At 33.0% G+C, this 72089-nt stretch overlaps 1 long non-coding RNA gene across 1 annotated transcript; it reads right to left on the bottom strand.

The window, feature by feature from the left end:
* Positions 1-21174: 21174 nt before the first annotated feature.
* Positions 21175-45617, bottom strand: LOC116422326. Its single transcript, XR_004232918.1, has 3 exons — positions 44994-45617; positions 29419-29489; positions 21175-22115 (listed from the first exon to the last, which is right to left on the bottom strand). It is a non-coding gene; the product is annotated as an uncharacterized LOC116422326 (long non-coding RNA).
* Between the last annotated feature and the right edge of the window lie 26472 nt (positions 45618-72089).

The raw sequence follows: 72089 nt of genomic DNA on the forward strand, positions 1-72089 counted from the left end.
TGAACAGGGCCAAGTGGGGTCTGACCACTTCATTCAAGACTTTGGCATAATATTTCAATTCAGAACTAAGACTAAGACATGAGTAAACAGAAGAAAATTTTGAGTACAAGGAAGAAATAAATACTCCAGGTTAAAAGAAACCTCAGAAGCAAATTCAAAAGTCAATAACTCCACAAGTAAAAGCACAGCCTCAAAGAAAATAAAAGTTTGTTCACAGGGAATCTAATAGTGGATGGAAAAAATGGGGGAGGGGGAAAGAGAAATCAAGAAAATAAAAAACAAAAGAAATAAAGAAAATAATTGGAATGAAAGTAAATTCTTTTGAAAAGAAAACACAAAATCCTAAGAAAATGATAGATTCTAAAAGACTGAACAGAATAAACTGAATTTGATAATTTCATGAGACTGCAAGATTATTAGGACAAAGTTAAAAAGATGAATGTTAGGAGAATATGTAAAGTATCTATTATTAAAAAAAATTAAATTGGGGAAAAAGGCAAGGAGAGGTAATTTAAAAGTTATCACTGTCCTGTAATAGGAACACTGTTTCCCTCATGCAGTTTCTTTCTTCCTACCTACTACATGGAGAAGCTTTACCTAAAAGTAGAAAAGTAGACAAAGCTGCCTCTGGATCCTGATTTGCCCCCAGCTTTTCTGGTAAAGCATCCTGTTCGTATATGGCCATAAAAATTTCCAGCTACATAGATTTTGGGCTTCTCAGACTTGGTGTTCCTAAGACCACATAAGTTGCCATATCATGGACACTTACTGATGATATACTTTTCCAGATGAATACAAGGGTTGAGTGTTAGAGAGAGATGTGTCTACAGAAACAAAGTGCCACTGTATCTTTGTTGCAGATCCTTGCCAGATCAGGGCAGAGTAAACCTTCATTTGTAAATATGTTATGTATTGTGAGTGTTCATTTTGTTTTGACATCAAACCTAAAATTGCACTCCTGACAAGTCTTAAAATTATGAGAAAACAAAAAGCCCAGAATCCATATTTCAAGAAGTCATGAGAGAAAACTGTTTAAATCTATAGAACCAAAGATTAAAATGAAGATGGACTGAATCTCTTGGCCACCTGGAAGAACTTCAACCTGAAAACATTCAGAAATGTCACAGCCAAAATCCAGAGTTTCATGCTTGAGAAAAAATTTTAAATAGTTGCAAATACTCAGAAAGAAAAAAAATTCCATAAAATATCAGAGAATTAAAAAATTTCAGAAAGTAGCAGTACCAGAGAACCACACTTGAGATCACACAGGATTGTACTGCAACTAAAGTAAAAGAAAGAAAATGTTTTAATGTAATATTTCAAAAAGAAAATGGATGATATTCTGGGTCAGTTCAATGATTCAGGCTTCTTATTAGAATGTAATAAGCTACTTAAGGATTACAAATGTAATAAATATACCTTTCTTTGTGATGATATAAAAGAATAAAATAATAAGTTAAATTCAAATAAGACACTACTCATATTTATCTTGGTGTGCATGTATATGTGTGTGTGTGTGTGTGTGCTTGTTGTCTCCCTCATGAGATAGTGAGCTTCTCAAGGATGGATACTGTCTTTTGACTTTCTTTGTACCCCCAGCTTTTAGCATAGTTGTTGTTCAGGTCTTTCAGTTGTGTCCAACTCTTTGTGACTACTTATTTGGTGTTTTCTTGGCAAAGATACTGAAGTGTTTTGTCATTTCATTCTCCAAATCATTTTGCAGATATATTACCAGGTATATAATAGATGGTTTAATAGATATTTATTCACTGTCAAAAGAAAAACAAATACAGGGCCTAGGGTTTTACTCTAACTTTTTGGTTTTAGCAGAATAAAGAACTAAGAATAAAAATTACTACTTTATGGAAGAAATGTGAAAAAAGAGGTAGGAATCTAATATTTTTTCTAATTGAGGTACATGAGGAAAAGGGTATATATACACACAGAGGAAGGAATGGGCATCTCATGAACTTTACTCTTATCTGAATCTGCTCAAAGGAATAATGAACACACAAAGAATTTATATAGAAATACTTTTAACTTAATAGAGAAACATGTAGGAGAGGAGGAAAGAGGATTTGGGTTTAAATGGGAAGGTAAATTTGGTGAGGCAATAATCACAAGCAAAACAAATTTCATTTTCAAAGAGTAGAACATGAAAGCAGGATTTAAAGGAGAAAATATAACAAGTGATTGCAGTCTAGGCTGGGTAAACAAGTGGGGCAAAGAGAGAAGGGTAGAGCAACAATTACTAGTGTTGACTAGTGATTCCTTTTATTTCTCTTCTTCCTTATTTCTAAAGAAATTAGTAGAGAAGGAAGATGAGGGAATGAGAAGGAAAATATATGAGAAGAGAATAAAGAAAAAAATTTACAATTATAACTATGAACATGAAAGGGATGAACCCACCTATAAAACAGAGTAAATAACGGTTTAGAAATACAATTGAATGCAACAAACTAACAAAAATTACACCTGAACCAAATACAGATTAAAAATGAGTATCTGGAGAAAAATTTATTATGCAAAAAAATTAGGGATGGTAATCACATTAAATAAGGTACCCATAAGTATTGACATGGTTAAAAGTAATGATCAGGAAAACTATTGTACTTAAAGACATTGTAGGTAATGAAATATAAATACTAAATATACATGAAATTAATTAGGAAACTAAATTGCATGGAGAAAAATAGTTAAATTATAATAATTGAGAACATTTATATATCTCTTTCAGACCAAGATGCAATTATCCCTTCTACATTAAGACTTTCCCTATCCTGGTTTTAGTATATCATGAGTCAGCACAAGAATTTAAACAGGAATATTGAGGGAGTTTTTTAGAAGTTGCAGATAAAACATGAAGGCCAACAAATGACCCAGAAAAAGCTTTGGAATTCAGAAACATGTAAAATATATATGTAGTATATATGTAGTATTGCATAATATCAACCTATTTTATCTTTTTAATATCATAAATATATTCAGATTTTATAATAAAGTACTATACAACTTCCCATAAAAGAAAAAAGAAAGAAATCAGACTTCTCTGGTACAAAGGGAAGGCTAAATAATTTTACAAGACTTTTCCGGATTTTGGAGGGTACCATGGCTCTGACCCCTGCAATGTGGAATAGATAATCGTAAATTTAACAAAATGGTACACAGTGGAGGAGTTAGGACCTGAATAGAATCTTAGAAAAGTTAGATCTCTGAAGATTACTTCATGGACTTTGAAAGGAGTGTGTATATTTCTTAGGTATATATGACTTCTTTACAAAAAGTGAACATTAGTTACGGCACAAAAAAATCATTACAAACAAATGTAGAATAGCAAAAATATCAAACAAATAATTTATTGACCACACGATAGTAAAAAAAACATAATTACTAAAGACTACTGGAAGAAAGAATTCAAACTTAAATGAAAACCAAATAACAAAACTCTAGAGAATGCATGGGTCAAGGAATAGATCATAGAAATTTTCATTTTAAAAAATGAAAATAATGAGATAACATACAAAAACTTTTGGGCTATAACTAAGTCAGACCTTAAGGGAAATTTCATATTCTTAAATATTTTTTCATCAACAAAATTGGACATGTAAATAAAAGAAAAGGAACTAGAAAAGCAACAAATTGAAAACTCCCAATTAAATACAAAAATGCAAGTTCTGAAAATCAAAGGAGAGATGAAAATTGATAAAACTGGGGGAGGGTAATAAAAATACAAGCTATTTAAATCAATTAAAGAAAAGAATGGGAAATTTTTTTTTAAAAAAAAAGGAGAATTCACAACAAATAAAAAAATAATAGAAATTATGTCCATAAAATACATATAAATGAAGTGGATGGATATTTAGAAAAATATAAAATATTCAAAATGTTAGAAAAAAACTAATTGCCTAAGGCATAATTAGGTTCTTTGTTCAAATAAAGACCTAAGTATTTGGAAAGATGTTATTGTTCATAGTGGTAAAATGATATTTCTACCAAATTAATATATAAATCCAGTATATTACCATTCAAGCAACTGAAGTGTTATTTTACACTTATTTAGTCATTTTCAATTATTTCTAATTCTTCATGATCCCATTTGGAGTTTTCCTGGCAAAGATATTGGAATGGTTTGCTATTTCCTTCTCAAGATCATTTTACAAATAAGGAAGTTGAGGCAAACAAGGATAAGTGACTTATTCAGGGTCCACAGCTAGTAATTGCCTGAGGGAAAATTTGAAGACAGTTTCTCCTAACCTCAGACCTGACACTCTATCCATTGTGCCACCTAGATGTTCTCCATTATTTCATTGTAGTAGACAAATAATGGGGGGAAAAAAGAAAGGAGACTATCAGTATCAGATAAGACTTTAATGAAAGTCCAATCCAGGAAGCATGGATGAGTTATACTGTGTGCTTCCTGCCTATGTGAGCCTTCTCCTGCAGTTGCTGACAAGGAGTGGACAGGCCTGATTTTATACTTCAGAGAATGCAAAAGTATCCAGTGGTTGTTTACTGTTAACTTACTGTGAAGAATAGCTTTTTTATTGGCTGTTAAACTGGAATTGGGTGAATATGAAAGACATTAATTTGCTAAATTACCTTTTTTCTCACTCTGACAATTCCAGGAAAAAGGAAAAAACACAGAATCTTTGTTGACATCTTTGTTGACATATATAGTTTTGAAGCCTTGTATAACTTATATTGCTTCTGCCCCTGTTACATCTATTCTTTCTTACTTTTAGGTAAGGGAATATTAGAGATGGAATGACCTTATAAAGTTAAAATCAGAGAACGACAGAGATCCAGTGATGAAGAATACATAATAAAGACTTCTCTATGTTCCACAGCCAAGCTGGGTGAAGCCCCAGAGCAAACCCAACCTGCATATTCAGCCTATTAAAGAATCAGCCTACTGGCTGAGATTGTGTGTTCTGTAAATAAGGGAGAGAATCCTTCCATTGAGGATGCTGAATTTAGAAGCAGTCTTAATGGAGTGAATGTTTTGTAGAACCACTAAAATTTTAGTTTACTGCTCCTATCCATTAGCTAGTTCCCCTGTTAAATAATATTATGTGGCAGAATACAGTGAAAAGAACAGATGTCTTTCTAGACAAACCTAAGAAGACATATGAATTGTGCAAAAGTAAGTGAGAAGAATTTATATAATGATTGCAATATTATAAAATAAAATGATTTTAAAAGATTTAAAACTCTGGTAATTGCAATGACAAATTATGACTCCAGACAAGGGATGAATCAGGTTTTATCTAGTCAGAGGACCAGAGATACATAAAGAGACACATGTACAGATATGAGCAATATGTGAATTTGTTTTTCTTGACTTCATTTATTTGTCACAAAGGTGTCTTTTGTTTTGGGGAAGGGAAAAAATGGTAGAAGAGGTGAGTAAATTGAAAGATGTAAAAACAGAAGAAAAGAAAGAAAAGAACATCAATGAAACATTTAAAAATACACATAAAGGAGACGTGAACAAGCTAGGCAAAGTTGGTACTGCTGTGTAAAATTTAATATGTACTTTTTTAAATGGTTGTATGTAATATAAACCCATAATTTAATAAATAATCATCTTCAGTTATTTGTACTTGAAAATTTTCATCTTTTTTGTGTTTGTCAAGTTCATAAGAAAAAATTTTAAACCAAACAAATTATATTTTCATGTAGTCAGAGAACACTTGAATCCATCTGAAGTACTAAACAGCAATCAGATCAACATTTAAAACACAAAAAATAATGAAAAGGAGGCAAGCCAAAACAATTAAAACAGGATCAAGGAGTAACATTGCTTTTGGATGTCACACAATGGCTATGGTTTTGGTTGCTGTTTTTTTTTTTTTTTTGGAAAGAAAGAAAGAATAGGATGAAAGATAAGGTATGTATGCCTTGTATTGAAGAAAAGACGATCTGTACTAAGTACTATGGAGAAATTGTTCAAGAACAGTTTAGCCATGTGAAAATATGACCCTGTAATATTGCCAAGGTCAATCAGACCCATAGTAGTTGGTTTAGAACATGCTGGCCCTAGATGACCATGATATCAAAAAAAAAAAAACTGTTTGATCTAATATATCTAATCATTGGTAGATTTTTTTAAAATTGGATATTTGTTTGTACAGACATTAAGGAACAGAATTCACTCTCCACCTCCCCCTTTTCTGCCTCGAGACCAGATGGATCAGGTTTCAAATATACCTTCTTTTTAAAACTGTAGTCTCTCCTAAGTGATGTTATTCATTCATGCTCCAAAGACAGGCCTAAAAAAAATTCTTCCAAACAAATCATGTATAGCATAGTATACAAGAAGTAACTCTGGAGACAGTCACTGAGCAAAGTGAGAATTAGTATTAATAATTATGATTCATTTTCACCATGTTCTTGTTCCCCTACTATAAAAAAAAATAAAATAAAAAGATACCAGATCAGAGAGATGAAAAAGAATGTGTCACTACTGCTTCTGCAGCCTCAGATCTTTCCAAGCAAACGCTACTCCAATGCTGCTTCAGCAACTCTGTACTAATTTCTCTATCTCTTCCCAAAGAGACACTTTCACTTTAGGAACTTTCAGTTTTGTGGTGCAAGACACACACAGAGAGACACAGACAGACAGACAAAGAAAGAGAGACATACAAAGAAAAACAGAGAGAGATAGCCAGAGAAAGACAGGGAGAGAGACAGAGACAGAGAAAGACACACACACACACACACACACACACACACACACACACATACACATATGCACACACACACAAAGAGACAGAGACAGAGATAGAGACACAGAGAAAGACAGAGGAGGGGAAGGAGAGAGAGGGAGAGAGGAGGAGGAGGAGAGAGAGAAAGGAGAGGGAAAATTTGTGCCAATTTTTTAAAGCAGACTAGAACTATGGGACTAAAGAATACATTTAGATAAGAGAAGGAAGGTGCTTTCTACTACTCTTTTTACCTCTTTAATAAAGGAGAGGGACATTCAGTGCCTCTTTGACAAGGCATTTGACAGTCAACAAAGGAAACAAAAAACTGTAGAATTAAGTATTCTATTTGATCAAGCTTGTATTTTGGCTACTGGTCCATGGATCCATTATCTCTGATTGGACCTAAAACTTTCTTAGAGATTACAATAGGTATAAGAAAAAATTTAAATATGAATTGGCTTTTGAACATAGAAATGATCATATTTATAGAATTTTTGAACTAGAAACTGGAACAAAATGAAAGCAAATAATTTATTGGCAAGGAGTTAGGTAGTAATGTCAGTAAAAAGACTGGTTTAAACCAAAAGACATTTTGAGTAAACAGAGGAATTGGAAGATAAACCAAACAACAATAATGTGTTAAGAATCCTGAAAACAATTTGCTAACCCCTTAGATTCTGAGATCTAATTCAAGGTGCCAAATGGGATGAACAAGTTGTTCATAACTGTTCATACTACTTAAATAAATTGTCAGTAACCAATTATAAGCTTTCCAGTGAGATGGAAGACCATCAGGCTTTACCATCTATCCTAACACTATGTCTTCAAGTCCTACTGCCCTATTGCTATGTCCTTGGATTATCATTTGACCTGCTGGTGCATTTTGGAGACCCCAGTCTTTAAGGCTTTTCATTTGTCCTGCAGCTGAATTTCTTTTTTTATATATGTGGCCTTTAATTGAAATGGGGGCTCCTGGAGTAGAAGGGTTCTCATTTGTTTTTTAATACAGGGTGTCTCAAAAGCCTTAGTTTGCTTTTTAGTTGTAAAAGTTCAAAATTGCAATAAGGCTTTTGGGACACTATTTTTACACTTATTGCTTAGCATAGTGCTTGACAAATAATAAGTGTTACTAAATATTTTTTCATTCATTCATACACATAGTTTACTGAATAGTGGATTAGTTGATGAAAAAGAAAAGGAAATTTTCTACAATTAACCCATTGAAATTATGATTTCCAGAAAGACAACTATCAATTATAGATTACACAAAGACTTACATGAATCCTATAGTGTCATTGATGTGTTAGAGATTGCAATTTCTAAACGTGTACTATTATAAATTTATCATTATATTAGATGAACCTCCCTGTGATAACTTTCATCACCACTAGTTTTTTTTTGATGACATCTTTTATGTTATTTATTAAAAATAATTCTTTATCTGCTTTATATTTCAGTCTGCTCACACTCACCATGCATCTCTCCTTTACCCTTTGGTAAAGAGCGTACTCTTTAATTCATTTGGGCGTCCTTTGAATACTTTTTACCCAAATACCTTTTGGGTGGTCTTCAATTTTACTTCCTTGAACCTTGTGTTATTTCATGGTTTGTAACCATTCAACAAGTTTGGAAGACTATAGGTATTAAAAATGTGGTCTTTCTTTTAGGGGAGAGTTTAAAGTGATTAAAATAATTTTGCCATTTCCCAAATGCAAGTTGCTCTATTCTCTACCTTTTCTATTATGGACTAAATTAATTGTCCATTTTCAGTGTCAATCCCAGATTTATATATTGAAAAATGCATTCTTTAGATTTTATCTCCAAAGGAATATCACTGTATTCAACTGAAGTCATTCTTTAAATAACATATATAAACTCTGAGTTCCCTTTCCTAACCCCACACTGATTAAAAGGTTAGATCCCGAAAGCAATCTTACTGCTTCCATTAGAGTTAAAGGGAGAACCTTAGGGGTTAGAGGTTCCTTTAGCATTATCATTCACATGCTATGTATTGCTCCAGATCTCAATGATAGTTGCTAATTCCCCTAATATATCTAACCAGTGAGCTAACTCCAATATAACTAGACCATTTGTAATCTACTCAATGTCATTTAACCAGTGAATAATGTAGTAATATCATTTTGATGAGTTGCACTTTTCCCAGTATTAATTAATCAAGTAACATAAATTAGATTTTACAAAAGAATATATAGTAAAAAAAAAAAATGTAGCAAGAATCAAAGTACAAAAACCTATGAAATTGGGGGTTTATTTTCTTCTACTGCCAGAGTTCCTGAGGAGTGAACTTAATGTGGTGACTCCCAACATTCTCTCCCACCAAATTCACTTGTGGGTGGGGCAGAGACAATGGATGAACTGCTCCATTGCTTGTAGGACACAATGTCTTGGTTACTTAGTCAATTCTCTGCTTGGCTGAGCCAAGCAGTTTGCTTCTCAGGATTGATTCCTCATTGAATTTGGCTGCTGTGGCTGCTCTAGTTACACTTGCTGGATGCCTAATGGTTCTTTCAACCTTTCAAAATTTATAAAATTGTAATATGGTCCACTTCATCATGGAAATAATAAAAACAATAGAAATGGCAGTACTATGTACTCATGGTCAGTTGGTACCTGCATGGAAGTAGGTCTCTCCCTTAAACAAGGAGCCTTTCTTCTAACTCAAAAGCTTTCAAGGGTTTGTTTTTTTTTCTCTATTCATTGCATATTTAATTTTGGATTAGTATCTAAAGAGGTTTCTGTCACCATGCTATAAACTGGCAGGAAACAATCAAAAGATATTTCTGCAGGTTTTGAAATGTTGATACCAAAACCAAACCAAGCCAAACCAAATCAAGCCATGGCATTTATGCTCTAAGATCTCACTGGCCAATTCCCTCATCATACTTATCTGTTTATTTTTATTTTCTGTGCTAATAGATTATGCTCTTTTGAATGATTATAAATCTCATCAAGCCAGCTTTTTTTGTAGTATTATGGGGCTACATGCAATCAGCATAATGTCACCTGCAAGTAGGATTATCTGAAAAATCTTACCAAATATATAGAATCCTTGTTCAAATTGGTCTCTGTTTTTATCTCCCCCATTACAGTGGTAAACACTTTTGTGTTACAGAGAATATCTCTTTGTTTTGTATATGGTTTAATGACTAAAGTATCATAAAAACCAGATTTATCTTTTATATCATACCTTTCAATAAATTTTGTATAATTTTGACATGTATGGAGATATTTTGTTAAAGGAAGATTTACTGAATAATTTTTATAATAAATAATGAACTTTCAATTTTGTGATGGTTTAAATGTTGAGAAAAGCAGAGAAATAGGAACAACTTTAAGTAGAGGATATCTACATAGGAAATCAAGAAATTTATATATAAACTATTTGAGGGTGATGAAAATATCAAAGTCATGAAAAAATTAACTTTATAAATATCTCTATCCAAAAAACTCTCTTAATTATACAAAATTTCCATGAAAATCCATCAGTTCTTTATCTAGTTATAGATAATATTTTCCTTTCTGAGTCCTTGAATCATTGTGTTTCTGAGAAGAGCCTAGTCAGTCTTAGTTGATCACCATAAAATGTTACTGTTATTATATACCATGTTCTTTTGGTTCTGTTTGCCTCACTCAGCATCAGTTCATACAAGTCTTTCCAGTTTTTTCCTGAAATCTGACTGTTTTATCATTTCTTATTGCACCATACATTCTTATGCCATAGCTTGATCAGGCATTCCCCCATTGATGTACATCTTCTTAATTTCCAATATTTTGCCACCATGAAAAGCGCTGCTCTAAATATTTTTTGCACGTGTAGGTCCTTTTCCCTTTTTGTGTGATCTCTTTGGAATACAGACCCAGTAGTAGTAGTATTGCTAGACCAAAGGCTATGTACAGTTAGTATTGTTAGGCCAAGTTCTTTTGTCTTTTCTCCCATTAATTCCCTTAATTTTCTTGATGTTTTGTTTTTCCAGTTGAATTTTGTGGGTTTTTTCCTACCTCTATCAAATAGTTATTATTTGTTTATTTTGTTTTGTTTTGTTTTTGGTGGTTTGAATGTTATGCCATGGAGTAAGTAAATTAATTTAGACAGAATTGTCATTTTTATTATTTATTATTTTTATTTAGTGGCCTATCCATGTGCAATTGATATTTTTTCAATTGTTTTATTGTGTAGAATGTTTTTTAATTGTGTTCATGTATAGTTCCTGGTTTTGTCTTGCAAGCAAACCCCCAAGTATTTTATATTGTGTACAGTTGTTTAAATGGAATTTTTCTTTCTAACTCTTGTTGTTAGAATTTGTTGGTAATATGAAGAAATGCTGATGATTTATATGGGTTTATCTTATATCTTGTAACTTTGACAAAGTTGGTAATTATTTCTAATTACTTTTAGTTGATTCTCTAGGGTTCTCTAAGTATACCATCATCTCATCTGCAAATAGTGATAGTTTTGTTTTTTTGTTGCCTGTTCTAAATTCTTCAACTTCTTTTCCTTCTCTTATTGCCGTATCTAACATTTCTAGTATTATATACAATAATAGTGATTATTATGGGGCCCCTTGATTCATCTCTGATCTTATTTGGAGGACTTCTAGCTTATCCCTATTACAAACAATGTTTGCCAATGATTTTGTATAAATATTGCTTATCATTTTATAGAATGTTCCCTTTATTCCTATGCTTTCTGGTGTTTTTAATAGGGATGGGTACTTTATTTTGCCAAAAGTCTTTTTTTGCATCTTTTGAGATAATCAAATGCTTTCTATTTATTTTGTTACAAATATAATAAAATTATTGATGGTTTTCTTAATATTGAACCAACCATGCATTCTTGCTATAAATCCCACCCAATGACAATATATAATCCTTGTGATATATTGCTATAATTACCTTACTAATATTTTGTTCAAAATTTTTACATCAATATTCTTTAGGGAACTGGTTCTGTAATTTTCATTTTCTGTTTTACCTCTTCTTTATTAAGTATCAGTTATGACATAAAAGGAGTTTGGTAGAAATCCTTTTCCCCCTATTTTCCCAAATAGTTAAATAGTATTGGAATTAATTGTTCTTTAAATATTTGGTAGAATTCACTTGTGAACTCATTTGACCCTGGAAATTTTTTCCCAAAGGAGTTCATTAATAGTTTATTCAATTTCTTTTTGTAAAATGGGATTATTCCCTGATCTGTTAATCTATGATAATTTTTATTTTCACATGTACACATGTATGTCTGTATTCATTGATTTCACTCAGATTATCAAATTTATTTGCATATAATTGGACAAAGTATTTCCTCATAATTGCTTTAATTTCTTTATTAATGATGAAAATGGTGAAAAAAATGGTGGAAAAAAGGGATTTCACCCTTTTCATTTTTGATATTGGATATTTGGTTTCCTTCTTTATTTATAGTATTTTTTTTTATCAAGATGTAGTTTCTTTCCTTATCTCTTTTAATTAGATCTATTTTTGCTTTTACATTATTTGGAAGCAGAATTGCTACCTGTGCTTTTTTTTTATTATTATTATTCATCTGAAGCATAATAGATTCTGCTCCAGCATTTTTCTCTTACTCTTGGTGTTTTTCTGCTTCAAGTCTGTTTCTTGTAAACTGTATGTTACAGAGTACTGTTTTTTGATCCACTTTGCTATCTGCTTTAGTTTTATGGGACAGTTCATTCAAATCACATTCGCAATTATGATTACCACCTATGTATTTGCCTGTATCTTATTCTTCCTTCTATTTGCCCTCTCTCTCCTTTTACTCTTGTTCTTATCAGTGTTTTGCTTCTGTCTACCACCTTCCCTGATCTGCCTTCCCTTTCTCAGTTCCTATCCCTCTTCCCCTTTGCTTAAACTCCTCTTCCCCTTTTGGGGAATGGTTGTGTATATAATTCCCTCTTTGAGCCATTATCAATATAATTAAGACCCAAGTAATGCTCATCACGCACCCTCCTATTTTTCTCTCCATTATAACAAGTCAGTTCACAGATCTCATATGAAATAATTTACATAATTCTATCTCTTCCTTCCTTCTTCTGCACCCGGTGTACTCCTCTTTCTCATTCCTTAATTTATTTATATCATTCACCCCAATTCACCTTATATCTATACTCTCTATGTTTATTCCTTTTAGTTGTATTATTAGTGAAACAATCATTAAGAATTATAATTATCATCTTTCTGTGTATGGATGTAAACAGTTTAGATCTATTGAATCACTTTTGGGGGTTTTTTTCCTTCTTTTTTCTCTCTTTTTTGTTCCTCTTGGGTCTTAATATTGGAGGTCAAATTTTTGGTTTAATTCTGGTCCTCTTATTTTGTTAAATGTCCATTAATTTCCCTTTATGTTTTAACCTTAGTTTTGGCAAGCAAGTGATTCTTGTTTTCAGTCCTAACACCTTTGTCTTTCAGAATATCACCATGATCTTCACCATGAGCTTGGTTTTTGTTTGTTTGTTTTGCAGTTGTAAAGTCCTGTGTTATCTGAGCTGTGACTGCTTAATATTTAATTTTTTTTCTGACCACTTGTAATATTTTTTCCTTGACCTGATATTTCTGAAATTTTTTTATAATGTTGGTTGTAGTTTTTATTTTATCTCTTTCCTGAAGGGATCAAGTAAATTCTTTCAATGTTTATTTTGTCTTCTGGTTTCAGGACATCAAGGCAGTTTTTCTTAATAATTTCTTGAAAGATGCTGTCCAAGTTCTTTTGATTATGGATTCAGGAGTTCTATTTTCCTGAAAACCATAATCAAAAGGAGGATCTTTTCCAGGTCAGTTGTTTTTTAATGATGTATTTTCTTTCATTTTTTCATTCTTTTGAATATGTTTGTTTGATTTTTAATGTCTCATAGAGTCATTTGTTTCTACTTGCCCGGTTCTAACTTCTAAGGTGCTCTTTTCCTCAATTAACTTTTTACTTTCTTTTCTATTTGGCCAATTGTACTCTTTAAGGATTTTTTCCCCAGTAGATTTTGTTATCTCCTTTTCCATTTGGCCAATTCTACTTTCTAAGAACTTTCCAATTTGTTGACTTTTCCCCCATAATTCTCTTGTATAACTCTCATTTATTTTTCCTTCTTCTATCTCTCTTATATTATTTTTAAGCTCTTTTTTGTGCTTTTCCATGAATTCTTTTTAGGCTTGATTCCATTTGCTGTTTTTCTTTGAAGCTGGTGTGTAGAATGGCTGGTTGAAAAATACAGTAATTTATTTAACCCTGGGCAGTCACTTCATTTGTGAATGCCCTAGCATTATCCTGTATTCTTCATTGTCAGTCTCTCCTAATTCCCAGGGTGTCAGAGAATCCTCTGGCCACTGACCTTTGCAGTGTCAACTAATTTCAACCCAACTTACCTCCTCTGAGGCCTTCAGAGGTCTCTGGCTATGATTTCTTGAATTGTAGTTTAATAACAGATAGCACACTCAAGAACAGCCATGTACAAACATAAAAGTCTTTATTATACTTGCTCACATAATGGCCATTTAAATGACCCTAACAGCTGGTGGTACTGAAGACTATAAATTCTGGTAGCTTAAGGGTCCTAGTAGTGATGACTAAAGTGTGCTGAGGGTGGTGGAGTATTTCTGTATTTCCCCAATACTGGTCTGTGAAAGATGCCTGCCTACCCTAGAGGTATACCAAAACATGGGTAAGTTTCAGGAGCTAGAGGCTACTGGTTCCCTGGCTATGCCAAGGCGTGTGTGTGTGTGTGTGTGTGTGTGTGTGTGTGTGATCCATATGTTTATGTTTACCTGCTCCACCACATTAGGGTTCATTATCTCCTGTTGGTTTGCTGAGGTGACGCTTGCTACCAGTTTGCTGGCAAACCTCCTTTCCTAGACTGCTTCTCACCTCAAAGAGAAATGAAGAGAAATGGATCTTTCTTGCCCATCTTCCAAGTTTTCTTAGCTAACAGATTATTTCACCTCTTCTTCCTTGCTGGTTCCACTGTTCCAGGATCTGTCTCATGGAGCTATTTTATGGTTGCTCAAAGAAAAACATGGGATAGTAACAGTAATTCAGTGCTTACTTTACCATCATGGCTCCCAAAAGTTGCTATAGATTTTTTTTCAACAAAATGTCTTTAAATCACCCATAATTACTCAAAAGATATAATGACATTTTTTGTAGTGCAAGGAACTAGACATTGAGTGGATGCCCATCAGTGGGGAATGGTTGAATAAGTTATGTTATAAGAAGGTAATGGAATTTTATTGATCTGTAAGAAATGAGCTGATTTCAGAAAAGCCTGGAAAGATCTACATGAACTGATGCTGAGTAAAATGAGCAGAACAAGGAGTACACAGTAGCAGCAAGATTACATGATGATCAACTGTGATGGACTTGGGTCTTCTCAACAATGAGATAATCCAAGACAATTCCAAAAGACAGCATTAACAAATGTTAATGATGTTCAGCGAGACAATTTTGGAAACTGAATGTGGATGGAAGTAGAGTACTTTCACCTTTTTGTTTGTCTTTTTCTTTCTCATAGTTTTTGTTTCTTTTTTGGTTGATTTTTCTTGCACAACATGACAAATATGGAAATATGTTTAGAAGGATAACACATATTTAACATGTATCACATTGGGTAGGGGGGAGGTGAGGAAGGAAGAAAAATTTGGAACAAAAGTTTACAAAAATGAATGTTGAAAACTATCTTTACATGTATTTGGAAAAATACTATGGGAAAAAAAGAAAGCTTTTACAACAGAAATAACCCGGAGCAACAGTTATAAATATTATCTGAAGTATAAATGGGTAGTTGAATGATTGCTAAAGATGCTGTCACTGTGATGGATTAAAATCAGTGCAGTCCAGGTTCAAGGGGGATTCTTTGTGGTTGTAAGGTCCTCCAAACATTTCTGTTTTAAAATTACATTATACAGATTGCATCAAACCTCCAACCACTGCTGAGCCTTCTGGAAGAGAGCTGTAATCACCCAAAGGAACTTTCCATCCACAGAGATGAATAATTGCCCTGATTATGATATGCATTTAGTTGAATTTCTTTGGAGCTTGTTCATCAGTATATATAGCTAGGAAACAAGTAGAGATAGACAATGAATTGTGTTCAGAGTTGAATAGGAAGAAGAGAATAGGATAGACTTTTTCAGGAAATTGTAAAACCAATGTGCTAATCCAAAGCTTCCCCATGAAAGCAAAACCTATCTTTTTTAATACTAACATTCTACTAGTGCTGATTTATAACAGCAAGATAATGGAGTTTAGTATTTCCAATCAGTTTGCGTTTTGGTCTGGACCTATGATTTCATTGGTTTAGGGAACGTTTTGTGGGGAAACTCCTTTAACTAAAACTAATTGGCAGTTTATAATCCCAGAGTTTCCTTGAGCTAAAGGAAGTTAAATCATATCCTCGGGATTACTCAATATATATCAAAGGAAGGACTCCTAACATTATCTATTATCTAACAATGCAACTCTATAGAAGTCTAGTTAATGCAACTTTGTCATAATGAGACCAAAGAATCCTAAATACTGACTCTTAAGTAAATTAACCTGCTGACCAAATAGAAAGATATGGCAGCCAAACTTTTGTATGAAATCATAATAAATAATGTTGATCTCTCATCCTTCAACTATTTAAAATATTTTGTATATTTTAAATAGTCTCCCTATACCTGTACACTACTTATCTACCTGATGCTTTGCTTTTAAGGTGTCATTTTTGAGAAGTCTTTCTCTGCCTACTCCCAAAATGTTTAAAAATGTTGATGTTTCTTTAAGAATCAGTCAAATAATGGACATCCAGGTAGTATAGTACATAGAACACTGTTTCAGGAGTCAAAAGGACCTGAGTTCAAATTCAGCCTCATTATTTACTAGCTCATAAATTAAGCTCACTCATAAACTAATAGAGTCATAGATGTAGAACTGGAAGGGAACTTAGGGGTTCTCTAAACCCCTTATTTTACAGAAGATCAAACTAAGTACAGTGAAGACTAGACTACTAATCTAAGGTGCTAGAGGTTAAGAAATGATAGAAATTTAAATACTTTATTTTAAACTTTTCAAGTATTTTTACAATGACAGAAGAAAACACCAAGAAAAATTCAGTCTCTAAACTAACTGGAATATTGTCTGAATTATTAATTTTGCCAGTACAGAATGTTATCTTCATTATATATGGTACATGCCATCAAACTAAATACCTAACAATTTGGAAAGTTCATATTTACATTTTTGAAGATCTGATAATGACATTTAAATTTGGTACTACATAAATTATTTTTAGGAAAACAAAATATGTAAAGTTTCAGGTAAATCTCATGTCTAGATAGAGGTGGACTACTTTAGGTATTTGTAAAAAAAAATTAGTTAAATAGATTTTTCAGATCTAAAAAGCGAAAGGTAATTCATAATTCACCTAATTTAATTCTTCCATTTTACAGATGAGGCAACTAAGGTACAGGGAGGTACCTAGAGTAGAATTTAAACTCAAGTTCTCTGATATCAAAATTTGTACTGTCTTCATTTTAGAACAACGATTGTCTTTATAGTTAAAGTGTTCTTAGTGTGAGAGCATTGGTAGTCAGAGAAAAAGAAAATCAGATAGGAAGAAAACCTTTTGCTCAATAAGATCTGAGGGCAATGTAATTATTTTTACATTGAATAATTTCTATAACAGTTTATGTATTTTCAAATTTCTAGAAAATAGTATCTAAGAAATTGTCCTTTTAAAAATCTTTATAAATCTATTTTCTCAATAATTGCATAATGGAAATACTTCTGTTTGATGCCTTTTTGTTCTTGGCAAGCATGTTAAAATGATATAATTATTATTATAAAATAATCTTCAATCATTCCAAGTCATCTGGCTGCTTTTTTTAGATTATTTATTGTATTTGCTTAAGAAAAAACTAAAGAATTGATCTCTTTATCACATTTGAATTTCTTTTACCTTGAAATTTAATAAAATTAATTATGCCTAAGCAATATGAAAAGGGAAAAAAAGTAAATTCTTTTCAGTTATGGTGATCAACTCTTTCTTTGGCATTTTAAACAACTTTTGCCCTTAGCTCTGTGCTAAGTGCTTTATAATTAATACCTCACTTGAATTTGAAACAATCCTGGGAGGTAGATGCTATTATTATCTTCATTTAACAGTTGAGGAAACCGAGGCAAAAGTGGTTAAATCCCAAGGTCTCACGGCTAATATTTGGGGTTCAAGTCTTTATGACTCCAGTCTGGTTACTCCATCCACAACTCTACCTAGATTATATGGTTCATAAGTGTTTAATTACATTCCAGTTTCAAAACTGAATCATTGACTGGCTTGTGTTAGTCCTGGCCTAGAGCAGTCATCATCCATTTTCAGGACTGGACCAGAATGACCTTGTCGTAGATCTTGTGATTGAAATAGGAGAAAGGTTATTAGGTCTCCACTGAGGGTGATTTGGGTCAGTTACTGGAGTCTGACACCTTGTGGCTGCTTATACTTCTGGCAGCATTTAGAAATCCTATCAGTGAGACAAGAGGGTTGACAGGGGAAGTAAAGAGATGAGTTAGTATTCCCTGATTCTTGCTTTTTTTTTTTTTTTTTTTTTAAGTCAGATCACCAGAATAAAAAAAAAAATAAACTCTCTTTGATCACTAGAGATATGCATGAATGCACTGTTAGCATGCAAAGGTTATATATTTAAGGTAAAGAAACAAATTGTGGTTTTAGTAACATTGGAAATAAAAAGGATGATGATAGATATCTATCTATCTATAGATAGAAACTATCTTCTATAAATGGAAAATATAATTTCTAATCCAGAGTTCTTGATGGAAAATGTGAATTCCATTTGAATTGAGGGAAAGGAACAGAAGTGGCAGAAGTGAGAATTATAATTGGAGTTCATCCCAGTGAGTAAGTGAACCTAAAACTCTCCTTATTACTAGCTAGAATAGGGAAGGGAGTGATTTATTTCTTAGGAAGGAAAGAAGTAAGAGGGTAGATGGATTTTTATCAAGAAGGGGCTTGGAGAACTGCAGGAGATTGTATGATGAGTCACTGGGGAAATGACTGATGAGGTTAGGGTCCAATGGGACCACTGTGGAATTCTTCCAGGCTACAAAGTTTCATTTGCTTCAAAAACTCATAGAAGGTGTATTCTCCAAAGACCACTGGATCAGTTAAGGCCCTCTATGAGGATTGCTCATTGTCCCTTTTTAGATGTCTAAGATTTTGAATTGTGCATATTGGCTTCATTAGGATGTTTCTTTTTCTGCATGTTTCTTTTAAAGGGTCAGCAAAGGAATGGAGAAATTTGTAAAAAGTAAGGATTTGATAGACGGAATTCATGCTGCTCCACTATAGTCCTCCATACCTTATGATCAGTCGGTGTCTGAAGCAATTAGAAAATACCTTCTGGTTAGAACTCTGCTTGATATCATTAGGTTTCAGCTATGGCCCTTACAGTCAATAATACCAGTGGTTAGTTAGGAGCTATGTTGTTGAGTATAGAAAGTATATCTTCTTCCTTCTACACAACACACACACACACACACACACACACACACACACACACACACCCCATAGCTATTCCTAAGACTCAGAGAGATTTAGCTGAAGCTATGACTGTCTCACTTCCCTCCTCTCTTGAAAAAGCTTTCAGAGATGCCATTATAAAGGTAGGTAGGGATTGGGTGACTCTTTACAGAGAAAGAGAAGAGGGGTACAAGCAGATCATAGAATTTACTTTCAACCCATCTACTACAGTCATAAAGCCAGAATGTTATTATTTCCCTTATTTCACTCTGAAGGATCATCACTTTAGAGGTATTCTCATTAGACAACAATACTTCAAGGGGAAACTATTTTTGTTGAAAATACCCCTAATTTAAAATATATTTTCCACAGGAATATTTTGGATAAATATAGACTTGTTTATAAATGGCAGACCAAAAGATGACTGTTGGAGGGGAAACTATAGACCCTGACTAGATCCATAAAGTGTTTTTATATAACAAGATGGTTAAGAGAGATTTAAAGAGGAGAGACAACCTAGTTTATTCTTCTTTGGGCTCCAGGGTAACTATGGTTAACTGTCAAAACAATGACATAGGAGATTAAGAAGGACTGGACTTAGAGTTTGATTTTCTCTCCAAGAGGGAGGTCCCTGAGGTGAAGTGAGAAATAATCACAGGAGGTCCCAAAAACACAGAAATGATTTGGGAAAAAGGAAGAACAAGATGATCACCTGTACCTGAGAAACAATAAGGAAAGGGATGTAGTGTAGTTAATTTCAGATTTGTCTTTATCCTTATCATCACCACCAGAGATCCCATGATTGGGTCTTGGCACTGGGATATGGTGGCAACTATAAACCATAGTAACATTGATGAATATTGATGAAAGAGAACAATGCCTTCGTGAACATGGTGTAAACACTTGAGTACAATCCAGGGATATATTTCTTGTGCCTTAAGTTGAGAATATGATGCCATAAGTAGGGACCAGATAACATTTGTGGTCTGACCATGAGATGTCTACTAATGACCAAAACCAAGGAGGTATACTGGAGAGATCTTTGACCAGACTTTGCTATGACCCACTCAAAATCCTGATTTCTATACCTATATAGACCTAAAATAAGAAACTACCACAAGGATGAGGGAGAATGTTATTAGATTTTAGCTAGACATAATAGGGAAATACAGTTGAAAGAGTGTAGGGAGATAGAAATCCCCAAAAAATAAGGTTATAAATAAATGGTGGAGAAAGTCCAAAGACAAGCGGTTCCAAGTCCCATCAATCTTTTTTTTTTTTTTTTGGATAATTGCCAAAGAAAACTTAAGGCTGACTTGTCATCCAAAATTTAAATTTAAAAGCAATTTCAAGAGCAGGGAAGGTGGGGGGGGATGAACAATTACAGGTAAAAGGCTTGCTAGTCTTCTGATTTGGTAAAACCATTATATTCTCATTCAGCATTATCCACATGTTATCAATTTCAAAACTAGATTCAAATATAATGAGAATGTTAAAGAATGAATGGAAAATATTTTTTTAAATGAAAAGAAAGAATAAGTGAGAATGTTAAACATGAAAAACTGTTCTCTATTTTAAAACTTTCTACAACATTAAGTTGTTATACAAAGTATATATTTTCAGGAAAAAAGTTTAAGCTTTAGCTTAAACTTAATTCTATGACTGATTCTCTTCAATAAAATTAGATAGCTTCCAAATAAAAGAGAGAGCTGAATTAAAGTATCTTAATTGCTTCATGTAAACAAATGATATCAAATTACATACCTACTGCAAAAAACCACATTAAGCAGCCTCTTTCTCCCATGAAATCTTTTTTCAATGAGAGTGAAATTTAATTTTGTCTAGAATTTTTCATTTATATCAAAGAAAGACTAAGACTAGAATTTTAAAAATTGAATCTGAATATCACATCAAATCAATGGAAGAAGGTGATACCTATAAATACCTTGATCTCAAAGATTTCTCTCTTCCATGCCACATTGAGCATAAACACATCAAAGTCTAAATATATAAGAAACTGATTGGCATACTAAAATTAAAGCTGAAGGGGAAGAACACATTTCAAGAATCATTATCTATCAAGCCATACTTCCTTAAAAGATAGAAAATAAAACTACTATACTCAACAGCCTTTCTGTGTACTACTAAGAAAATATAGTAGAAAATGTACAAAAAAGAAATCCCATTTAAAGTAACATAGAAGATGCCATTGTGCCTAATTAAGCTGAGAACACAGGGACTGATGACCTTCACCAATCTCTATCTGTTATCTGACATTAAGATTTTCCCTGGCTTAGTTGATGTCAGGGCTATTCAAATTCTCAATAGAAGATATAGGCTCTCCAAGTTCTGTATTTATTGACTCTTCACTCTGCCCTTTCCCTAAATCCAATGAAAGTTGTTCTTATAAAGATACCAAATATGGAAATGGTTACTGTTTTGAAGTCGAAGTTACTGTTTGGAAATCTTTACCAAATAGGAAAGTTAAAAAGTTTCCAATGTACAAACATGACAGGTATAGAACAAGTATTTTATTTTTCCACAGAAAAAAACAATAAAGAATTACAAAATGATTAGAATAGAATTCAATAATCTATTACTAGTAGTAAAATCAACTGGGAAACTAACATTTAAGTTTTTGGAATGCAAAAATTTTGCAAGGTTTCTAATTAGGCTTCTATTTTATCCATTGAGCAGAATCTAAATACATTCCAAGTAAGATCCATTTTCTCGGATGGTGGTGGGGTGTTTCCCTAGGTGATACCAACACTTTCCTTATATAGGTCTGATCCTTCTGCAACCATATTAATAGATGATTAGTGCTTTTTGCTAGCACTTTCATACTTTCCAGGACTTTTCAGTATTCTCAGGCTCCAAACTATAAGAAATGAAATACAAAAAGGAAGATAAGTCATACTCTATTACAAGCTGGATACTTGATTCCATGTTCTACATGGGGAACAGAGATTAAAGGTCCCTAATCTTTCTATTTTTCCAGAGTAGTGAAATACTCTTCCTTTTTCCACTTCCCAATGGAGTCACATCTGGTCAAGATGGCTGCTTCCAAGACAATTAACAATTGGTTATTGCTTCTTCTTCTTCTTGGTGTAGCATTCTCCCTAATTCAAAAGTTTTTTTTAAGTTGTGCACACAATCTTGAAAATGACAATCAACCCAGTGTTGAGTCATATGTAGCTAAAAGCCGGCAAAGAATATCTGTGTATACTCAGGTTTCCATGTGGTTTTGCAGAGAGCAAGAATAGACTATTTGCTTCATGTTCCTGGTTAAAAGGGATATGTGACAGAAGGTAAAAATATCTACCAGGTTATCCCCAGGACTTTTATGAATAAACAAAAATACTATAATAAATAAAGGAGGGCAAATAATTGTAGATATATTATTTTTTCATGGTTAGACAGGGCAAATATGATTTTAAAATGCCGATATTTGCTACCATATTAATTAAACTATCAAGAAAAAAGGTTAATATAGCACAACTTATTTTTAATTAAACCTGTTCTTGTATTTGTTTTTTTCCTATCCAGATATTCTTCATCAATTATCTATCTTTTTATAATCCATTTTAGAACTGTCCTTGAAACCAAATTAAAGCTCATAGGCCTATATTTTTCAGGCTCTGTTCCCTCCCTGGACAGATACTAGGACAATATCCTATTCTCCATTCTCCAACATTGTGATACCTCTCACATGTTCTATGATAATTCAAATATTACTAATAGTGGCTTGGCAATCACATTTTCCCAGCCTTTCAAGACATAAGAATATCATTCTTCTGTACTAGGTGACTTGAATTTATCCATAACAACTAGTTGCTCCTCTAAAATCTCCTACTTATCTTATTAGTCATTTTGTTTTCTAATTTTCAGTATAAAGGTCAGAAAATGGAAACAAAATAAAAATGAGCATGTCCATATTTTCTTTATTGTCAGTTTTTACTGTCTCATCCATACCATATAAAGTTCTCCTCTCTCCTTTGATATCTTTTCCCCCCAATATAGATAAACTTTTTTTGTTTTCCTTAGCTTCCTGCATCAGCTTATTCTGAGTATTACTGAGTTTTTTTGCCTTATTTTTTACAAGAATTTGTCCACTCTTCTGTTTATCTTCTGTTAACTGATCTTTCTTAGTTAACAGGTTATTAAGTTATTAAGTGCTTATTACATGAGAGGTACTGTGCTAAGAATTTGGGATTCAAAGCATTTGGCAAACAAAATAAAACCCAAATCAAAATTCCTGACTTTTAGGAATATCTATTCTAATAGTGGGGGTAATGTATAAATGATCTAGATATAATACACAAAACTTTCTAAAGGTAGAATTACTATGAATTCAAATTCTTTAAACCTGTTCATTTGGATCATGAGGCCAAAAATGTTGTGATACCTTAGTTAGGTGTTTTCCATTCTTTCATTTTGAGGAAGACCAATGACATCATGGGATAAGCTCTTGACTTGGTCATGAATTAGATTTAAGTGAGGAAGAGTTTAACAAAGTCTGCAGTCTGACTCTCTTCCAGAGTCATTGAAGTCCAGTGGCAAATCAGAAGTCATTATGACTGGTGATGTCTCAGGATACAGTGGATGACCTCAGCATCTTTGATGTCTGACTAAACTCTAAACACTCCATGGAATCTGCTTTAGCTACCTTCATGGTCATTGGAACAAATTTTTCTCATCATTCCATACTGTCAGGAGAAGTGTTTATATGTTTGGAGAAGATATCTCCATATCTCACCCATGGCCTGTTGGACATCCTCAACCTATTTTAGCAAATCTGCTGAGATGGTTTTTTACTATGGCATTCATGCTATAGCATCTTGAAGCCACAGGTGAGAGTTGGGTGAAAGTGGACACCAAAGTTAGATGAGCAACCATGAAAAGGGCTAACTAAGTTCTACAATTATAATTTCTCATTTAGAGTATTAGTGAATCTGACTATCCTTGACTTAGATGCTGAAAAAAAAGTCTTACAATTTTTTGTTGTAAAGAGGGAGGAGAACTTTATATAATATGGATGGGACAATAAAAAATTGACAGCAGAGAAAAAGTGGACCCTGCTAAATTTTTTTGCTTTTATTTTCTCTGCAAAAGAAAATGACTTTCTACAAGAAGCCTTTGCCAACCCTTCTTATTTCCAATACTGTCCCTCTGTTAATTGTTTCTTAACTAGTAAATATTTCTTATTAGTGAAAATAAACAATAGCTAGTTAAAATGTATTCACAAATTTCCAAAGAACTGCAAAACTAAAATAAATTCTTTGGTGTGAACTCCTTAAAACAAACAAACCAAAAAACCCTCCAAAAATAGATTTTAAAGTATTAGAGTTGGTAGGTATGTGTTAATCAACACAAAGACAATCTGATCTTTATCACCAAATGGGTGGCAGTTAGTTGCTGTCTTATTTTCCTGCCATTTACCATCACATCTTTGTCCAAATGTTAGAAAGCCAGCCTCAGAGGCAGGAAGCTATGGTTTCAATTTTTCACATATACATGCATATACATACACAACACACACATGTGTGTAGACACATATGCTACATGTTGTATGTGTAGATATGTTACATATGTGTTGTGTGTGTGCATATACATGCATTTATAGATATACATATATGTATTATATAAGTTATTTTAAAGGGAAGACATTTGCACCTATGGGGACCAGAAACCATATCTTATAGAAGGAAGTAATTAAGTTGTCTTGAAGGAAGCCAGGAAGTAAAGAGGCATTGGTAAGGGGATATAGTATTCCACATATTAGGAACAGCTATTATAAAGTCATGGAGATGGTCAATATAATATTTTGTTTGAAGTTCAAGTAGGCAAGTGTAGCAGGATTGTAGAGTACATGGAAGGGAGTAAGATGTAAGAAGGCTAAATGTATAGGAAGAAGTGAGATTATATAGAAATAGAGTAGTTTATATTTAATTCTGAAGATAATAGGGAACCATTGGAATTTATTGAGCTGGAAGAGAGGAATAAGAAAGACATGATAAGAATTGAGCTTTAGAAAAATCACTTTAGCAATTGAATGAAGGATGAAAATCAGGGGAGAGAGACTTGAGGTCAGACAGTTAAGAGACTTTTGTAATAAATAATGATAATCTTTTCAAAGTTTGTGGCTATATGAGTGGAGAAAAGCAAATAGAAGTAAAAGATGCTGTGAAAATAGAAATAATAAGTGTAAGTGAGGAGTTGAGGAAAACACCCAATGCTTTGAGCCTTGATGATTGAGAAGTTTGTGGTATCCTTAATACTTTGTGGTATCCTTAATCCTTAATAGGGAAGTTTGGGATAAGAAATGGTTTGGAGGAATTAATAAGTGCAGTTTGGGGCATTTTGAGTTTCAGTGTTCCCTAGGAAGATAAATTCAAGATGTCTAAGAGACAGAAATGTGTAGACTGTACCTTAACAAAGTGACTAGGGTTGGGCATATAAATTTGGAGATCAACTTCATAGGGATAATAATTGAATCTACTGGAGTGGAGATTAAAGAAGAAGGCTCAGGATAGAGCTTTGGAGAGATCCTAACATTTGGTGAACATGACAGATGAAGAACCAACAAGGAGACAGAGACCTAATTTGATAAATTACAGAACTAGAACATAGCAGCAATTGCAAAACCTTAGACAGAAAAGACTATCCAAAAAGAGAAGAGGAACGAAAGGTTCAAAGGCTAAAGAGAGCTCAAGGAGGATGAGGACTGGAAAAAGACCATTAGATTTAGTAACTAATAAATGATTGATAACTTTGGAGAGATCAATTTCATTTGAATGATGAAGTCAGAAACCAAACTATAGAATACTTTGAATCTAATGAAAATACAAGTATAGATTGCTTTCTTAAAAAGTTTATACAAGAAGGAGAGGAGAAATATACAATGATGAAGATGAGTATCAGATTTTATCCTACAAAATTTCAGTGATACCTGTGAGATCAAATTTTTCTCCCACTATTAGGTTGTCTAGTTTTACTTGTTTATTTTCTAAACTTTTGGTATTTTTATAGAGACAATTGAGACTATGGAAAGGAAAATATAATTGTTCTGTCTTTATAAATTGCCTTAATTTTCTTTGAAAAGGTATTATAATGCTATTTTTCTTTTTTGCTGAGGCATTGGGCTTAAGTAACTTGCCCAGGGTCACACAACTAGGAAGTGTTGTATCTGAGGCCAGATTTTTGAATTCAGGTTCTTCTGACTTCAGGGCTAGTGCATTATCCACCTAGCTGCCCCATATAATGCTATTTTCAAAGTAGTGTTGCTCAGATTTTTTTTTTTCAGTATTGTCCAATTCTTGATGACATAATTTTAAGGATTTCTTGGCAAAGATATTAAAGTGATTTGCCATTTCCTTCTCTAGCTCATTTTACAGGTAAGGAAACTGAGGCAAAGAGGATTAAATTACTTGCCTAGTGTCTAAGGCTAGATTTGGCTTCAGGAAGCTAAGTCTCCCTGACTCCAGGCCTGGCACTCTATGGCTTGTGCCTTCTGGCAACCTTGTGTAATAATTCAGATTAGTTCAATTACTATTTTGCTATAAATGAAGTTAGCAATTTTTTTGCCATTTGAAGGGAAAATGTTAATTATGAATTCATAATAAAGTTCTGGGAGTTCATGTGGGGTTTAAGAGCATAGAACTACAAATTTTATTTAAAAACACAAAGTAAAATAACAGGTAATTTTCCATTAAAATTGGATCACAGAAAGTTAGGGTTCTAAGAGATATCACAGATCAGTTCATTCAACTTTTTCATTCTACAAATAAAAAAAACTGCATTTCAAAATGTTGAAATGTCCAGGGTCACAGAGGTATTATTCATGTTTCTGTTAGAACAATTCTGCTTTTGTATAATTAATTTTTGTTGGCTATCTAACTCCCCTCAATGAAATTTGCTTCAGCTTGATTGACTTTGTTTAGGTAGTATTGGACCCAGAGTTCTAAAAGTACTGTTCTCAGGAATTTGGAAAACTTGCTTAGATGGTTTTCACCTAGGTCACGATGACATGGACCACTGAACAATAGAGGTCTATTTAGTTCTTAGTGAAAGGAGTTAACAAATCACATGACAATCCCTTTTTTCCACTAGCACTACCTGCCTTCTTTAGTGATCAGAGAATTTCTTCTAATAGAGTTAAATGAAGCAAATTTATGGGGTAAAATTTATTTTTCCTCCAAAATGCTGAGCAATACCAATCTAGCTGATGCTAGATTAATCAATATGTAATTGTGTTTTAAATGTGCTAATATCTATACTATAAAGAAAAGACCAAAAATTATACATTAAGTTTCATTCCCCCAAATGGGTTAGTGTTATTGATAGTAGTAACAGAACTATTCAAGGGAAGAGAAAATACAAAGAAATGGAGATTTTAGAGAAATTAGAAGGATTTTGTAAGTATAAGCAAAAACAACCTTCTTGGTTAATGATCCTGAATTTTGTGCCAGGAAAGAATGTATCTACTTAAGGAAATTCTTTGGATAAAAGAAAATTAGTTTTAAAGCTATGAAGTAAATGTTTAAATGACTGGGGAAAAAAAGGAACTTTGAATGGAAAATAAAGCCCTTTTCTTCAAGAACAAGAGACCTTTAAATTGGGCTCAGACAGAGAAATGAAAGTAATTTGTAAAATGAAATGGAGAATATCTATAAAATATAGATTTATATATTAAATGATTTTATATTAAATTAAGGAACGAGGCCTTTTACTTGTCTTTCTAAGTAGAGTTTGCAACCCGAGATGGTGGGCCTCAACACACTGTAGTAAAGTCACTTTTATATTCTGAATTATATGAATGAGGAAGGAGTATTAAAGACAGACACAGTTTAAGGGCATAGAACCTCAGATTTACACAGTTCCAGGGATACATCAGAATGTTACTTAGGGCAACTCAATAACAGGGCTTCTTTTTACAGCCCACGCTGGGTTGTATTTAATTCATCACACATGAAAATGAATAAAATTCCTCTCCTAGAGATTTTGTTATATTGGTGGAATACATAATAAAGAATTTGTTAGTAGTTTAAGGCAACTGAATTATGTTCACATCTAACCTAGTCTTTAAAATGATATTATGTGAGAATGAGTGTGTGTGTGTGTGTGTGTGTATGTGTCTGTGTGTGTGTGAGAGAGAAAGAGACAGAGTCAGAGATGGAGAGGGAGAGAAGGAGAGAGAGAAAGAACCATTATCCACAATTCAGTTCAATTTAGAAAATCTTGTTACTTTGTTTGGTAAAATGGGTGTTTGATAACCCTTTCAGAATGAGTTCATTTCATGGCCTTTTTGCAAATAAGCACTATAGCAATGTAACATTACCTAAAACTTTACAGGCAAAAACACATAAAAAAGGTTGTCTAGTTGCTAGAGAAGACACTATCTACAGTATTAAAGAGATAAGAACAATGGGGCAAATGACCTTAAATTACTTATAATAGAATGTTTTCAAAGGCTAAATAGACAACTTACTTCTAAGGCCAAGGTGAGCAAGTCACACATTATTTTTCCACAAAAATTTTATCACACAGGTTAAAGAAACACATGCATGGGACTTTATGGATCTGGCATTTTATAACTCACTTTCATAATGCATTTATTTCTACAAGCCTTCATTCTTCTATTAGTGGAGAAGAACAAGAGCTGCTCCTGAAAAGAAATCTTTGAGGAACTTTGAGGGTCAGTATCTGAGTCTCAGTCTCTGTTCCACCTGATTTCTTCCCCAATCCCTCCTATACTGGCAGGTGGATGGTCTAGTGAACAACATATTGGAAGATAATTGAGTTCAAGATGCCTATAGTATCGCCAGTATAAAATGTTCAGTAATAGTTCATGATGTGATTTTAGAACTCTGGAAAGAGACTAGTGCTAAATATATAGACATGTTAATTAAAAGATGAAATATTTTATATAATTACAATAAACTATTTAAAAAGCTTTTAAATTTAATATTTAGTGAAGTCAGTAGTGTAGTCGTTTAGCCTTAAATTTAACAACTCATACATAATTGGAATATCCTATAAAAATCAATCCAATGATGCTACTTAGGTCTTATTGATCCGCAAATATATTATACCAGCTGCTAACCTACCAGCTATAATTATACATCATGTCTATTTAGGTAGCACAGTGGATAGAAGCTGGACCTGGAGTGAAGAATACTAACCTCATTTCAGATGTTTACTAGCCAGGCATCTCTGGGCAAGCCATTTAACCACCTTCTGCCTTTTTCCTTCTCTGTAAAACAGGAATAAATAATAGCATCTGTCTCTCGTGGTTGTTATGAGTATTAAATGAGATAATATTTGTAAAGTCTTTTGTAAACCTTAAAGATCTATGTAAATACTAGCTATTATTATTATTATTAGATATATTCCTATATACATATTGTTAGATATATTCCTAGAAATTAGAGAACCAAATTCTTTTTTTTTTTTTTTTTGCTGAGGCAATTGGGGTTAAGTGACTTGCCCAGGGTCACACAGCTAGGAAGTGTTAAGGGTCTGAGATCAAATTTGAACTCAGGTCCTCCTGACTTCAGGGTGATACTGCACCACCTAGCTGCCCAATAACCAAGTTCTTTATACATATTTTCATGATTTTATAAAATTACAAAAAAAAATAGTTATAAGATTAGATCTCAGAAATAGTTAAAAGTTAGAATAATGGCTTAGATAATCATCACTGATTATTTCAATTATTGTCATATCAGCAAGTAAATAACTTAGCTCCTTCCTCTTGCAAAACAGTGGGACAGGGACGCTGATGGCTACATGTCTTTGAGGAGAGTCAAGCTTTTGGTTTGGAGTTTCAGGAAGAGGGGAGAGCTAAGATGAATTTAGAGGCACCATTCCCTACCAGACCCAAGATTAGAGGAGCTTACACTAATAGTTCTCATTTAAAAACAAGCTATACAAGCAAAGAAAAGAGAACTCAACCATAGAAATTTACTTTGGGAATATGGAAGATAAAAGCCTCTTTTATCCCAAAGAATAATGTTAAATGGCTGCTTGCCCAGAAAGATTTTATAGAACTCTGTAAATTTATCAAATTTATAGAAAAACACTAAAAAATCAAATAAGACATGTTGAGGAAAAATGAAAAAAAGAACTATCCAAGAAAAACAAGATTATGAAAAAAAGAAGTTAACCAACTAGAAAAGGTGATACAGAGACTTAAGTAAAATAATTCTTTAAAAATTATAACTGGGGAAAGGATTCTGAGAAGATGGCTAAGTAGGTGGGTAAGTTTCAAGCTTTTCAAATTTCCCTCACAGACAAAACAAATTTGCTACTCAGGACAAACATAGACTGATGAAAAATCAAGAAACTTGTTGCAGAACAATGTCTTCTAGGTGCAACCCAAGAAGATCTGAAGAGAGATTTTCAATTAGGGATTAACCAGTGTGAAGTACAAACAGTCTAATTCTTCAGAAACACCAAATGGGGAGACCTGGAGTGAGCTGAGTATGGCTGGGAGCTCAGAAGGAACCACAGAAACTTTCACCTCTTGGACTGCATGTCTGAGTCCAGGAAGACTGGCCCAGCTATGCTGTGGAGATGTGACCCTGGGCCAAAAAGAACCACCACAACCATGAGTGCAGAGGTAGGGGACAGAGATGCTGCTAATTGTGGGCATTTGCAAGAGGGAGGAAATCTTGATTTGGAGTTCCAGGTCAAAAGGAGGAACTGAAGTGAAGCTGGAGGCACCATCCTACTTTTAGAGGTGCTTACACTAATACTTCTCATTAAAAGAAAAAAAAAGAACTTGCAAAGAATAACTCAGTCATAGAAACTTACTATGGAAACAGGGAAAACTAGGGTCCATCTTCAAAGGAGGATAATGAAGTAAAAAAAAAAAAAAAGCTTCTTTTACCCCAAAGAGCAATGTTTAATGGTTCCCTGCCCAGAAAGAATTTATAGCACTCAAAAAAGAGTTTAAAAATCAAATGAGAGACATTGAAGAAAAAAAATAAACACCATCCAAGAAAAACAAGATTATTTTTAAAAAGTTAACAAACTAGGAGGAAAAAGATACAACATCTCAAAGATAAAAATAATCCTTTGAAAATTAGAATTGGGCAAGGGGAAGCCCGTGAAGCTATGAGAGATCCAAGAAATAGCAAAACAGAATATAAAGAATGAAAAATAGAACAGAATGTAAAATATCATATAAGAAAAACAACAGATCTGGAGAACAGATCAACAGAGAAAACATAAGAATAATTGTACTACCAAAAATTGTGATAAAAAAAACCTTAACACAATAATGCAAGAAATAATTTAAGAAAATTGTGCCAGAGCGATAGAATTTGAGGGGAAAATAGAAAAGAATCCATTGATCACCACCTCAAAAGATCCTTGATCCTTTGTGGAAAACACATAATAATAATATTGTCAAATTTTCAAATACCCAGATCAAAGAGAAAATTTTGCAAGAAACAAACAAACAAACAAACAAAAACAATTCAAATACACTGGAGCTACAATTACAATTGTATAAGACTTCTCAGCAGCCACAATAAAAGATTACAGGTCTTGGCAATCTACTGGCAATCAAAACCACTAGACCTGCAGCCAAAAATATAATATCCAGCAAAATTATCCATAGTATTGATGAAAAAATGGACATTCAATGATTTTGCATTAGGACTGTCTATGAACCAAAACATCTATTTATCTATCCATCTATCTATATGTTTGAACTCAATGGAAAATTTAACATAATATATATCAAAGACCAATTTCAAGGAACTTAACATGAACAAATTCAGTTTTTCCATGAATATGTATATTACATATTTTAAGATTGATATTAGCAATTGCATAGCTCAAAAGAAAGATTGGGACAGAGTTAAGGTGAAAATAGTAAAAATGCAAATTAGATGCAAAGAAAGAATAGACACAGAGGCATTAGAAGGGGAGGAGGGTTTATGGTTCTGAAAACCTATTCACATCAGGAATGCATTAAATAGGCAATACTCCATATATACCATGAAAAAATATAGTACCCTCTAAAATCAATAAAGAAATAAGGGGGAAGGGCTGAATGGAGGGAAAAGTAAAGGAAGGGGGAAGAAGACAAGGGAGGGATCCATGGATGTGGGGAGGTTTAAGTGATAACAAGGCAAGTTAAAGATCAGAATTAAAGCAAAGGGTTAGCAGGGATATGAAAGTTGTATATGTGTATGTCTGTGTTGGGGGGTAGAGGATATATATGTATGTGTGTGATGTATGTTTATATCTATATATTTATACATAAATATATTCTTACTTACCTATATACTGCTTGAGAAAGGTAGTGGAGGATGAAAAGGGGGAAAAAGAATAAAATTTTAAAATGTGCAAAAAAGTAAAAATAATTTAAAATGTTTTTAAAATATGCAAGGCAGAGAACAAAAGAATAAGCTACAGGGAAGTAAAGAAAAGATAGACACTCATGAATATAATTTCTTCTAATGTTATATATCCTTTCTTGAATTGGTAATTTATTGTTATATATTTTGAATCCTCCCTGATCTTCTGCTGGGCACATGACAATGTATTTTTTGTTTTCCTGTTCTATCTTTCTTTTTTGTTCTGTTTTTAAAAATAAGACAAAAATGAATATAAATAAAAAAAGAAAAGAAAAGAATTTGTATACTTTACCTCTTGTTGCATATGTGTTTACCATGGATATTGCTTCATTGTTTATGATACGTTTTGGCAAGGTTTGTTTCTTTCTTTATCTCTTTTTAAATTAGGTGTATTTTTGCTTTTTGCTAGTTCTGTTTATTTTGTTTTATTTTGTTTTGCTTCAGGTAAAGCTTAATAGATTCTGCTCAAGACCTTTATCTTTTCTCTGTGTGTCTCTCTTCTTCAAGTGTGTTTCTCATAAACAACACATTGCAAGAGTCCATTTTTTGATCAAAACTGCTATCCCTTTCAATTTATGAGAGAGTTCATTCCATTAACATTGACAATTATGATCACTACTAGGTGGCGCAGTGGATAGAGCACCAGCCCTGAAGTCAGGAGGACCCGAGTTCAAATTTGACCTCAGACACTTAATACTTTCTAGCTGTGTGACCCTGGGCAAGCCATTTAACCCCAAGTGCCTCAGCAAAAATACATACATACATACATACATACATACATAGATTTGAATTCTGCTCTTCATTCAAAAGGAGTAAAATTTCAAGCATATTGTGCAGACTCTTGCTTTTTTACTTGATGGACTAATATTTCTCTGAGATGCACAGGGGACCCATGTCTGTGATGCTATACTGAAGGGGTGGGATGTGGGATGGTTGGTAGTGCTGAAGATTTGGACAATTTAAGTGATCCTGAGATGGGGTCCTATTGGTGGTATCTGGAATGTTTTGAAAGCAGGTGGGGGTGCTTCTGTGTTTCCTCGGGACACACTGTAGCACATGATAGTTTGGCCTCTGGAGGATGCCTCTTTGCCTAGGACTGTGTTGAGACATGTCGAAGTCTGGCTATTGGAAGATGCCTCTTTGGCTGGAGCTACTCTGAAGCACATGGTGATTTCTAGAATTGAAGTCTGTCATCTCCCCTGGTTTTTGCCAAAGGAGGTGGGGTCCTATAGTTGATATTCACCAGACCCCACTATACTGGTGTTCAGGATCTCCCGATGATTTGCTGAGGTAGAGTTATTTTATGATTGCCTGGAGGTGAATGTTGGAGAATTATAACAATTCCCTAATTATTCTGCCATCTTGGCTCCCAGAAATAGAATCCAGGAAGACATTTTACATAAATGATTAATGAGATTTAAAAGTGGAAAGAAATGAAAAGAGAACATAAAATAGGATGTAGAAGAGCTGCAGGAAATATAGAGTATTAAAAGTTGAAAGATCATTAGTTCAAGAACCCTCACTTCATAGATGAGGATGATATTATTTACTGAACATCACATCCATAGTATGTACTAGACTAGCTAAGACTAGAACCAAGATCTAGTCTTGTCACATTGTTATTATTTATATCTAGATACTATCTACATTCCCCATCATAGTTTCCCCCTTTACAGAGAACCATTACTTATAAATGAAAATTTAATAAGGGTGGGGGAAGCAATCCAGCCAAAAAAAAAATCTGATATATGCAATATTTTATAGCCACAGTCTGCAAAGAAAGGGACTACCTCTTTATAGCTATTTTTTGAGTCATTAATAATCACAACCTTCAGCTTTTATTATTTTGTTATTTCTGTCCTTTCTAGTTGTACTGTTATAGTCCTTGTTTCTATTGTTCCCCTGATTCTGGTTTCTTTGAATCAGTTCAAGTTTTTCTATATTCATCATTCCCTATGGGTGCATTTTATGCTTTTCCGTAGTCATCATTTCTTACAGAATAGTACTATCCAAGCATATTCATGTGCCTTGACATAGTCATTTTGCAATTGATAGAAATCTTCTTTACTTCTAGTTTTTAATTACTACAAAAAGTGCTGCTATAAATATTTGAAGTATATAATGATTTTTTAAAAACATTGACTTCTTAGAGTATATACAAAGGAAAGTCCCATTGAAAATAATTGTGAAATGCAGAAAATATCTACCATAATATGATCAAGACATATATCTATAATTACAAGATAGTACTTAAAGAAAAAATAACTGGAAGGATGTGACTGGATTGTGCCAACATAATAAAAACAATATATATTATATAAATTAGCTGACAGTTTTAGTGTTACACTAATCAAGGTACCAAGGAAAAACTTTATAAAAATAAACAAAACAATAACAAAATCATTTTGAAAGAATAAAAAAGGAATAATGAAAAAAAGACTGTGAAGAACATTTCCAGACTTCAAATAATATAATAAAACTATAATGAATGAAACAATTTGTTATTGGTTAAAAATTTTAAATCATGTCTGGAAACATTTAGCTAAGGAAAAATTTAGCAAATATTTCCAATAAGGGACTGACCCAACATATAAATAGTTAACCAAAATTTATAAGATTTAAAGTTATTCTCCCAAAGATAAGTAATTAAAGGATACAAACAAACATTTTTCAAAGGAATTATGTGAAAGAATATTCCATTTCAATAAAGTTTCAATTCAAACACAAGGAACAGCCAAGTTGTGGAAGTAGAGCTGTGTAGTCCAACCATTTTAGAAAGTAATTTGGAATTGTGCTAAGAAAGTGACAAAAAATTCTATCCCTCTTAACCTAAATATTTCCGTTGTTAGTCACATAAGTAAAATAGATTAGTAGCTAGGATATTTCTTAGCCCTTCCTCTATTTATATTCATAGAATTCTCAACAAAAATCAGTAAACATTGATTGTAATGCTTATCTATAACTTAGTACAAATCTCCTTATAAATTATTTTATGAACATATTGAGCAGAACACATTTAAAACATGTGAGTACATTATAATATGTGATTAGTTTCCTTTGTTTCTTCATTAAAAAAGGAAGTATGTAGGAAAGTCAAGAAATCATTTATCCCAAAGCTTGTTCTTGACTGTTCTAGATTCTCTAATTAGCCTAGAGAAAGCTAGTAGCTTGATTTTAGAATTTCTGAATGCAGTCTTCTATAATTTGATCTCTAGTTATTTTAATATTAATTTCAGATTATCTTCACATCAGAATGTTATTGCTATTGAGGAACCTCAAAGACCATTTCGTCCTCTTTTTCTCTTCAGAAACTTCTTGAGTGGGACTTCTGGCTAAGATATTAAAGTAATCTAGAACAGATCTCTCCAACAAAACTATTTCTTCAAGAGTGGAAAAAAAGAGAACAAGACTAAATAATGATTAAGAAACCCAAGTTTATTTTCAGTTCAAATTAAAGCTCAAAGAAATAGCTAGAAATCTGAAGGCACTAGGGAATGGGTCAAGCCAGACAAGCCTTGTTTCCAGGAGTGTCAAAGGTGGAAAGCTTCCAAGATGGGGATCAGAGACACCTGAAGTCTGACGCTATATTGCTCTGACTACAGTCCAGGGTCAGATGATTGCAAAACTGGAGAGCAGCATTCAGACTATGCTCTAGAACTGTGAAAGTTTATAATGTACTGGCCTGAATTGCTCCTGGAGTCCCTAAAGAGCACAGTACTTAGTATTTTTAGGAAATAGTAGTAGGACCTCAGATAATACAGAACAGTACCAAACATTATTCCTTACACATATGTGCATAATTTGACACAAAGTCCCAATTCAGGAAGTAAAATTAGAGTAAAAAGAAAACACCAATAGTTTTGTTTTTTAATGTTGTAGATATAAGGATGCTCAAGGCATAAACTTAAAAGAAGTAAATAATTCCACAAGATCTACAAGGAAAGCCTCTACCAAACACATGTCTATAAGATCAACTAGAATTCCTGGGGAAAGAAAGGGCTTTAAAATAATAATATAATAAAATGATAGGTCTAGAGGGAAGCATTGGATTAACAAATAGCTTAAGAAAGGAAATACAAAACTTTATTCCATTAATATATTCCATGAAAATTACAATGGACCAGATAGAAATAAATACTCCATGAGACAATAAGACATAATAAAAGGAAAAGATTGAAAAATAGAAGAATCTCCTTAAAGATAAAAAAAAAGCTGGACACAGGTCAAGGAGAGAAAATCTAAGAAATCATCAGGATATCTAAAAAATATGAACATAGAAAAATCTTGGATATCTAAAAATCTAGAAAGGAAAACTGTCCAGACCTATTAAAACCAGAAGGAAAAGTGAAAATAAAAAGAATCCAACAGTTACCTCTTAAAATTCTAAAATGAAAGATCACAGGTATGTCACAAAATACAGAAGTAAAAGACAGATGAAATTATACCAACATGAAGAGATGGAGGAAGAAGCATGTGTCACATGAATCTCACTTTAATTTGAATCAGACAAAGGAAGGGTGGAACATACAGAATTTGATATAGAAATATGTTGAATAAAATCAAGAAACAGGAGAAAACTAGGAAAAAGGAAGAGAGTATTCTAAGGAAATAGAGATTCAGGGAAGAATTAGTAATAAGTAAAACAAATACAGTTCTGGAAGGTATAAGCATTTAAAAAGAGTTTAAAAGGAAAGAAAAAGTAAGAAAGAACCTGTGATTAGGGACTGGGCAAGGGAAAAGAGGACCACTGGGATCAAAATAGATTGCATCAATTACAGATCACAGTGTTGAACACTTACCTCATTGTGTCATCTTTATAGAAAACTTGTATTGCATTGAACAAGATAATTTCTAAAGTTCTTTCTAGTTCTACCACTGCAAGGGTGGAAATCTCATGGAATATGAGGAAATAAATTAGTCGGTAATAGGCAGATACATTGAAATGATCAGATATATTGATTATATACAGATATACATATATGTTTGTTATGTGTTTACATACATGCATATTTATATGGGTATGTATAATGATATATAGGTATATAAACATGTCTATGTATATATTGTAATATGGATACACATATATACACACATACATATACATAGATGTTCGTATGTATGTATCCACACATATGAAGTATCTCAGACCTGTTAAAATATTTTTATTTTGACTGCTGTCCCCTTTTGGGTTTTATAATTTTTATAATTAATAATGAAATATGAATTCTTAACTCCCTAAGTTACTTGCCCACTTTTCAACTTTTTCAATTCAACTCTTATTGTTCCCTTGTCCAATTCTACAAGGGACAGGATGCTTACTCTCCACATCTTTTAAGAATACTTGACCTTTTTATATTCTGTGAATTGACCATAATCATGAATCCTCTTTTATATTTCTTCTCCCTAGTTAGAATGTGAACTCCTTGAGATCCTTGATGATTCCACATTCTTAGGTTTTTAAACTAAACTTGAGTGGCTAGAAGGATGGTGTTGCCATCAACAAAAATGTGGAATTTTGGAATTGAAATTTATGGGAACATATAATGGGGAGATAAAATGAATTCAATTTTAATCATGTTGAATTTAGGAAGCCCATGAGACATCCATACGTGTGTATGTATATATGTAATTAATATATGTGTGTAGGTATGTACATCCAGTGGCAGAAAGTAATAAGAATTCTTCACAGTTATGTTTATTCTCTCAAACCTTCTCTTCTCTTTTTGAATCTCCCACACCATTCTTCTCTCACCAGAAAATCTTGTCTCATACTTTACTGAAAATAGAAAATCTATTCACCATGAACACCCTCTTGCTCCATATTCTACAGCTCAAAATTGATCATCAACATTCCCTCCTCTTTACTCCAGTTGTTAATGCAGAAGTTGCCCTTCTCAGTCTCTGCATGTATTCTTGATCATATGCTTTAACATCTCTTTTAGAAAATTGACTCATAATCATCATTCACCTCTAATCTTCAGTTCCTCCCAATGTACTGACTCTTTCTTTGGTGCCCACAGGCATTGCCAGATTTTTAACCATTTGTAAAATGATAACCCTACTATCCCCTCTAATCATTCTGTGTTTTTTTAAAATCTTTTTTCCCTTTATTACTAACTTTTACAAGATGCACTTATTGCATTCTCTTCTCTTCTCTGCTCTCAATTCTCAATGCCTTGCAGATTGCCTTCCAATTTTATCACTCAAATGAAACTGTTCTCTTTAAAGATAATCATTGCTTGATTTCAAAATCTAGTATTTTTTATTCATTTCCTAGCTGTTTTGAGGGGCAGCTAGATAGCAGTGTAGCTAGTCAGTCTGATCAGAAATACCCGAGTTCAAATTTAGCCTCAGACATTTATCCCCAGTTAATTCTGTGACCAGAGAATTTAATTCTATTTGTCTCAGTTTTCTCATCTTGTAAAATGACCAAGGGGTCGTGAAGAGTTGTAAACAACTGAAACAACTAAACAACAATGGCAGAAATCCCTTTTGGTCTCTCCTTAGCATTTATTGTCATTGTTCATCTTTCCTCATGGAAATTCTTCCTGTTTTCTCTTGATTCTTCTCCATTTGATCTTTTTTTATGTGTATCATTTTCCATATCCAGCATCTTACTAGTACCATGTTTTGGGCCTCCTCTTATTTTTTTTTTGCTGTTGTTTTAAATTCAATTTTATTTAATTTTTCAGGTTCACATTCACTCCTTTCCACCTCTGATTCTTTCTTCAGTTGAGAAAGCAAGAAAAATAAAACATGTGTAGTCTAGCAGAACAAATCCCCATACTGAATTACAAAAAGCTTTCAAAGTTGTTTGTTACAATATTGTTATTACTGCAAAAAATGTTCTCCTAGTTCTGCTCAATTCATTTTGTATTATTACTTATAAGTCTGCCCAGTTTCTCTAAATCATCACCTTCAACCATCCCCTTATAGCACCAAAGCTTAACATCATATTCATATATCAAAATGTGGTCAGCTATTATTTAATTGATGGACATTACCTCAGTTTCCAATTCTTTGTCACCATGAATGGAGCTACTATAAATATTTTTAAACTTGTAAGTCTTTTTTTCCTTTCTTTGATTTCTTTGGAATATAGATATAGTCGAGAAAGGACTCGGTCAAAGGGTATGCAGACTTTAATAGTTTTTTGGGCAAAGTTCCAAATTGCTTTCCAGAATGCCTGGATCATTTCACAGTTCCACTAATGGTGCATTAGAGTGCCTGTTTTCCCACAATCTTCCCAGCATTTGTTATTTAGCTTTATCAAGTTTGCTGATCTCATGGTTGCTCAGTGGTGCTTTAGAGTTGTTTTTATGTGTTTATCTAATTATTAGTGATTTAGAGCATTTTTTTCATATGGCTATTGAGAGAGCAGATAAACCTGAAAACTACTTATTCATATTCTTTGATCATCTACTAGTTGGGAAAGGGTTTTTATTCTTAACACTTTTTCCATTTATTTTTCATAAGTCCTCAATGATGTCTTCTGCTTCTTACATGATTAATTATTACTGGTATCTTTTCTTTTCCCATTCCCAGAAAAAGCCATTCCATATGAAAAATAATATTTTTTAAAAAGGAGAAAAAAGCACAATTGATAGACATATTAAAGAAGTTTTTTTTTAAGTGCAATGTGTAAAATTTTGTATTTCCCGATCCACAAAAGGATAGGTTAGGGATATCTTTTTATATTTGTCTTCTTTTAAATTTTATTTAATGTTTATAACTTAGATACATTCATTTTTATTTTTTGGTATGTAGCTGTGTCCTCTTCTCCTTTCCAATTCTATTGTTGCAGTTATTGTATAGACGGTTTTCTTGTTTCTGCTTACTTTATTCTGCATCAGTTCATGTAAAATTTTGCATTCTTCTCTGCATTCAACACACACACAATTTCATAGATTGCAGTAATATTCCATTGTGTTAATATACCACAATTTGTTTAGTCATACCTCAAATAATAGACATCTATTTTATTTCTAATTTTTTTCTATAGGAAAAAGTATTATTATAAATATTTTCGTATCTATGGAGACTTAATTCTTATTGATAGTTTCCTATGAGTAAAAACCCAGTGATGGAATCTCTGGTTCAATGGTTATAGATATTTTAGTCACTTTATTTTCATAATTCCAAATTGCTTTACAAAATGACTGTACCAATTCACAGTTCCACCAGCAATGTATTAGAGTGCCGATCATTCCACAAACTCTCCCAAATAGACTATTTCCATTTTGTATTATCTTTACTAATTTGTAGGGTGTAAATTAAAACCTTGGATTTACATTTCTCTTATTGTTTGTGATTTAGAATATTCTTTCATGTGGTTGAGAATTCTTTGCAATTTATCTTGTGAGAAAAGTTTGTTCATATCTTTTGACTAATTATGGATTAGAAAATAATTTTATATGTATTTACTAATTTATAATTAAAGTAGCTTGTAATTATAATTACAGTAGTAAAGAATATATAGTACATTATCATATATAACCATATATAATTACAATTATATATATTCTAATTCACATGATACATTCCTTGATTATGTCTAGTGTATTAGACATAACCTGAAGTCAAGAAGACTCATCTTCTTGATTTCAAATCTGGGCTTAGACATTTCCTAGCTGTGACCCTGGGCAAGTCACTTAATTCTGTCTAGGTTTCCTCATCTGTAAAATGAGCTGGAGAAGGAAATGGCATACTATGCCAATATTTCTGCCAAGAAAACTCTAAATGGAGTTTTGAAGAGGTGGATGTGACTTAAATGATTCAACAACATATCTTGGATACCAAACCTGGATCAGAGAAATGTGATACAATTTTTTTATCTTTCAGCACTTCCATTCTTATTCTAAATATATTAATTTTGTCTATGCAAAAGATTTTCCATTTCATATAATTAAAATTTTCTGTTTTATCTTTTAAAATTACCTCTATCTCTTACTTGGCTAAGAATACATATTGCCTAATGTCTATTTAATATATATTGCTTTCTCGAAAGTTACTAATGATCTTTAAATGTCCAATTCTTATTACAGTTTCTCAATTCTCATTTTTCTTGATCTATCTGCAGCCTTTTTCATTGTTGATCATTCTATTCTTCAGGATAGCCTCTCCTCTCTGGGTTTTTTTTTTTTTTTTGATGTTACTTTCTTTTAGTTTTCCTAGCTCTCTGATTGCTCCTTTTCTTTCCTCCTTGGTTTATCATTCTATCCTACTCATAACTGTGAGATGTATAGATTATATACTTTTAATTTTATTATAGTTTGATTATTAAAATTAAGTAGGAGAATCTAATTGGAATATATTAGGGAATATAGCTACATTTTTGGTAATTTTTGTCTTTCTTCCCTTATTGTTCTCTATTATCATTTTTTGACTCTCTGGTTCTTTCCTTCTGGTGGTAGTTTTCTTGAAAGTTGAATCTCAAAGAGTTACAACCTCCTTTCACACTAAGCAATTCACAGAACACCAATTCAGGTTTTTGTACCAAGTAACTTTTGGGTGGGACAGAACTATCCCCAGATGTATTCTGAAGTTTTCCTCAGGCTTAATAGAAAGCAACCTTCCATTCCCCCATGATACATACACTATTTTTTATCCCAATGTTCTATGCTCATCCTTCTATTCCTTAATTCTCTAGCATGATACCAAACACCTGCCCTGCTGGTACTGTAGTTTTAATTTTCATATTTTGGGTCTTTGAGACTTTGGGAAGAGGAATGGGTAGATACGGATTTGAGCTCTATTACAGACTATGGATTGACTATCTGCTCTGGTCTGAGCAGAATTTTGTATCAAGGATCAGACCGTGGTACTAGAAAAAGGGAGAGAAGACCAGGGCATGGGGTTAGGTTTTGTTTTGATTCTGTGTAAGCAGGCTAGTGTAGACTAACTTCTGATAACATAAAGCATGAGGGAGGTATGATGAAGGAACTCTCTGTAGAAATCATTCCATGTGTTGATTTATTGGGCTTTACCGGATTCTAGATTCTGGATGTCCTAAATCATGGAAACTGCTAAATTTACTTTGTCTTTGAAACATGATTTTTATTCTGAAGAAGTTTGAGTGGTTGAGAAAAAAAGATCAGCACAGATTTAGAAATGCTGAATTTGAAACATCTATGGAATATCCAGTTTGAAAAGTTGGAGGTATGCAAGTGGGGCTTCAGAGAGAGATTTGGACTGAATCTGCCAAGAGATGATAAACACATGGGAGCTGATGAAGTCACCAAGTGAAACAGTATAGTGAGAGAAGTGACTGAAGTCAGCTGAGATCCCAAATAGGGAATGATATGGATAATGAACCTAAGAAGGAGAACAGGAAAGGAAAAGAGAGCTAGGAAAACCAGCAGTGGACAGCATCAAGAAAACCAAGAGAAGAGAGTATCCTGGAGGAGAGACTGGTCAACAATATCAAAAGCTGCAGATAAGTCATGAAAACTGGGAAGTGAGAAGAGGTCACAAGAACTGGCAATTAAAAATTATTAGTAGCTTTGGAGAGAGCAGTATATAGTGAATAGACATTAAGCAGTAAATCAAACTGAGGAGGCAAAAACACATTTAAGGGGGTGATAGAATAGTTAGGCTTTAACCAATGAAATGCAAAATCTGCTAAATTTATAAAAATGGCTCTGATTCACACACAAAAAAAAGTTTTTGACAAAGCTCTTTTTCCTCTAAGGGAGTTCAAATATTTCATTCTGGGGGAGAGACAAAGAATAATAAAGCAGGGGGAAAAGAGTTAAGAATCTACTCTGCTATTCTAATCTGACTAGAGTAGGTCAAATTTATAAAACTATGGAGTTTCACCTGGGCAAAATAAATACATGATCTTCAGTGACTTTCTTTGTAATAAAATTCTACATGTTGGATGAGAGGTCTCAATAACTAACGAAACATGCAATTAAAAATTATATAGACTTTTTAAATAAGCAGCAGGTGACACATACTTTATGAGTTGAGTGTCAGACTCCAACTTTAATGAAACATGATCCACTTCAATCCAGCACATGGCATATATTTCGAAATATTAATTCTATTTGGTCATTAAATTCTGAAAACATTTCTATTATTTCTGTGATAGTGTTTGGATGCACTGACATAGTCTGTATTCTGTCTATATCAACATACTTGTATATATTCCCCAAACAAATCTGAGTGAAGTACAGATATGTGTATTCTGTCTGAATTTAAAAAGTTATATTCACATATATCCATATATGTAATATATTAGCTATATTAACCTATCTAATAAATAAATAAATCAACACTTATTGAGTGCTGGGATGTACTTGATATAAAGGCAGATAAAATAGTCTGTCTCAATGAGCTTACTTAATATAGAAGCAAATGTTTACATTTGCAAATAAGCTTAAATAAATTTGTACAGTACATGTGAATATTTTGTTTGCATATGTACATAGATTTGATTACAACTGGGAACCACAGGAAAAAAATTTTATATACCCATGTATAGATATATAGAAATATAATGTATGTATCTAATCATTCCAATCTTCTTTCTCTCAAGTAATTTTCCTATTTATTGTTTCAATTCTCAATAAACTTTGTGATTTTCTTTAAGACCAAAGGAGAAGTATAATATTAAGCTTAATGTAGCAAAGAAAGCAGCTTTTTTAGCTGATCCAACCATGCTAGCCTAAAAGAAAGCTATATTTTATGGTATTTGATCACTAGGTACGTCTTACACTTTTCTTTTGTTTCCTGGATCGGTCTCACTGCAATAATTTCTTCTGTGTTTTTCATATGTAAAGCAAGAGATGGATGACATTTGAAAAGCAATGTGTCATCTAGGGAAAGCAGTAACAGCAAAGAGTTCAGCAAAAAAATTATTTATTATAAAAGCTATATGAAATTATATATTTATTTCATATAAGATCCATAAGCCCCTGTCTTCAGGTCTATTGCAGCCTTCAATACAATAAATATATTTTCTGTTGAAGTGACCACTTGAAAAGAATTTGTCTCTAGCTTATTGAGTGAAAAACTTGTTACTGAGCTAAAACAAATTAAAATATACAATTTTCTTTTATTGATATAGCACTTTTAAGATTTGAAGAGCAACTTTTACCCATCTCATCTGAATCTTAAAATAACACACTGAAATAAATGTTATTATTTTATACACAAGAAAATTGATGTTGCTATATGAACTTTCTCTGGGTTTTTCATATTTCATGATAGGTTAACCTTTATTATTTAAATCATTCATCCCTAGTCCATGGGAGATATTATTAACTCCTCTATACCTTGTTATATTCTGTTATGGACAGTAGCAGCAGAATCAACAACCTAGAACCAGCAAACTACCAGCCTACTACTATTATTTTTTTACAAGAATATATTTGGTTACTTACAGGGCCCCAGAGGATTTTGAGTCATATTTAAAGCTGCTTTCAGGCAAGTGGGTTAGAATGAGAAGTAGTTCTAGAAATCACTGAAATATATTCTTAATCCATAGAGTAAACAATGATAATATGACACCCTTGTGCCTACCTCATACTTTGGAAATTATCATAATCAAATGAAAAAATAAAGGTTAATCAATCTGTGAAATTTAGAAAACAGACCTCTTAATGAAACAGAACTCCACTAAGATATGTGAAGTGCTGACAGATTGTTATATAACCTTCAATTTATTTTAATAAAGCTAGAAGGGCAGATGTCATAGCTGTTCCTGGAAATCTTTTTGGGATTTCCCGGATATGTTCCCATTAAATGAAAAAAAAAGTACCTACTATATTGTGCAACATATAACTGACTAATTTATATTATGTTACCTCTCATAGCTGACTCAGGTTCAGTTGTTATAAAAGGGATTCAGACTCAGCTAAGCAGCATGTAAGAGTCATATGCAAACAAGCTTCTCGATGCAGGACATCCAACAGCCTCAGGAAGGTCACATAGGTCAAGCTGATTACCTCCTCCAGCTTTGGCAAGCCCAGGGCTCAGCTGGGTTACCCAAGTTCACAACAAGCTACTGACAAGAGGCTACATTGCTTACTCATTACTAGATCAGCAAGAGGCTGTCTGGGTCTCCAGTTAACTCTTCTATGCCCTGTTTTTGAAGGGGATTTCCTAGTAAATTTCCTGGGTTACAGAAATTCAGGATATGCTCATAGATTTAATAAGAAGCAACTGTGTGAAGTTTGAATCAGTTTCTTTCCAGAGATGACTTTGCACAGCAAGAACTTGTCTCTTCAAAGTGAATGGAGGTAAAATCATTTTAGAAACACTGAACGGAAAGCAACAAAACAAACTTAAATTTATTACAACTTGATGTATGTATGTATGTAAACATATGTAAACAAATATAATTTCTGGATGAAAGGAAACATTCTTAAATACAGTTCCAAGTCTTTATTTATGAAAGACTATTGATATGTGATTTGAAATATTTAATTTCTTATGCCATACTTTGTCACTTGAAAATGTGTTCTCTCATTTTATGCATGTAAAATAGAACTTAGAAAAAAATCAATCACTGTATAATAAATACAAGATAAGTAGAAATAGTATAAATTATTAACAGGGGTCACATAGAAACTCTGAATGATAAAATTTCAAAGAGCTAATTTGCTTTTTTTTTCTGATGCACTATAATTCTTTTTTTAAAGTTTTTTTTTTCTAAATACATGCAAAGGTTGTTTTCAACATTCATCTTTGCAAAACCTTGTATTTCAAATTTTTCTCCCTCTCTCTACCCTTTCCCCTCCCCTAGACAGCAAGCAATCTGATATAGGTTAAAGATATGATAAGCTATAATTCAAAGAAATAATAAAAATAACTCATGTTAATATAACACTTTATGGATTGTAAACTGCTTTCCAAACTGCAACCTTGTCAGGCAGAGTGCAAGTATTACTATCCTCATTTTATAGAAGGAGAAACTGAATCATGTTAAAGATTAAGTCAGACTTCAGGATCATATGTACAAACATTTCTATGATCTTCACAACCTCTCAAATTTCTCCAAAAAAGAAATTACAAGCCAAAATTAAAGCAGCTTCAGTTGTATCCCTGCTCTCGGATACACAAAATACAAGATAAGATTTTTTAAAAATGCAAAACAATTACACATACCCAAAACCTATGAAGTGAAGCCCAATTACCCTGAATTCGCAAAGTACCAATCTTCTTTCCATCCTACTGACAGATAGGATAAACTAGCAAATCCGAAAACTCAGCTTAAACTTTTAGTAAAATCCATTCTGAGATTACAGTCTTTCTCTTTCCACTTTCTAGAGCTATGAAGTTCTAGGCTCCAGGCTGTATACATTTGCATTGATTACAATAGCTTCATGATGACCTCAGCTTTTTAGAAGCAAAAGGTGGAAGCAAGTTCCCAAAACCAGGGTTGAATTGGCCAGACAATTAAGAAACAGAAAGCATGGGATAGGATACCCAGACAAGATGCTTTTTGTTATGGAGAGTGTGCAGCATTCCCCTAAACTGCTAGCCTTGGTGATATATGGTCTTGAGGGGATTGGAATTTGAAAAATCTATTTATTTTTCCTTGGGTGGGGTGGGGGATATTCTTGAAAACAACTGGCTCCTGGGGAGTGGGACAGCATGAATCCATAAGGAGGAGATTTTGAGACAAATAACGAAAATATTAACCAAGGGAAATTATAGATTAACAGTTAGTCACATAACAGGAGATAAAATGGGAAATGGGCCTTACCATGTGGCAGTATCCTTTCTGACACTTGAGATAATCACTATTATTCTGGGTAAGGCACAATGGAAAAGGGAATCCACAGGATTAATTGTATAAGGCAGTATAGGATAAAGCTCCTAGAGGTGATAGTCTGGAATGGGTAATTTGAAAGTTTTGATTATAAGAGGAAAACAGAGAAAAGAGACTGATGAGATAATTATAGGAGTCATGAATCAGATAAAGAGTGTTTAAAGTAGAAAGAAAGAAATGATGGATAATAAAAAGAGCAAAACAAATTCTTTTTAAATAGGAGCACAAAGATGAAATTTTTTTAAAAATTGAAGATGGCAAATTAGGGACAGCTCAATATTTCTTTTCAAATATCTTTAAAATAATGTCTCAAATAAAATTGTGGAGTGCCAGAGTCAACAAAAAGTGAGGATAAGACATTTTTCCAGCCTAAGAATACTTAAGTTGGCAGAAGTCTGGGGCATCAGAGTAGGAGCATATCTAAAATGAACACATGGAATGGTGGCAATAGTGACCAAGAAGAAACTTTAAAATTTCTCAGGCCAGAGATGGTAAGGAGATCAAACAATCTGTCAGAAAGAATACAGACCAGGAGAGCACTACCCATGTCTATTCCAGGTTTCCATCCCCTTGGAAGCAACAAAAACTGGCAGACCCCCAACTAGCTCTGAAACCAAAAGCACAAAAAAGACTGAAGCTTGGGACAGTGCTTCCCCATCCCCAGCTGAGTAAAGCCAAATTTTAACAAAGTTCAAAGTCAGGAAATAAGATGGAAAAATGAGCAAACATTTAAAAAAGAATTTGACCATTAAAAGCTAATATTGTGACAAAGACCAACCCAGAAACCCAGAAAACAATAATGTAAAAACAGTTGTAAAAAAAAAAAAAAAAAAAAAAAAAAAAAGCTCAAAGAAAAATGTTAATCGGGCCCAAACCCCACAAGAATTCCTAGAAAGGATTAAAAAAAAGAGATAGAAATGAGTCTTAGAGGAAAATGAGGAAAAGAAATGAAAGAATTCAAGAAAATTATGAAAAGGGAATTTACAATAGGATAAAAAGAGGCACAAAAATTGAACAAAATAACACCTTAAAAACATAATTGGTCTAATTGTAAAAGAAGCATCAAAATTCACTTCAGAAACAGAATTGGTCAAATGGAATGGGAGGTATTAAAGTTCACTGAAGAAATTAATTCCTTAAAAATAGAATTGAGGAAGTGGAAGGTAATGGCTCTATGAGACATCAACAATCAATTTAACAAAATCAAAAGAAGAAAAAAAGAAGAAAATGTTTAAAATACAGGGGTAGCTCAGTATCCACCATTAATTGGTTCCAGAAGGCATGATGAGTGGTGCAAATGATGAGAACCAAATGAATATTTTCCAAAAGAAATACATCTCCAGTCTGCAGCCTAACTATCCCTGCCCACTCAGTTCCTCAAAGGGGTAAATGGAGACTCCAGCTGCAGAGAAACAAGCCAGTCCAGCCCAGTCTGGCTCCTCCCTTCTTGACCCAACTGACTTTCTGAGAGGAGTCAGGACCTTTACATTCACACACCCTCCATGCCATGCAACCTCTCTTTGGGGGCAGCGGGGCTAGATGTGGAAGTGGAAGCTATAGTCCCACACCTCTGCTGCCCAGGACTCTGGCTGCTCGCTGGAGTCTTGGGTCTTCTGCAACTGCTGCCTCCACCTAGGCTCCCACTGCTTCTTTTCAAGTCACTGACACTGTTCCTGCTTCTGCTGCTTCTCCTCCTGCTAAACACAATGGCTGCTCCATGCCCCTTCCAGCACTACTGTTCTGGGAGCTAGGAGACTCTTTGCCTCAGTCACATCCTGCAGAAACTGCCCAACCTGCCTGCCAACTTGCACAACCTCAGCATCGTGACATATGACATATGACAGTCCTGCAAACTGCTAGTTTCACAGGGGAGGAGTTGCCCATGGCAGAGGGCAATAGCAGCAGTTGGAGGAGGGTGCTGAGGCTGGGCAGTAATTCTGACCAGCCTTAAACTTTACTGTTCAACTAAGACAACAACCCAGTAGGGAGTGTCAAGCAAGCATCAAGTGCTGAAGCACATTTTCCTTGGCAAAATGAGTTGAATACTGAATTTGGAGAATTTTGAAGCAGATGAATACTTAGGTACCACTGTATTTCCTTGGGAAAACTGCCTGGAAAAATAAATTATGAAGATATAATTTAAGAATCTAGAGATTACCTAAAAATCATCATAAAAGAACCTAGACAGCATCTTCCAAGAAATTCTCAAGGGAAACTACTTTGACAGATTAGATTCAGAGGGTCTATTCTATTCTATTCCTATTTTCCATATAGAAATTGAAAGAATCTATTGATCTCCTCCAGAGATCCTCAAATGAAAACTCCCAGGAAAATCATAGTCAAAATCCAAGTCTCCCAGAATTATATTATATATTTATATTATATAGAAGAATATATTTCAAGCAGCCAGAAAGGAACAATTGAATATTGCATGAATATTATAAATGTATAAATATATATGTATTTATAAATATGATATTCTGCAAGACAAAGAAACTAGGATTAAAACCAAGAATAACCTACCCAGCAAAATGGAATGTAAAATATCAGAGGAAAAAATGGATATTTAATGACAAAACTTCAAGCATTTCTAATGAAAAGACCAGAACTGAATAAAAAATATGACATTCAAACACAAGACTCAAGAGAAGCATAAAAAGATAAATATAAAAATAAACTTTAAAAATTCATTTAAAAATAATTTCATAAAATCATGAGGGACTCAATCAAGTTAAATTGTTTACATTCCTTTATGGGAAGATGTTACTTGTAACTCCTAAGAACTTCATCATTATTAGGGCAGTTAAAGGACATAGGACATGATTGTGAATTGATAATTTTGGAATGATATCCAAGAGAAAATTAAGGGATGAGAAAGAGAAATGCATTGAAAGAAAGGAGAGGCAGAATGGAGCAAATTTTCTCAAATAAAAGAGGTGTGCAAGGAAGAGCTTTTACAATGGGGGATAAGGAGTATGTGTGTATGTGTGTGCGTGTGTGTGTGTATGTGTGATGGGCAAGACAAACATGACTCTCATTGGTTTAGAGAGGCAACACACACACACACACACACACACACACACACACACACATATGCACACAGAGACAGACAGAGACAGAGAGAGCTGTGTATAGCAATTCACCTTACCCAATAGAAGGAGAAGGGGATAAGATGAAAAGGAGGACAAAAAAGGAGAGTGAATTAAGGAAGGCAGTGATTAGAAGAAAAATAAGCTTCTAAGGAGGTACAGGAAAGAGAAAGAAGAGAGAGGAGAGAGAGGAGAGAGAGAGAGAGAGAGAGAGAGAGAGAGAGAGAGAGAGAGAAGAGAGATACAAGACAGACAGACAGACAGAGACAGAGACAGACAGAGACAGAAGTAAACAGAAGAAAAATGAGATGGAGGAAAATACTCAGTAACCATAACTGTGAATGTGAGTGGGATGAACATACACATAAAAGGAAAGCAGATAGTGGAATGGAATAGAAATGAAAATCTAATAATATATTATTTATAAAAGACATACTTGAAAGGGAAAGTCCCACATGGAGTTAAAATAAAGGGCTGGGGCAGAATCTAATATGCTTCAGATGAAGTTTTTTTAAAAAGGGCAGTAGTAATCATGTTCTCAGATGAAGCAAAAGCAAAAAAAGACCTAAAAAAGATAATGCGCTAAAAAGTACCATAGACAATGAAGTAAAATCAAAAAGGTTTTACATGAAGTTTCTCTTATAAAAGCCTCATTCCTCAAATATATATATTGAGTATAGAACTGAGTCAAACATAAAAAAAAGGCTTTGACTCATGATAGAAAAAAATGACCCTCCTCCAGAGACAGAACTAATAAACTCTAAGGGCAAATTGAAGTATAATTTTCTCACTTTATTTTTCTTGCTTGGATAATAGGGAATATGTTTAGAATGATTTCTAATATATTATTAGTAATATATTGTTTGCTTTTTCAATGAGGAGAGAATGTGAGAGAAAGGGGGAGAACTTCAAATTTAAAAAAGAATGTTAAAAAGATTACTTGGAAGGTTAAAATTATTTATTTGAATAGAAAAAAAACAATAATTAGGATAGTTAAACGGTAAGAGGGAAGAGGTGAATCAAGTTGAGTTGGGGAAAAGATCACCTTAAAAAGTTTAAGGTAAAGCAATTATTCATAGCAGCAGAGGAGGAAAAATTATAACTTGGAAAAATTCTATTTTGATACAGATGGATAAAAATATAATCTGAAAACTCATAACTTTAAATGTGAATGGATTAAACAACACAATAAAACAGAAAGTGACAGATTGGATAAGAAAACAAAATCCTACAATCTGTTGCTTGTAAGAAACATTTAAAAAATAAAATTGGAAGATAAAAAAAATTACTATGAAGCAAGTGAATCCAAAAAAGCTGGCACTGCAAAGCTATCTGACAAAGCAAAAACAAACATTCAAAAAATAAAAAAGCAATAAACAATAAAATTACATTTTGCTGAAATAAACCAGAGACAATAAACCATTATTTTTTTCTGAGGAAACTAGTTAAAATACTTATGTATTATTCTAATTGCAACAGTAAAATAATATACATATCTCTCAGCACCACATGAAATTTTTATTAAAAAAAACTAACAATAATAGGGCAGAGACATTGCAAACAAGTATAGAAAGACAGATATAGTGATTACATTCTTTATTGACTATAACACAATAAAAATAGTCACTGGTTCAGGGACAACAAACAAAATATCTTGGCTTAAGTAATCATTTAACAAAAAATGCTAAATGAATCAATTAAACAATAAACCACAGGAAACAATGATTATTTAAAAATATGATAGTGATGAAAAATGTAGTAATACTTTTGGTATATATGTAAAGTAGCACTCGGAGGAAAAACATATCCTTATAAACATAAATTAACAAAACAAAAAAGACAATTAATGAATTTGATATACAACAAATAAAAATGTAAAATAAGCAGAAAAGAGAATATTGAGAATTTCAGGGGAAATAAATATGTTGGGAATGAATAAAAACATAAAAATTTTATGGTGAGGAAAATGAGGAAAACAGGGGGTTAGTGACTTTCCCAGAATCACACAACTAATAAGTGTCTGAGGCTGGATGTCAACTTTAGTTCTAGTCTTTAATTCTAGTCTGAGCAGATTATCTATATAGGAATAATGGTTAATTAATTCATACTATCCTATTATACAATAACGACCAAAAGATATATTATAAGCTCTTTTATTCCTTCCCTTAATATCCTAATAAAATATATGGCAATTATCCAAATTTGACTAATTCTAGGCAGACCAACTAAATAAGTACAGATGCTAAGAGAATTTTGGGGTCTCATGTCATATTCTATATTTACTATATTAATACTAGATTATTATTGAGTCTCCTCTTTTTAGGTTTTTTCCAGCATAGCTTTAAGATTCAGTAGGAAAATCTAACGTTATATATCAGTTACTGGAGTAGGATTTGACAATTATAATTCCCAAATATCACATATAATAGCTTTTTCTTAGTTCTTATCATTCTTGGCTTTTTTGAAGCAAGAAGAATATGGTAACATTGTCTGATATAAGTTAAACATGTGCAATTCTTTTAAACATATTTCCATATTTGTTATGTGTGAAAAAAATCAAACCAAAAGAGGAAAAAACCATATGAAAGAAAAGCAAACAAGCAGACAAAAGATGAAAATACTAAGTTCCAATCCACATTCAGTCTCCATGGTTCTTCCTTTGGAAGCAGATGGCATTTTCCATCCCAAATCTAGTGGAATTGTCTTGAATCCCCGCATTGCTGAAAAGAGCCAAGCCCATCACAGTTGATCATTACATAATCTTGCTGTTCTCTTATTGTGTACAATGTTGTGCTGGTTCTTCTCTCAGTAAAACCATTTTGAATAAAGCATTATTTTAATGATGGTATGAAGCATACATAATAACAAATCACTCATTAGCCAAATTTAACATTAATTGGCAAGATGAGATCACCAATGATTACATCTAAGGCTAACATGAGCCATATTGCATTTAAGATAGAATACAATAGTTATATATTATTTTTGCTTTTCAATCATAAGATTTAATGACATGATAAAAGCCCACAACACTATTAGCTACAATAGAAGGAAAACATACCAGATTACATTTGGGAAATTGTACAATGCTTTTAATGAACCCAAGATTCTCCTTGAAATAAAGGCCTATCTTTTTAATATCACTATTTTCAGATAATGCTGTATAACTAGGAAGTATAGAGAACTTGTCTTCAAAGAATTAAAGCTACAGGTTTCGCATGCTAAGTACTTTTGTATGTGTGTCTTTTTGTTTTATTCCTTGTTTTAATATCATAACCAGAAGATTATTCATTATGGTTATGTCTGTTTTTATTTAGTTAAAAGAGTCTTCTGTGATTCTGACAACTGCATTAATGAGACCTCATTGAAAGAGAATCTTGAAGGTAGCATTTTGTTCTAGCATCCCTGTAGAGGGCCACAGATAGAGGGGAACCCTGGATGAGGGATAAGACCCTTTAATCCAGTAAAAGGAACTCTGCCGACAGTGTCTGGATTGGCTCCCCATCCTCACTCCCCAAGGGCTCTTAGTCTTCCTGAGAAGTCAGGGGGCATGACAATCTGTTTTGTAACTAAAGCAGAGTTATATCAAGTAGCAGAGAGACATCTACACTCAACAGCAAGTTGTTTATGTGGTCCCCCATGCACAGTATATAGTTAGCGCATATTGCTTTGGTTATATAAGGGCATAAGGGTACATAAGGCTGAGAGAATTTGGAATAAACAGACTCCATGTTTGACCATCCACATGAGTCCCACCTCTTCACTACTCACCTACAGTCAAGAACTTGGGCTGGTACTGAGATCCTACAGAGAGCTAGTCCGGAAATTACACATACCAAATTGCTTTTTTAATTAACAAATACTAAACATAGTCTCATCTTATATTCTCTGAACCTTTTAATCAATTTTATAGCAGGAAATTATGGGGCCTCCTTCCATGCAGTGTCCACACATCTAGCAGAAGTTCTCAGAATGCTTAGATGGACTTCCTATGATGGATTTATAAAAAATAAAAATAAAAAATTATAAAGTATGAAAAGACAAAGATGGGCTGTAAAACATGCTGTGACAAGACATGGTGACATTGAAATTATCAATAATTTAATAGTGTTAAAGTATTAAAGTTTCACCATAGGAATGCTAACTATTGCTTTAAAAATATATTATAGTTAGATGAAAACATAATGACCTTTTGGTGTAGTGAAAAAAAAATATCCTTCTTAGTATCAGAAAAACTGCGTTCAAATTTTAGCTCTTACATTTTCCAGTTCTGTGAGATGAACAACATCTTCTAGACGTTCTAGGTTTCAGAACACATTCTTAAGGTAACAGTGCATGGCTATTTACAAAATTAAAAGCAAACAAACTGTAATTATTAAAGTCATTGATTTCATCATGTATAGGTCACTAGAAATTAAATTCATCACCATTTTGTCTACTTGGACTTCCAATACTTTCAGTGAACTGAGGTCCACTTGGACTTTAATAAATTACCTGACTTTGTCTCTTGTACTATCTTCATGGATATAATGGATAGATATGGGCTTCAAAACAGTTCAGTTATGTCAACTTATAACTTATTGAATGATCAAACCAAAGGAATTAATTTATGTCTCAAAATTACTTAGGAAGAGTCTGTCCTTTTCAATATTTGCTTTGTCAATGATTTGGATTAAGACATAAGTGGCATTTAATTTATTTAAATATTTTTAATTAACTAATTCAATTTAGTTAATTAAATTTAATTGTTTATTTGATTTACTAGTTACCAAAAGCTTATACATTTTATGACAGTTTAAGGATAGGACCTGGAGCTATGATTTCTTTGGTATGGGTAAGAAAACTCCAATAGCAATATAGGCCATTAAAACTCTATAACTTATAGTTTTAAAGATTTGTCTAGAGATGGAAAAATTAAGTGACTTCTCCATGATCACAAAGCCAGCATTTGTCAGAGACAAGACGAGGTCAAATTTTCCTTGCTTTTAAACCAAATGTTTGTGTACTTACTACCAAAAAAAAAAAGATCTCAATGGGTTAGAATGGTTCACAAAAGCTAAAAAAAAGAAAGAAAGAAAAGAAAAGAAAAGAAATTTAATCAAAATAAATTGATTCTACATTTGGATTTTTAAAAATAAACTCCACAGAAGAAATATGGCTCTCCTTATTCATATAGAAAATAAATGGAGTATTATCAAAATATAAACGATAGAACTCAACAGTAGAACGTGGCAGACAAAAAAGTAAGTAATGCAATGTTAACCTATATTAAGATATAAAGTGTCAGGATTATAGGAATTTATAGTTCTTCTGTGCTTTCTTCTTATTAGATCAAATCTATTGTTAACTTCATGTGTGGGCCCCACATTCCCTCCCTCTACCCCATGCATTAAAACTATTCTAACAAGGACATTGGGTTGTTAAATGTCCAGAAGAGAAAAAACAAAAAGATAATGCAGTTTAATAATGTACCAGAACTTGAAATGACTGTAGATATTTAGTTTAAAGGATAGAAGGTTTAGGGGAGGGCATGAAAGCCTTTTTCAAGTTTAATAGAAGTCAAGATCATATCATATTTGCCCTTCTTGATGGGTTATAGAGAACATGCATTGATATTCTCTAACTACTTCCAATCTATCTAATGAAAATTTTAAGGCTGTTTCTCATCAAATGATAAACAATTATTATTGGGACTTGGGTATGTAAAGTGGAATAAATTCTAAGAACATTGGCAATATTATGAATGAGCTAAATGAAAAATTATGGAATAAATTGTAAGAAGATTTGCAAAGTAGGAAGGGACTGCGTTATGAATGAGCTGAATGAAGAATTATGAGTGTAGGGAAACTAATCCCCTTAATTAGAGATCAAGTTTCCACAGTCCACTCAGTTCAGTGGTTGGGTACAAAACAAGGAGTAGTATCAGATTCTCACCCTGTGAGCTCAGCTGCAGTTCCTCAGTGCCAAGTCTTTGAATAACTATTATGTAAAAAGATTAAGCTTATTCTATTTATGGTCCCAGAGAGAAAACTGGAGCAGTGGATATAAATTATAAGAGGAAAGATTCATATCTGATGTTTAAATTATCATTAAAAAGTTCTTTAAGAGTCAGGGGTTTTTCCCCCATGCTAGAACTAAAAGCTGAATAGGTATGTTGTGGCAAGATAGTATTTCTGGAGTGTCTACCCAATCCATGCAATGATTAGATTACGTGACATTTGAAGTCTTGTCCATCAATAAAATTTCATACTTTTGTGATTCCTCTTTCAGAAGGAAGTGTTTGTGCACTCATATGCTACATAAAGCTGAGATATATCCTCATCCTCATTATTATTATTATTATTGTCATTATCATTATTATTCAACCTCTTTGCATTTTAGCCAAAGTAAATCCAGAGAAATAAAGCAACATGTTTAAGATTACATAGTGATCTAATGGAGCTAGAAAATTGTCACTTCCTTCTTCTTCCTTACCACACAATGATTCCTGATTAAAATTCTATTTCTAATGGAAATGTGATTAGTTTTTTAACTATAGTAGTGCTGAAATAAGTATTTGATCATTTGTTCATGTGGTTTTTGCTCCAATCCTCCATATTCCCCTTCATGGACAATCACATTTTCAGATTTCATTTTCTCTCTTTCCCTGTGTGAGGGAGCAGCTGTATAATAGCATGCCCCTTTTGAAGTTATAAGGTTTAATCAATTAGTCTTTGAACACACCAAAATCATTCAATTTGCTAATTTGGTGTTGCAAATGAATGATTCCAGTATGTCCCTTTCATTTAGCTACTCGGCTAGGCCACAAACATGATTATAATGAAATAAGATGAGCTTTTTCCTCTAAGGCTTTTCTTTGGTTGTACTTTTATTGAATTGAATACATCAAAGTGAGGGAAATTATGTAATGACTTATGACCAGAGGAGTTGTTGATTCATGTCCCTAATGACTTTAGAGCTGTAAGAAAGGAGGAATATAGTTAATATCTAACTATCTATGTATAAACATATTGCTAACAATAAGAAATCCATTATTCATAATAAAGTGCATCCAATAATTTTGTAGGGAAGGAGAGAAAGGTAATGGGGAAAGTTTAAACAATAGAGAGAACTGAGGAAAGTATTTTGAAGAAAGAGATAATTAAATCACATCATGAAAAGAGATAAAAATTCCTAAAGAAGAAGATAAGGAGAAAATGCATTCCAGATATGGAGTACTTCCCTTCCTCCTCCTTCCCTATGGAAAACCATAAAGGTAGGAGAAAGAATGCTAATTTTGGGGAATAGGCCAGTTTTATTGTAATGTAGAGTGTATATAAGTAATGGGAAATGTCTAGAATTCTAAGTTGGAACTAGATTGTGAAAGGCTTCAAATGACAATAAAGTTTTTATTTCATTCTAGAGATGATTGGGAAGCCATTTAAGCTTTCAGAGTAGGGATTAACATGGTACTTGAGTAATGCCAGTTTGACATCTATGTAGAAAATGATTAAGTGAGGGGAAGAACAGTTCAGGGAATACATTTAATGGTTTGTTTGTTTGTTTTTTACAATAAATATAGTCAAGATATATTCAATGTCTGAAGTAGGGTGGCAGCTGTGTAAATTGAAAGAAGGGAACAGTTGTGAAAGATATCACAGAGACAGAATCCATAGACCTAGCAAATAATTGGATATGGTGGAGGGAGAAAGTTAAAGGGATGAAAGTTAAAGGGATTCCTCAATAGAAATAAGGAAATTTCAAGGATGAGTAGATTTGTGAACATGTTGAATTTGAGGTTCTTATGAGACATCCAAGCAGAGTTATTTAGAAGTTGGTGAGATGTGAAATCATGGAAAGAGTGATACACAGAACTTTGGCTCATATGCTTATATTCTGACTCTATTACTACTACCTGTATTACCTTTAAATAAGCTTCTTGACCTTTATAGGATCTCATTTTCTTCATATGTCAAGGGAAGGTGTTAGGCTAGATGATTTCTAAAACCTCTTATAGCTCTAAATCAATGATACTATTATCTTACATTTCTTTTATGTGGGATTAGAACTCAGAAGAGACTGAGCTGAGAAGGTACTGGAAATGTGGATGTCAAAGATGATAACCCATGAGAATTGATTCAATAATTAAGAAAGAATTTAGAGAAATAAGAGAAGATTCAGGATAAGATTTTGGAGCATAGTCATGCCCAGGAGAGAGAACATGATCAATGATCAAACAAGAATATGAAAACAAAAGAACAAATAGAAAAAAAGAACTGGGAAAAGAAGAATGACAAGAACACCCAGACAGTAAAAAATATTGAAGCAAAGAATGTAGCCAAGAGTTTCTAAAGCTTCTGAGAAGTCAAGAAAGATGAAGTCTGAGGAAATTCCATTAGATTTAATATGAAAAGATTATTGGCAATTTTAGAAAATAGGGTTTCACTTTAATCTTGGAGTCAGAATGCTGATTCAAAGTACCTGAAAGAAAAAGAGCAATAATCATCATTAGGCAAGTAAGAGAAGGTATAAAGGGAATGAATAGTGATAGGAACAGAGGACAAAAGATTCAAGGATAAAGAACAATGCGAAGTTGTAATGTAAAACTGATTAATTAAACCAGCTATATTTCAAAAGTAAAAGTGAAGCTATCACAGAGGTAGTAGCTTGGGAAAATCAGAAGAGGTGAGATGAATGGAGAATGTGACAAAGATGAAGTGAGAAACAGGAAGAAATGGAAAGATAAGGAATTGTAATTAGTAAAAGGAGTTGGAATCTACCTTCATTCTTCTCATTCTAGTTACCTTTCTGCTGTCTTTTCTTTTCTCATTTAGACCAAAGCATCATGAAGCAAAATAAGCAACTAATTTTTACCTCAAGAAACTTAATTCTTTCAACTTAATTCGACAAACATATGTTCCAGGTCTACTATCCATAAAACATTGTGTTATGCACTGAGGGAGATGTAAAGAAAAAGAATACTTAATACCTGCTTTTCTGGGAATTGTGAATCTATATGAGAGTTATAGAAGAGCAGCTCTGAGACAAGTCAGGAAGCTTGAAACAACAAGGCATCCTTAGGGAGACAGCAAGCAGAGTGTGCCAAGTGGCACACAAGTAATTTTTCCTCTGTCTTTAATCTTTTTTGGCTAGCGGCTATCAGTGATACATCAGGGTAAAATCGACATGTATTATTTATTGTATATTTCCAAATTTCATTACAGAATGGTTTTAGTCATTCATAAGTTTACCAATACTGTATTAAAGTATTTGTTTGCTCATAACTTCTTCAGCATTTATCATTTCATCTTTTGGTGGGAGGGCATCTTTGCTACTCTGAAAGGTATGAGGTAAAAATCTCAGAATTACTTTAATTTGTATTTCTCTAATTAATAGTCACAACAGTTTTTCACTTGGCTATAAATATTATCAGTTTCTTCCCTTGAGAAGCCTGTTTCTTTAGACTATTTGTCAATTGGGGAATGGCTCTTTTTAAAAATAAATTTGGGTCAGTTTCTTGAAAATGAGACCTTTATCAGAAAAATTTGCTATAAAGATTTTTCTAAAACAAAAGGTCAAGAATTTCAAGGGAATTAATGAAAAAAAATCAAATGAAGGTGGCTTAGCTGTACCAGATCTAAAATTATATTATAGAGCAGCAGTTACCAAAACTATTTGGTATTGGCTAAGGAATAGATTAGTTGATCAGTGGAATAGGTTAGGTTCAATGGATAAAACAGTCAACAAATATAGCAACCTAGTCTTTGACAAACCCAAAGACCCCAGCTTTTGGGATAAGAACTTACTGTTTGATAAAAATTGCTGGGAAAATTGGAAACTAATATGGCAGAAACTAGGCATTGATCCACACTTACACGACACCAAGATAAGGTCAAAATGGGTTCATGACCTAGGCATAAAGAATGAAATTATTAATAAATTAGAAGAACACAGGATAGTTTATCTCTCAGACCTGTGGAAGGGGAAGGTCTTTATGATCAAAGAAGAACTAGAGATCATTACTGATCACAAAATAGAAAATTTCGATTATACCAAACTGAAAAGTTTTGTACAAACAAAACTAATGCAGACAAGATTAGAAGGGAAGCAATAAACTGGGAAAATATTTTACAGTCAAGTTCTGATAAAGGCCTCATTTCAAAATATATAGAGAATTAACTCTAATTTATAAAATCAAGCCATTCTCCAATTGAAAAATGGTCAAAGGATATGAACAGACAATTCTCAGATGAAGAAATTGAACTATTTCTAGTCATATGAAAGATGCTCCAAGTCATTATTAATCAGAGAAATGCAAATTAAGACAACTCTAAGATACCACTACACACCTGTCAGATTGGCTAAGATGACAGGAAAAATAATGATGATTGTTGGAGGGGATGTGGGAAAACTGGGACATTGATGCATTGTTGGTGGAGTTGTGAACGAATCAACCATTTTGGAGAGTAGTTTGGAACTATGCTCAAAAGTTATCAAACTGTGCATACCCTTTGATCCAGCAGTGTTACTACTGGGCTTATATCCCAAAGAGATTACAAAGAAGGAAAGAGACCTGTATGCACGAATGTTTGTGGCAGCCCTTTTGTAGTGGCTAGAAACTGGAAACTGAATGGATGCCCATCAGTTGGAGAATGGCTGAATAAATTGTGGTATATGAATATTATGGAATATTATTGTTCTGTAAGAAATGACCAACAGAATGATTTCAGAAAGGCCTGGAGAGACTTACATGAACTGATGCTGAGTGAAATGAGCAGGACCAGGAGATCATTATATACTTCAACAACAATACATATGATGACTAGTTCTGATGGACCTGCCATCCTCAGCAACGAGATCAACCAAATCATTTCCAATGGAGCAGTGATGAACTGAACCAGCTACCTCAGAGAAAGAACTCTGAGATGACTAAAACCATTACATTGAATTCCAATCCCTATATTTATGCCCACATGCATTTTTGATTTCACTCACAAGCTAATTGTACAATATTTCAGAGTCTGATTCTTTTTGTACAGCAAAATAACGTTTTGGTCATGTATACTTATTGTCTTTCTAATTTATATTTTAATGTACTTAACATCTACTGGTCATCCTGCCATCTGGGGGGGGTGGGGTAAGAGGTGAAAATTGAACAAGAGGTTTGGCAGTTGTTAATGCTGTAAAGTTACCCATGCATATATCCTGTAAATAAAAGGCTATTAAATAAAAATAAAAAAAATTAAAAAAAAAAGATTTTTCTACCAGTTGATTATTTCCCTTATAAAATCAGTCTTAACAAATATGAAAATAGGTTTAAAAGAATTGCATAAAAATAACGGTTTGGTCATGTATACTTATTGTGTATCTAATTTATATTTTAATATATTTAACATCTACTGGTCATCCTGCCACCTGGGGAGGTGGGGGTAGAGGTGAAAAATTGGAACAAGAGATTTGGCAATTGTTAATGCTGTAAAGTTACCCATGCATATAACCTGTAAATAAAAGGCTATTAAATAAAAATAAAAAAATAAAATAAAATAAAAGAATTGCATATATTTAACTTATATCAGATTGCTTGCTGTCTTGGGGAGGAAAGACAGGGAAGGAGAGGGAGAAAAATTTGGAACAAAAGATTTTGCAAAGGTGAAAATTATTTTTGTATGTATTTAATAAAATAAAATACTATTAAAATTTTAAAAAATAAAATGAGATTCTTACAAAAATAAAATAAATTAGTGTTATTAGATTTGTTTCTGTGAAAATATTTTAAATTTATTTTCAGTGATTCTCTTTATTCCTTGTTTGAGCTTTTCTTCTTTTCCTATATTTCATAGTAATTTTTTCCTATTTCTCTATATTTGTTTATAGTGTGACCTTTTTATGTAGGAATAAATTTAATTTATTCAAAATCTTGTATAATTTTTCCAGAAGGTTTTTTAACTTTTAAAATTGTTATTTTCATTTCCAAGTTCTCTTCTTCTCTTCATCCCTACCATCCTGCACTGGAAAAACAAAAGCATGATGCCCATTATATATATGAAGTCTTGTAAACCAAATTCCATATTATTGAGAAAAAAGCAGGAAAAGTAAAAAAAGGGGGGAAATAGGTTTTAATCTATACTCAGAGACAATCTTGGAGTTAAATATTTTTCATTATGAGTTCTTTGAAATTGAAGCAAATCGTTGTATTGATCAGAGTTCCTATATCTTTTACAGCTTATTGTCATTACAATATTGTTGTTAGTATGCACATTGTTTTCATGGCTCTGCCCACTTTGCATCAGTTTATATAGATTTTCCAAAGTTTTTCTAAAAACCATCCTCTTCATCATTTCACAGAACAATAGTATTCCATCACATAATATATTATAAATTGTTCAGCTATTTCACAATTGGTGAGAATCCACTGTTTCAAATTCTTTTGACACCACAAAAAGAGCTACTACATACATATTTGTACATATGAATCTTTTCCCTTTTTTTTTCCTCCCCAGAGTATAGACCTAGTTGTGGTATTGCTGGGTCAAAAGGTATATAGTCTTTGGGGCATAGTTCCAAATTGTTCTCCAGAATTGTTGCACCTTTTCACAGCTCTACCAAAAAGTACATCAATGTACCTATTTTTCTACATCTTCCCTAGCATTTGTCATTTTTTTTGTCATCTTAGATATCCTGATATAGTTATGATATTGGTATGATTTATTTCAGTTGTTTTAATTTGCATTTTTTCTTATTATTAGTTATTTTGAGCATTTTTGCATGACTTGTGATAATTTTGATTTCTTCCTCTAAAAACTGCCTATTTGTTTCCATATTTTTAGACTCCTTATCATACATTAGTCTCTTATTCTTATGCATTTGGTTGGCTCACCTACCTATATATTTGAGAAATGAGACATTTATCAGAGAAACCAGTTTCCAACATTTCTTCTATTCTGGGGGTTGCATTGCTTTTAGTTGTGCAAAAACTTAAATTTTATATAAACAAAATTATTAATTTTATTTCCTCTGATCCTCTCTATTTTTCACAAGTCTTTAATTTATAGATGAGAAACCAAGGTCCAAAGAAGTAAAATAGCTTATCCAAATGAGCTTGGATAAGAATTAACGTCCTTTTGACTCCAACTATAAGATATTCTTACTTATACCCAGCTGCTTCTTGTGGTGTAGTTGAGGCAGAGAGTGGGGTTAAGGTAGAAGGAGTTTAACACAATAACATAATTTGACTTAACACAATTGATTTAATTGAACAGAAATGATATAGTTTTGTCGCATGTATATAATACATGCTATAAAAATTTGGCACATGTTTGAATACATGGGAGCGGAGCGCCAACCCAGACTTGCAGAATGGGTTTTCTCTTTTGAAAGGATGACACAAGGAGACTGAGATGCAGTTGCTGTTCTCTGACCTCTCTGACTGAGAGGCTGTTGCATTGTCTGACCTCTCTCCTCTTCCCTCTGCTCCAATTTATCTCATTCCCAGTTCTCAACACCTGTGTCAGCAAAAGTTGCCCTGCTACTCCTTCAGATGCAATGATCCACAGCTGTGGAGGCTCTCAGAGAACTCTCCTGTCCCTTAACAGGCACACATTAGGATCAAAGAATTATAAAATCAAAAGCTGGAAAGGTACTTAAAAGATTATCTCATCTTAATTGATTACTATTGTTGGTAATAATAGGCAAAAAAATTTTTCATACTATCACAGTGGACAGGGAGAGAGACTCTGATTACATTGATATAGATAGATATAGATATAGATATATATTCCCCAGATAAGGAAACTATCTCTATTAATGAAGATTGGCATTTTCTCTATAATTTGACTTAGAGAGTTGCTTAGAGCACTGTGACTTGCCTGGGATCATAGTTAAATGACTTACCCAGAATCACACAGCCAGTATGTGTCAGGGGCAGGATTTGTACCCAGGGCTAACTCTTTATCAATACATTAATGTAAACTTGAGTAGGTCATAGGATCTTTCAAATCATCTAGTTCAATTCATTCTTTTTAATGATGAGGAAAATGACTTCTTTGAAAGTGAAAATAACTTGCTAACACATATAGTAGAGGGCTTAAGAGAGACAAAGTGACATGATGCATCTTGAGAAATGAATAAAATTTAAACATGAAGAAAAGATAGGCAAAGAAATAATTGACAGAATTATTGAGACTGAACTGACTGAAGTGAACTAAGAACAATTACTCTATCAATTGCTAGAAAATGGTAGAATGTCAGTTTTGTAACTAAATGGGATTAAAGGGCATAATAATAACAGATCATTTGGTGCCACTTAATAAGTGAATTAAGCATTATGAGTAGGACTTTCGACCTTAAGAGAGCTTTTGGAACACAATTAATGGTACATTTCAAATCTCTGATCTTACTCCAAGCATACCTTGGGAGACTGCACTGAAATAATGTATATTAGCTTGATATGAGCATTTAAAGGCAAATATGAATTTTGAGAGATGTGGAAAAGGAACTATTTCAATTATTCCATTATATTTAGAACTACTCACTCAAATATTTTCTTTTATTGGTACATTTTTCCCTTAGATTAAATTAATGACCAACTTACACATTCATTCTTTAATAAATATGAATATGTTCCTCAGCATATTATGAATCCTACTCACAATGTTGCTTTTTGGAAGTATTTACAGGACAATATACTATATCCTGTTTAGAGTTATTTTTAAATGGAGTATCGCTTACTATCTCTTCTTGCAGGATTTTGTTGGTGACATAAAAAAATTATGATTTGTGTGAATTTATTTTAAAGTCTAGTATTTTGCTAAAGTTATTGCTTGTTCCAACTAACTTTTTAGTTGAATCCTTAGGATTTTCTAAATACATCATCATATAATCTGCAAAAAGATAATTTATTATGTCACTTCCCATTCTGATTCTCTCAATTTCTTTATCTTCTCTTATTGCCATTGCTAGCATTTTAAAAGCAATATTGAATAATTTTGGCAACAGTGTAATTTAGCTTTAACATTGTCAGAGATAAAGATTGCTACCATTCCTTTTTTATTGGTATTATAAATTCCACTCTACCCTTTTATATTTAACTTGATGTGTATCTCTTATTTTTAATTATTTCTTATAACCAACATATTGTTGGATTCTGATTTTCAATGCAGTCTGCTATCTTGTTTTTATTTTATGAGTGAATTCATCTCATTCTCATTTAATGTCATAATTACTAGTTGTGTATTTTCCTCCATCCTATTTCCCCTCACTATTTATCCCACTTGATCTATTTATCATATTCATTGTCACACATCTAATTTACTTCTAACCACTTCCTTGACCTCCTATTCTTAATTTATCTACTTCTCTTATTCCTCTTTTCTCTTCTATTTCCATCCTCCTACTTCATGATCTATATACTCTTCTAAAAGTCTTTCCCTCATCTTATCTCTTCATCCTCATATCTTTATAAATTTAGAAGACGTTTATACTTTTCCAGATGTATGCATTGTTCCCTCTTTAATCCAGTTTCAATGTGAATAAGATTCCAGCCTTATACCCCATATACTTCCACTGTACTATTTCTTCCATTAAAGCCTCATTTGTTTGGTAATTCCATTTTACCTCTCTCTACCCAATTTTACTTTTTATATCATCTTATGATACTCAATATATACACAGATATTTTATCTATGCATGATCTTTCAAAATAGTAATGTTAACAATATTAAGAATATAGTTAACATTTTCTCACCTAAGTAAAAATGTTGACCTATTGAGTTCATTATAATTGGTATTTAATGTTTACTTTATGTTTTATCTTATTTTTGATCTTATATGTCCAGTTTTCCATTGAACTCTGCTCTGGTCTTTTTGTCATGACTATCTGAAAGTATTTCAATTCATTAAATATCTCTTTTTTCATTTAAGATTATTCTCAAGATGACAGGAAAAAATAATGATGATTGTTGGAGGGGATGCGGGAAAACTGGGACATTGATGCATTGTTGGTGGAGTTGTGAACGAATCCAACCATTTTGGAGAGTAGTTAGGAACTATGCTCAAAAAGTTATCAAACTGTGCATACCCTTTGATCCAGCAGTGTTACTACTGGGCTTATATCCCAAAGAGATTATAAAGAAGGGAAAGGGACCTGTATGTGCACGAATGTTTGTGGCAGCCCTTTTTGTAGTGGCTAAAAACTGGAAACTGAATGGATGTCCATCACTTGGAGAATGGTTGAATAAATTGTGGTATATGAAAATTATGGAATATTACTGTTCTGTAAGAAATGACCAACAGGATAATTTCAGAAAGGCCTGGAGAGACTTACATGAACTGATGCTGAGTGAAATAAACGAACCAGGGAGATCATTATATATTCCCAAAACAATCTATATGATGACCAGTTCTGATGGATCAGGCCATCCCCTCCAATGGATCAAAAATCATTTCTAATGGGAAGTAATAAACTGACTAGCTATGCCCAGAAAAGAACTCGGGAGATATCCATTTTGTTCCCAATCCCTATATTTATGCACACCTGCATTTTTGACTTCCTTCACAAGCTAATTGTACAATATTTCAGAGTCTGATTCTTTTTCTACAGCAAAATAACGTTTTGGTCAGGTATACTTATTGTGTATCTAATTTATATTTTAATATATTTAACATCTACTGGTCATCCTGCCATCTAGGGGAGGGGGTGGGGGGGTAAGAGGTGAAAAATTGGAACAAGAGGTTTGGCAATTGTTAATGCTGTAAAGTTACCCATGTATATATCCTGTAAATAAAAAGCTATTAAATTAAAAAAAAAAAAGATTATTCTCAGCTTTTCTGGATAAGTTATTCTTGGTTGCAAATCCAGTTCCTTTGCTCTTTAAAATAAAATGTTCCAAGTCTTTAATGTAGAATTTGCTAGCTCCTGTGTTGTCCTGACTTTGGCTTTACTATATTTAAAATGCTTCTTTTTTCTCGCTGCTTGGAATATTTTTTCTGTAACCTAGAGGCATTAAAAGTTGGCTATGATATTCCTGTAAGTTTTCATTTTGAAGTTTCTTTCAGGTAGTGGTAAATGGATTTATTTTAAATTTCTATGTACCCCTCTAGTTCTAGTATTTCGGGGTATTTTTCCTTAATAACTTATTATAATATTGTACTAGACATTTTAAAAAAATCATAATTTTCAGGTAGTCTTATATCTTAATTCTTATATCATCCCTCCTCAATTTGTTCTCCAGATCAGTTGTTTGAATGAGATGTTTCACATTCTCTTCTATTTTTTCGTTTTTTGAAAATTTTGTTTTATTGTTTCTTGGTGTCTTATAACATTTTTAGCTTTCCCTTGCTCAATTCTAGTTTTTAAGGAGTTATTTTCTTCCTTAATTTTTTTTAGATTTATTTTTCTACCTAGTTGACTTTTCATAATTCTCTTGATTTTCTTGGATTTTTCTTGTTTCCCTAATTTTTCCCTGACCTCTCTCTCATTTGAGTTTTTAAATCCTTTTAATTTCTCCCAAGAACTCTTTTTGATCTTGTGACCATTTGACTTTTTTTTTTCCTTAAGTAGGAATAGTTATTTTAACTTTACCTTCTTCAGAGTATCAGGTTCTTGCTCCTTTGCTTATTCATTGTTACTATTTTTAGCACCATTTTGGTTGCTTATTATTAGCATCTAGTTCTGGTTCTGAATTGTGGGGAATGATGCCTCAATTTCAAATTTTACCTATTTTTGCTTTTTAAATTTTGTATGGGATCTCAACCTGAGATACTTTTCTCTGCCCTTAGGGCACAGCTAGGGCCCCTGGCAATAGCTGTCAAATGTTCTTGCTCCCATTGTTCCCTCTGGAGGTTGCAAACTTAACCACCTTCACAGTCTCCTCTGCTGTGGAACCAAAACTGAAACTGCGACTCTGCTCTCTTGCAAGTGCCCATCGCTGGCAAGGTCTCCATCTTTCTGCTATATCACTCACTAGACATGTACTCACTCCTCCTGAGCTTAGGAGTAAGCCTAGTCAACACACCTGGTTGTGCATTGATTGCAAAAGGTGCTTTAATCTTTCCATATTCAGCTCTCTGACCCTGAATCCATGTCTGCCACTCCTGACTTACTACTGGCCCAGATCTTTTTTGTTGATTTTTGTTGATTCCCTGGAGGTGTTTGAACTTCAACTGGGCCAAATCTCAGTTTGGATATTAAGGATATCAAGATCCTTCCCCATCGTCTTAGGAGGACAACTGCTTTCCTTTTGCTTTTAATTATTTTTCTTTCTCAAAATTCCCTTTGAAGCAATATTTATCATGTTCATGGGAGAATTTCAAAGGACTCAGTGTTTCCCAACTTACTCTGCCATCTTCCCAGAATCCTCTCTCTCAATACTTTAATAAGCTATGATGTTATTTATGTGGATATATTTGTAAACTTAGGTGATGTGAAAACACATGATGTAAAAAAAAATGCTTTTTTAAAAATAACCTAGAATTATTGTAGTTGAAAAAAATCTCAGAAGGAAAAGCTAATCTTAAAATTTACAAAATTCATAATTTGATGGATCTCTAATATCATGTCTATCCAATAGTAGGAATTCTGATATATTCATCATGCCCTCTCTTACTGTTCAGCTCCCATTTGTAACCAAAACAGTCCAGAAGTAACTATAACTATAAAACTTCATTATTTTGATCTTAAAGATAATGCCAGATGTCTTGGTGTTTTCCCAGAAGTTGAAGTTATAGTAGATATGTTTTTCCCATTAATTTTAACTTTCAACTAACAGGAGGAAATCTGAATTCATGAGTTCATTTCAAGGACATAGAGAGGTGGCTTTAGGCAGATGCAGATTCAGTTATAAAAAGCATTATGCATAAGATCAATTACATTGTAGAATCCATACAATAGAAATCCGTGCAGCAAAAACTAGAAGTAATATTAATTTTTATCTCTTTATAATGTTGTCAGCCAATCAATCAATAAATATTAAGCACCTATTATGTGCCAGACTAAGTGTTGGAAATTTTTTAAAAAGAGGAAAAAGAGATTCTCTTCTCTCAAGGAATTCACAATCTAATTGGGAGACAACAAGCAAACAAATATGTACAAACAAGCTTATATACACAATAAATAGTGAGTAATCAACAGAGGAAAGGTATTGGAATTAACAGGGATTGGGGAAGGCTTCCTGTAGAAGAAGGGATTTGGGTGAAATTTAAAAGAAATAAGTAGTTAGAAATAAAAAAAGAAGAGAGTTGCGGGCTTGTCAGACAACCAGAAAAAATGACCAGAGTTGGAAGACAGCACCAGACACCCAGAGACAGATGAAGCAGAAGTGGATGATTCAATGAAATAATGTTTACACTTATCATGCTATTTAGTGGAAATTCCTAACTTTCTGCTATACTTTTTTGATTATAACCCAGCTCCTTGGATGGCATACACATACACACATGCAGGCATACATACATATGTCTATATACACATATATATCACATGTGTATTTAGTTATGCATGTACACATGTGTATGTGTGTAATCTTCTCTCAGCTATTAACAGGGACCATAACGTCAGGGTCATATTATAGTTCTATATATTTTTTGCTAGTCCCAGCCAACATCACTCATCCCTTTTAAGTAATATATCTTCAAAATCTTTCCTTTAATTATAATAGATCTTGTCTATGCTAAGTAGAGGTTAATTTATGCAAAGAACTTTGGAAGTCTTAAAATTATAAAAATGCTCACTGTCATCACCATCATTATCATATCATCATCATCATTATCATAGTAGAAAAGAATAAAATAGGTACGTAAAGAATGCTTATTGACAAGAAATTCATGCATATAGAAATATTCTTCCCACACATTGGCAACTTTACCTTGAGGAGAAGATATCTGCATCCATATTAATCTTCACTAGGACTTTCTTCATAGTCACCAATCTTCACCATGTGAACCTAAGTTCATCTGTAGTAAAATAACAGAGAGGTCATAATACTATGACACTTGAGGTCTAACTTCATATGAAACTTATGGCATAACATCACCTATTAGTGTTTTCTGTATCATCAGAAAGATTTTCTTCATCATTGGGAACCTCAAAGTAGTGGTTAATTTGAAACTTTGCCCACTTGTTCAGAATGTCTGCTCCCTTCTTCCCCAAGACTGGGTACAGATTCTCCCTCACCTTCATCCAGAGACTTGGGATCAAGAACAGTTTTGAATGTAACATTTCTATTTAACGATAGAGATTTTCTATCTCACCATCAGTCAATTCATATTATTGAAATCTAAATGAAAGCAGATAGTACAAGCACACATCATTTATTCACTAGCAGCTAACACCTAGTAACATGAGTATCTGATTTTCGAGGATGCTCTAATAAATTTTTACTTTGGAGAGTTTGCTCCTCTAGAAGCTGATGGTCGTTTGGTCTGACTACCCTTAAACTGACTCCAAAAGCACCATTCTGCCTAATCTTTATGAAAAGAAACCTTTAAAAACATGGGCTCATAGGGTCACAAGATTTGCAAATGATTCACTATATGAGGGTTCTCATAATGGCCAGGTGGAAAATATAGGTTCTTTCAAATCCAGAAAATCCAATAAATATGTGAACTTCTTTTTTAGATTGTGGGGAAAGAAGAGCCAAAAGTTTGTTCTATATTTTATCTGAAATCACTGGGTTTCTCTCATCAGCTTTTTTCCTCAGATTTGATTAAGCAGGCTGGACCTAGGTATTTTTCCCCTTAGAATTGTTCTACCCTTTTTTGTTTCTCAAATAAACCACATGATCTAAGGTCTCTCCTAATAGCCTTATTACATTAGTGAATGGAGGTATTCAGGGAGGATTAGAATTTCTGGTGTGAAGGCTTGCCAAGCTTTTTTTAGGACTGCTCATCCACCTTTTGTTTGAAGTTTATTTTATAGTATTTATGCCAATCAATTACTTTAGTGAATACAGATGATTATTGATTCAACTATCAGAAAAAGAATGAGTATCATAATACTGAGTCTACTAGGAAGTACACAAATGAGGCATAAAAGTTTCATCATTCCTTCCCATTTCTGAATAGCCAGAGGCTAAAACAAAACAAAATAAAATAGTAAAAGTCTCTTTTCCAGAAAATGAATATATTTATGAAGCTCATGGAAAAGAAAAGCTAGGGGAGAGGGGAAAAGATACAAATATTCAAAATTAAAATCATAAGTGAACATCAAAACATAGATCAAATCATTTCCCAAGAAAATAGAAGGGAGGATCTGTCAGAAAAAAAAAATTATTAAATTTAAAGATTTGAATGATCAAGAAAAATAGATTTCCTACGCTTGCTTATAGACTGAAAGTCTGGATGTCAATCTTTTTTTTCTTCTTGGTGAATAAAAACACTAGAAGGAGCAAAAGATTTTTTTTAAAAAGGTCAAAAGGAAAAAAACAAAAAGAAAGATGTGGTTGAAAATGTGGTGAAGAAGCCTCAAAAGCTTTGCAGTTGACATCCATCCTAGCTCAGGGAATTGGTAAATACTCATTATCTGTGATGTATTACCACTAAACCATGTACAAGTAGAAATATGTTGCAATATAAACTGGGATAGAAAGGAAAAAGACAGAGAAGGTGCCTGCTACTATTTTAAAATCAGTTGGTGGTGATTA

The sequence above is a fragment of the Sarcophilus harrisii genome, chromosome 3, assembly GCF_902635505.1.
Source record: "Sarcophilus harrisii chromosome 3, mSarHar1.11, whole genome shotgun sequence".
Classification (NCBI taxonomy): Eukaryota; Metazoa; Chordata; class Mammalia; order Dasyuromorphia; family Dasyuridae; genus Sarcophilus; species Sarcophilus harrisii.